Source organism: Drosophila serrata, unplaced genomic scaffold (genome assembly GCF_035046125.1).
Source record: "Drosophila serrata isolate PLE 108 unplaced genomic scaffold, ASM3504612v1 contig_82, whole genome shotgun sequence".
In the NCBI taxonomy this organism is placed as follows: domain Eukaryota; kingdom Metazoa; phylum Arthropoda; class Insecta; order Diptera; family Drosophilidae; genus Drosophila; species Drosophila serrata.
In genome coordinates, this window is record NW_028256980.1 from 401,413 (window position 1) to 473,501 (window position 72,089).

The 72,089-nt window shown below is 43.3% G+C and overlaps 2 protein-coding genes and 3 pseudogenes across 3 annotated transcripts; 2 read left to right on the forward strand and 3 right to left on the reverse strand.

Moving 5' to 3' along the window:
• Window positions 1-2,443: 2,443 nt before the first annotated feature.
• LOC147644855 (uncharacterized) lies at window positions 2,444-4,396 on the reverse strand. Its single transcript, XM_086839886.1, has one exon. The coding sequence runs from the start codon at window positions 4,394-4,396 to the stop codon at window positions 4,007-4,009; it is 390 nt and encodes a 129-aa protein (XP_086696012.1). The 3' UTR covers window positions 2,444-4,006.
• A 7,866-nt stretch (window positions 4,397-12,262) lies between these two features.
• LOC147644856 (uncharacterized) lies at window positions 12,263-12,912 on the reverse strand. Its single transcript, XM_086839888.1, has one exon. It carries the CDS (start codon window positions 12,827-12,829, stop codon window positions 12,440-12,442), a length of 390 nt encoding a protein of 129 aa, XP_086696014.1. The 5' UTR covers window positions 12,830-12,912; the 3' UTR covers window positions 12,263-12,439.
• A 1,450-nt stretch (window positions 12,913-14,362) lies between these two features.
• Window positions 14,363-18,196, forward strand: LOC147644857 (uncharacterized; annotated as a pseudogene).
• A 1,525-nt stretch (window positions 18,197-19,721) lies between these two features.
• Window positions 19,722-21,110, forward strand: LOC147644858 (uncharacterized; annotated as a pseudogene).
• Window positions 21,111-64,736: 43,626 nt separating this feature from the next.
• Window positions 64,737-68,214, reverse strand: LOC110176637 (zinc finger BED domain-containing protein 4-like; annotated as a pseudogene). Its single transcript, XR_002319272.2, has 4 exons — window positions 66,682-68,214; window positions 66,560-66,621; window positions 65,005-66,411; window positions 64,737-64,938 (listed from the first exon to the last, which is right to left on the reverse strand). The product of XR_002319272.2 is annotated as a zinc finger BED domain-containing protein 4-like (transcript).
• Between the last annotated feature and the right edge of the window lie 3,875 nt (window positions 68,215-72,089).

A 72,089-nucleotide genomic window follows, 5' to 3' on the forward strand; every position in this document is an offset into this window, starting at 1 on the left:
GTTCGTCTCCTTCTTTTGAAACCTGCACCAGGACAGCTCCAACTCCTGTCTTGCTGGCGTCACAATGGATAGCAAACGGCTTTTTGAAGTCTGGGCTGCACAAGACGGGCAGATTGGCAGGGGCAAGTTTTCAAGGACTCGAATGTCTTCAATGCCTCTGGAGTTAAGGAGAACTTCCGTTTTGTAGTCATTAAGTTAGTCAGAGGAGCGGCTAGCGACGCAAAATTCGGCACACATTTCCGATACCACCCGCACCATCCCATGAAACTACGAAAAGCCCGGAGTGTCTTGGGTACTGGGAAGTCTGTGATAGCCTTCATCTTGTCTGGATCGGTCCTAATTCCCCCATCACCGATGATGTGGCTTCATGCAGAAATGGCTCTTGCCTACGTTTATCGTCAATCCTGCTCGCCTGATGTGAACAGCTATTTCTCTCAACACCTCTAAGTGCATAAGGAAGGTAGCCGAAACTACAACATCGTCTAGATAAATGAACACCTTATTCCTAAGGTGAGCAGAGACCACCTTATCCATTAGCCGGGACATTGTACTTGTGGCGTTACATAATCCGAAAGGCATAACGCTAAATTGTTAAAGCGGCTTCCCAGGCACTGTAAACGCTGTTTCGTCGCGAGACTGAACGTCTAACGGCACCTGCCAGTAAGCATCTTTTAGATCGATGCTGGTTATGTATTCCGCTCTCGGCAAGCGACTTAATATTCCGCTAATTTTTGGAAGAGGGTAAGCATCCTTTTCGGTATGACTATAGACTTTTCGACAATCCAGGCAAATCCTAAGCTTCCCAGGCTTAGTCACAAGAACTATGGGCGATAACCACGCACTCTCTGATTCTTCAATGACTCCCAACTACAACATTCTATCAATCTCTGTATACATAACTTTCTCCACAGCGGGAGAGACCGGAAAATGGCGTTGTTTAATTGGTTTGACCATCCCCACATCGATTGAATGCAAAATTAGGTTGGTTTTCCCAGTCCTTCCTCCTTAAATGATGGGAAACAACTGACTGCCTTGACCATCCTTGTTTTCTCTTCAGCGGACAAGTCATGTTGGTCTACGCCTTCACTGGTGCTATCTAGACTCCCTCCTTGAGCTCCATTTCAGCACTTGCAATCTACTAGGCAATAAACCATAAAACTTCCAAACATCACCTAAGTATAGATCCTTCTTTAACGACGGCATAATGTAAAATTCTATCGCTTTCTTGACGTTATCGTACTCGTTGGCTGATGAAATCGTCTATTGACACCCCGGATCCGGTGTACTTTATCTTCCATCCATTCAGGATGTGCACTACCTTCTCCGGTCTTACTCCGCTTTCTATAGCTGTGCTTCTATGAAAAAGAGAAGGACCCGAATTTGGCCGGTTTGGGCGCATACTAAGAAACTGCTCGAAATCACGACGCCGTCCCTCTCTTTCCTCAACTAATGCTGGCGACATGGACCTACTCTTAACATTGCTATTACGCATTCAGCTACAGCTGACTGTATAGATTCTGACATTTTTTTTAGATAGTGCGGCGAACATCTTACGCTTCATCGCGACGGGGGTCATGGCTGTAGCTGTGGTGGTCGGATCACAAGTGGAACTGCGTGTATTTTCTGAGCAAACGGGAACATCATCTGTAGAGATACCAACGTCCGTCGGACGGGTTTTGGATTTCGACCGGGTTACGGATCCTTTTGGTTCTGTTACTGGTCTACAATTGGCTTGACATAACGGACAACATTCACTCATGTTTACACACGGATTCGAACTTTTCCTCTTCGTGCTCGATTTCGTGTTTGCATATTGGACAGAACATCTTCTGAGCTCCCCGTGAAGCTTTGTCTGGCGATCGGTCTAGACCCACTTCGTCTATAACAAAATCAAGATTTCTATATTCCTAACGAAAAAACTTACGAACTAAATTCGCAACAACTTATCATCTTTCTTTTGCTTAATTGGTGTTTAAACTGAACTCGGTGCTTGATTTTTCCGCGGCGTAGGTTTTATTATTATTGTTACTGAGGTTCCTCGGAAAAATTCAAGATAATAGGATACCAAAGTGGACTTCATAATTTTCCGTTTTAAGATTAGAGAGTCGAAGTAGGGAGTGAGTAAAATCCTAGAAATTGAACGGACTGCATGCTGTTCGAAAACTAACCCTCTAGTGTTCCTGATCCCCTTGCGAAGAATACCCCTCGCGGGCTGTGACTCCAAGAGTCGATACTTGCTGGGCACGCTATAGGGTCCGGCCTTACTCGGTAACTGAGAATAGAAAACTCGAAAAAAAAAGGTTTAAAAGCAGAAAAGATTGAAGAAACCTAGGGAACCGAACCCACTGCTGTTGTTGTGGTCGCGATATGCCCTCCCATCCTGTGATCACGCCCTTCGAGCTGGACTCGGGTGACCCCTTCGAATTCTTCCTACGCGCATGGTTACATCAGCAGAGTTCAGTTGGATTCAAGCTTAGAAATACATTGTTTTATTGGTATTCATTAATTGAAAATGATGAGATAACACTACACCCCTTAGCCATAATATTTCACGACAGTAAAATTTTCTGCAATCTTAAGAGTTCTATACAAATTTAACTTAATGGATTTTAACTTCTTCCGAATATTTGTAATTTCTTAATGTATAACATCAAAGATGGCTTCAAGTGCTTCAATACCTCAAACAATGACCACGGCGTTATCTTAACTTATAGTAATAGTATCTAAAAATAACCTCTCTATTTTGGTAAATTCGGTTTCAAAGTACGGGCGCTAGCATAAAAAAAAATCATCCAATTATCTTAGCTTTAGTAGGCACTAGAATCAAGCGTTACTTTATATTTTTACATCAATCTCTTGAGAAACGCGAATGGAAATTCATGAACTTGGTTTGGTGACTCACTGCATTTTTTCCCCACGACGAATATCGATCTTCTGAAAGATTTTATCTGTAAAGAAAGAGTGAGGTATTCTTTCGGCAAAGAAGGAAAATCCACCAGCATCTCTCTCAAGAGCGATAGCACCCGCTTAGTTCCAATTCTGCCTATTCTATCAATTGGCTCTCTTTAAATTATCCTAACTATAAAAATATTTAAGGCTAAGCTTATCAAGAGGGTTTACAGGCTAGGTAGAAATGGCTATTCAGCCGAATTAAGTTTATCGAGAGTTCACCGAGCCGGAGGCACATCCTCCCAATTGGCAATGCGCGCGCCCTAGTACATGAAGAATCCCTCGACGAAGCGTCCGACGCCTTTGATGCTCAGCTCGAACTTAGATCTCCATTAGGTCTTCTCGTTGCTCCTTGTTAGTTCCGGAGCAACCTTCCCGCAGAGGCAACAGAGGTGTTTCTCTAAAACAACTCGTTCGCCTCGAAAGGTCTGTGAAGCCTTCCGGGGAGAAATTCTCGAAATAATACGAACACAGCCTCGCCCAGCCGCAAACTCAATGCTCATGGCGAGAACGCGAAGGCGGTGGCCGAAATCACACCTGCAAACAGTTTAACATTAAACTTATACCCCAAAGACGGCTTCACCGTTTTGTTACTTTTGGATTTGACTATCAAATTTTTGCACCAAGTGCGAACACTGCTGCTGCCGACGCCGGCGTACAAAGTTTGGCATTTACTCTCTTTCTGTGAATATAGGTTAGTCAAGGCGAGACGGAATAATAACCTTTGCCATTAAAATTCAATTATAGGCTACTCGTAGCACACACACGTCTATTCGCAGATAAATCAAGAACAAAATAGGCCGAGATCAAAAATGGCTGGAGGAACTTCGCGGCCACTGACATATGGCAGGAGTCACACTTGGCAACATTATTTGCTAACAGCTGACTTGAGAACTATCTTCACTAGGTGGCAACGTCCTATTTTAGCTCCCCTAGTTAATCGACTTTCATTGCGGGTTTTTTAAAACTGTCGCTTCAGGCCGTTACAAAGCCCCCCACCAAAATCAGGCTAGGTTGTTTTCCTCAGGCACCCTAGATGGATTGCCCTGAAGCGGCATCACTTACGAATGTCCTTGGCATGAAAGTTGCCTAAGAGACGACCCTGGAGGTCTTCCAATTCGTAGTATGAACTACCAATCTTCTTTCTCACTCGAGCTCTCACAAACGTGGGTCCAAATTTAGCGTTGTATCCGGTTTGGAAGCAACTTTGCTTAAAGTTACGGCGGAACACTTCTTGCCCTTCCGCAAACGTGACTTCTCGAGAACGAAGGTTGTATCGTTTCTCGATGGCGTCGTGAACCTTTGGCATCTCTCTAGTCGCTTTTTCCCGAACTATATCAAAAGAATACTGCCTGTCGTACACTAGAGATCGATCGTCTAGCAAGTTCAATTTTCTTAGTAGCGAATAGGTGGACCCGGACATTATCATGTGTTGACCAAAAGCCATGTAGTATGGGCTAGTCCCAATACTGGAATGATATGAAGCTCGCAATGCACAGCATATCTTATCAGGGCGTAAGTAGGATCGAATTCTTGCTATCACGGAGCGATTTACGCCTTCCGAAGCATTGGCTTGCGGAGAATGCACCGCGGTCAACGTCTGCGATATATTGTACGTCTCCATTAAGGTTCGGAACGTCTCTGACCGGAACTGGGATCCATTGTCAGATACGACAGTCTCTGGAACCCCATACGTAATGAACAGTTCTTCTTCTAAATATCTGACAATAACGCTAGCATTTATTCTCTTGGCAGGTCTTAAATATACGATTTTTGAGAAGTGATCAAGGATAATGAAAATTCCTATGTTCCCACTCTTGGAACGGGGATAAGGCCCCAAGAAGTCAACATATATGCGTTGGAAAAATCTTAAAGTTTCCGGTGCTTTTCCCAACGGCGGCCGTAAAGCGTGATTCGATGGCTTCGTCATTTTGCATGTCTCGCATGCATTGACATGCGTCTTCCCGTCCGACCCCAACCGAGGCCAAAAGTAGTACCTCCTTAGCCGTTCCACGGTTTTATGGATTCCTCCATGATACGATAAAGGACCGTTATGACGGTAACCATAGCTTTGAAGCATACTCGTCATGTACTTGTTCTCCAGTTAAGTGTTCAGCTCGACTTTCAAATCAGTAAAACTTCTCGCATTGGCGGTGATCTAATCCACTAGGTCCTTCTAGGAGTCAGATTGGAAATGCTTTGAACTCAAATCTAAATGCAAACCTTCGGATAAGTCCATCATGGCCTGTTCGAAGCAGACCGCTTGTGCCTAATCATGCGCGCATGGGTGTATGGCTGCACGTGCTGCGCTCTTAGCTTTTCTCTTTCGTTATCTATTTCTCTTTCTCTTCTTCTTCTGTCGCCTTATCTTAGCTTATGCTAAGCTACATTGTAAGCGTTTTGATATATGATAAAGTCAAGCATTCGATCGGTAGTTGCAGCTCCGACCAGAAAAGTGAAAACGAAAATATACACAGCATATAATAACCTATTCGTGCGTTATAATTATTGCTCAAGGGTGGCAAATTCGTTGTCTTCCCTATAAACATTTTGGTGACCCTGACGAGATTCTTTGGCTCGGAGCCTGCAACCCGGTGTTCGTTGCTTAATATCGTTTAAACAAATCACTTTGCTTCGCTGTCGCTTACTGGCATTTGGTCATAAGCACACAAGCAAACTCACATACACACATACCTTGTACATAACAAGCTGAGTGCATATAGCCGGTCGCTGATTTTCGGTTAAATCGTGCTGTTAAACAAAAGCTGTGTTGTGCCAAGCATTGTATAGAAAGGTGGCTCGCGCTTAACCGTCGTAAATAGCGCCTATTGAACATATATTACCTATGCATATATAGCATAGACGTGCGTGTGCCAAAACTCCGCTGTTTCGAGGCAGACAATTACAATAACAACATTGTCGAGGTTCCGTTGCATCTCGGTGACGCTGATTTACCTCTTAATTTGCGCGGTGAAAACCAAACGGGTTCCTATATACCGAAGTGGTCAGACATTTTCCCTTTATTAATTCTTTTCGCGTGAGAAAATAAAGATGTCTAACACGGAAAACTCGGTTCAGCATCAAAATGAGCCGCCAAGTGACGTGGACTTCTAATGAGCCAAGGCCCAATCCCTATTGCGGCAATTGAGCTCGATGAATTATTACTTAAATCCGGAGACTGTAGATCAGTTTGATGAAGCTGATTTACTGGCGCGACTGGAGTGGATTAATTCGCACAGAATTCGCTGGTAAAATTGGACTTTTCGGAGATAGCAAGCGATCATCGGATTGAATTCTCCACGGCGTTCATGGATGTGAAGGCGAAGATAAATCGAGGTTTAGCGCCGCTTCGCAAATCTCAATTACCGGCTGCAACCGCTGCAAATTCAACATCCATCGACATTATTAATCATCCGGATCTTTCTTTCCGATCTAGGAACCCTCTGTTGCCAATTTTGGAGATAGCTCGGTTCCATGGATCCTATTCTGATTGGCCGGATTTTATTGCGACGTTCAGCACGGTCATCGGACCGGTCTAGAGACCATACCTTCGATTGAGCCCTCGAATGCCAATTATACAAAGGCTTTGGATTTACTTACAAATCGATTCGATAATAAAGTTCTACATTTTCAGGCACACGTACAGGCAATATTTGGGTTAAAAGGTGTCGAGAAGGGATCAGCCAAGGGTCTTCGGGAGTTAAGCGATTGCATGAATTCGCATCTGCGAGCAATCCGTACCCTGGCCACTACGAAACAAATCTTGGACGGTTTGCTGATTCACATCGTCGCACGAAAGCTCGAAGAGGATTTGTCCATCAACAACCTAGCTACGTGGGATTCTATGGAGTCGTTCTAGCAAAGGAGGTGTAGGATTATGGAAAATTCGGATCAAGCCTTTGTAAAGCAAACACCAAGCCGGCAGGTGGGAAAAAGCCCTGCATAAGTAAAGCTTCATTGCTTCAGTTGGTAGCTCAAATTTTTCGCTATGTACGTTTTTTGATGCGAGGGATCATTATTTGCCAAAATGCTCTCAAAGAAGTTGCACCTGTGCCTCAACTTTTTGCGCAAGGGGCATAGTTTGCAGCAATGCAAGTCAACGCACTGCAAATATTGTAATTAAAGCATCACTCATTGTTGCATTTTAATCAGGACCCATCTGTACCATCCACCGCCTCATCTCTATCATCCGATCCATTTCCCAACTCTCAGCCATCAATATCATTTTCATCAGCACTAGCATCATCACATTCATCATAGCATTCATCATCCCAACATAATCACCGTTTATCAAACCCTCCACCAAAACCCACTAATATTCTGCCCATTGATTACGTGTTGATTCCAACCGCTATTGTCTATGTGAGGAATAAGGCTGGAGAATTTTTGCCTTGCCGAGCAATCTTAGACTCGGCGTCCCAGCTAAATTTCATTACTTCTTGCCTAGCAAACCAGGTAAATTGGAATCATCGAAAGTCCCATACACTAGTCTCTGGGATTGGTGAAACTTCTCTGAATTGTGATAGGACAGTCGACATTGTTGCGCAATCCCGGGATGCAAGCTATCGTGCTTCATTCTCCGCGGTTGTAACGAACAGTATCACAGATTATCAGCCTCATTTCAACATAAATGCCACATCATGGAAAATTCCGCATAATATTTCGCTTGCTGATCCTTATTTAAATCGATCGGGACGAATAGATCTTCTAACTCTTCTTTGAAATAATGGCTACGGGACAAATTCATTTGGGCAGCGCGTTGCCAACCCTTCAGAACACAAAAACTTGGTTGGATCGTGTCTGGAGGGCTGCCGAATGCGTCAACTCCTCAGTCTGTATTAGCTGCCGTCGTCAAGGATCCTACTAATAATTCTGATGAGAGCACACTTGCAGCCGTAGCAAATCCAGCTGCCTTCTTGACTACATATTCGCATGCAGGATCACAAGCGCTGCTGACCCCATATCGGAAAAGTTGTTAGCCAATTGCAGGCCACAAAATCGCCAAGCTAGCCGTTCTGCCCCACGTTGCCGATGACGTTGAAACAGTACCTCTTCCAACGGGGGGAGTATGTTCGGAGCAGACCGCTAGCGCCTAATCATGCGCGCATGGGGGTATGGCTGCACGTGCTGCGCTCTTAGCTTTTCTCTTTCATTATCTATTTCTCAATCTCTTCTTCTTCTGTCGCCTTATCTTTATGCTTAACTACATTGTAAGCGTTTTGATATATGTTTATGTCAAGCATTCGATCGGTAGTTGCAGCTCCGACCAGAGAAGTGAAAACGAAAAAATACACAGCATATAATAACCTATTCGTTGTCTTCTCCATAAACATGGCCATTTTATCTTCGTTCATACGAGATAACGTGTCTGGTACAACGTTAAAGCGACCTTGACCTGGTTAGATCTCAAACTTGAACTTCCCTTATGCTACAGCTGCCAGGCACTCTTGTTCAGTGTAATTTCTTTGGGCTCGATTTAGTTTCTTTAAAATTAACGCACTTGGTCGTTCGTCTCCTTCTTTTGAAACCTGCACCAGGACAGCTCCAACTCCTGTCTTGCTGGCGTCACAATGGATAGCAAACGGCTTTTTAAAGTTTGGGCTGCACAAGACGGGCAGATTGGCAGAGGCAAGTTTTCAACGACTCGAATGTCTTCAATGCCTCTGGAGTTAAGGAGAACTTTCGTTTTGTAGTCATTAAGTTAGTCAGAGGAGCGGCTAGCGACGCAAAATTCGGCACACATTTCCGATACCACCCGATCCATCCCATGAAACTACGAAAAGCCCGGAGTGTCTTGGGTACTGGGAAGTCTGTGATAGCCTTCAGCTTGTCTGGATCGGTCCTGATTCCCCCATCACCGATGATGTGGCTTCATGCAGAAATGGCTCTTGCCGACGTTTATCGTCAATCCTGCTCGCCTGATGTGAACAGCTATTTCTCTCAACACCTCTAAGTGCATAAGGAAGGTAGCCGAAACTACAACATCGTCTACATAAATGAACACCTTATTCCTAAGATAAGCAGAGACCACCTTATCCATTAGCCGGGACATTGTACTTGTGGCGTTACATAATCCGAAAGGCATAACGCTAAATTGTTAAAGCGGCTTCCCAGGCACTGTAAACGCTGTTTCGTCGCGAGACTGAACGTCTAACGGCACCTGCCAGTAAGCATCTTTTAGATCGATGCTGGTTTTGTATTTCGCTCTCGGCAAGCGACTTAATATTCCGCTAATTTTCGGAAGAGGGTAAGCATCCTTTTCGGTATGACTATAGACTTTTCGACAATCCAGGCAAATCCTAAGCTTCCCAGGCTTAGTCACAAGAACTATGGGCGATAACCATGCACTCTCTGATTCTTCAATGACTCCCAACTACAACATTCTATCAATCTCTGTATACATAAATTTCTCCACAGCGGGAGAGACCGGAAAATGGCGTTGTTTAATTGGTTTGACCATCCCCACATCGATTGAATGCAAAATTAGGTTGGTTTTCCCAGTCCTTCCTCCTTAAATGATGGGAAACAACTGACTGCCTTGGCCAACTTTGTTTTCTCTCCAGCGGACAAGTCATGTTGGTCTACGTCTTCAGTGGTGCTATCTAGACTCCCTCCTTGAGCTCCATTTCAGCTACCCGCAATCTACTAGGCAATAAACCAAAAAACTTCCAAACATCACCTAGGTATAGATCCTTCTTTAACGATGGCATAATGTAAAATTCTATCGCTTTCTTGACGTTATCGTACTCGTTGGCTGATGAAATCGTCTATTGACACCCCGGATCCGGTGTACTTTATCTTCCATCCATTCAGGATGTGCACTACCTTCTCCGGTCTTACTCCGCTTTCTATAGCTGTGCTTCTATGAAAAAGAGGAGAACCCGAATTTGGCCGGTTTGGGCGCATACTAAGAAACTGCTCGAAATCACGACGCCGTCCATCTCTTTCCTCAACTAATGCTGGCGACGTGGACCTACTCTTAACATTGCTATTACGCATTCAGCTGCTGCTGACTGTATAGATTCTGACATTTTTTTAGATAGTGCGGCGAACATCCTACGCTTCATCGCGACGAGGGTCATGACTGTAGCTGTGGTGATAGGATCACTAGTGGAACTGCGTGTATTTTCTGAGCAAACGGGAACATCATCTGTGGAGATACCAACGTCCGTCGGACGGGTTTTGGATTTCGACCGGGTTACGGATCCTTTTGGTTCTGTTACTGGTCTACAATTGGCTTGACATAACGGACAACATTCACTCATGTTTACACACGGTTTCGAACTTTTCCTCTTCGTGCTCGATTTCGTTTTTGCATATTGGACAGAACATCTTCTGAGCTCCCCGTGAAGCTTTGTCTGGCGATCGGTCTAGACCCACTTCGTCTATAACAAAATCAAGATTTCTATATTCCTAACGAAAAAACTTACGAACTAAATTCGCAACAACTTATCATCTTTCTTTTGCTTAATTGGTGTTTAAACTGAACTCGGTGCTTGATTTTTCCGCGGCGTAGGTTTTATTATTATTGTTACTGAGGTTCCTCGGAAAAATTCAAGATAATAGGATACCAAAGTGGACTTCATAATTTTCCGTTTTAAGATTAGAGAGTCGAAGTAGGGAGTGAGTAAAATCCTAGAAATTGAACGGACTGCAGGCTGTTCGAAAACTAACCCTCTAGTGTTCCTGATCCCCTTGTGAAGAATACCCCTCGCGGGCTGTGACTCCAAGAGTCGATACTTGCTGGCCACGCTATAGGGTCCGGCCTTACTCGGTAACTGAGAATAGAAAACTCGAAAAAAAAGGTTTAAAAGCAGAAAAGATTGAAGAAACCCAGGGAACCGAACCCACTGCTGTTGTTGTGGTCGCGATATGCCCTCCCATCCTGTGATCACGCCCTTCGAGCTGGACTCGGGTGACCCCTTCGAATTCTTCCTACGCGCACGGTTACATCAGCAGAGTTCAGTTGGATTCAAGCTTAGAAATACATTGTTTTATTGGTATTCATTAATTGAAAATGATGAGATAACACTACACCCCTTAGCCATAATATTTCACGACAGTAAAATTTTCTGCAATCTTAAGAGTTCTATACAAATTCAACTTAATGGATTTTAACTTCTTCCGAATATTTGTAATTTCTTAATGTATAACATCAAAGATGGCTTCAAGTGCTTCAATACCTCAAACAATGACCACGGCGTTATCTTAACTTATAGTAATAGTATCTAAAAATGACCTCTCTATTTTGGCAAAATCGGTTTCAAAGTACGGGTGCTAGCATAAAAAAAAATCATGCAATTATCTTAGCTTTAGTAGGCACTAGAATCAAGCGTTACTTTATATTTTTACATCAATCTCTTGAGAAACGCGAATGGAAATTCATGAACTTGGTTTGGTGACTCACTGCATTTTTTTCCCCACGACGAATATCGATCTTCTGAAAGATTTTATCTGTAAAGAAAGAGTGAGGTATTCTTTCGGCAAAGAAGGAAAATCCACCAGCATCTTTCTCAAGAGCGATAGCACCCGCTTAGTTCCAATTCTGCCTATTCTATCAATTGGCTCTCTTTAACTTATCCTAACTATGAAAATATTTAAGGCTAAGCTTATCAAGAGGGTTTACAGGCTAGGTAGAAATGGCTATTCAGCCGAATTAAGTTTATCGAGAGTTCACCGAGCCGGAGGCACATCCTCCCAATTGGCAATGCGCGCGCCCTAGTACATAAAGAATCCCTCGACGAAGCGTCCGACGCCTTTGATGCTCAGCTCGAACTTAGATCTCCATTAGGTCTTCTCTTTTTAGTTTAACTTCCCCAACAGAGGTGTTTCTCTAAAACAACTCGTTCGCCTCGAAAGGTCTGTGAGGCCTTCCGGGGAGAAATTCTCGAAATAATACGAACACAGCCTCGCCCAGCCGCAAACTCAATGCTCATGGCGAGAACGCGAAGGCGGTGGCCGAAATCACACCTGCAAACAGTTTAACATTAAACTTATAGCCTAAAAACGGCTTCACCGTTTTGTTACTTTTGGCTTTGACTATCAAATTTTTGCACCAAGTGCGAACACTGCTGCTGCCGACGCCGGCGTACAAAGTTTGGCATTTACTCTCTTTCTGTGAATATAGGTTAGTCAAGGCGAGACGGAATAATAACCTTTGCCATTAAAATTCAATTATAGGCTACTCGTAGCACACACACGTCTATTTGCAGATAAATCAAGAACAAAATAGGCCGAGATCAAAAATGGCTGGAGGAACTTCGCGGCCACTGACATATGGCAGGAGTCACACTTAGCAACATTATTTGCTAACAGCTGACTTGAGAACTATCTTCACTAGGTGGCAACGTCCTATTTTAGCTCCCCTAGTTAATCGACGTTCATTGCGGGTTTTTTAAAACTGTCGCTTCAGGCCGTTACAAAGCCCCCCACCAAAATCAGGCTAGGTTGTTTTCCTCAGGCACCCTAGATGGATTGCCCTGAAGCGGCATCACTTACGAATGTCCTTGGCATGAAAGTTGCCTAAGAGACGACCCTGGAGGTCTTCCAATTCGTAGTATGAACTACCAATCTTCTTTCTCACTCGAGCTCTCACAAACGTGGGTCCAAATTTAGCGTTGTATCCGGTTTGAAAGCAACTTTGCTTAAAGTTACGGCGGAACACTTCTTGCCCTTCCGCAAACGTGACTTCTCGAGAACGAAGGTTGTATCGTTTCTCGATGGCGTCGTGAACCTTTGGCATCTCTCTAGTCGCTTTTTCCCGAACTATATCAAAAGAATACTGCCTGTCGTACACTAGAGATCGATCGTCTAGCAAGTTCAATTTTCTTAGTAGCGAATAGGTGGACCCGGACATTATCATGTGTTGACCAAAAGCCATGTAGTATGGGCTAGTCCCAATACTGGAATGATATGAAGCTCGCAATGCACAGCATATCTTATCAGGGCGTAAGTAGGATCGAATTCTTGCTATCACGGAGCGATTTACGCCTTCCGAAGCATTGGCTTGCGGAGAATGCACCGCGGTCAACGTCTGCGATATATTGTACGTCTCCATTAAGGTTCGGAACGTCTCTGACCGGAACTGGGATCCATTGTCAGATACGACAGTCTCTGGAACCCCATACGTAATGAACAGTTCTTCTAAATATCTGACAATAACGCTAGCATTTATTCTCTTGGCAGGTCTTAAATATACGATTTTTGAGAAGTGATCAAGGATAATGAAAATTCCTATGTTCCCACTCTTGGAACGGGGATAAGGCCCCAAGAAGTCAACATATATGCGTTGGAAAAATCTTAAAGTTTCCGGTGCTTTTCCCAACGGCGGCCGTAAAGCGTGATTTGATGGCTTCGTCATTTTGCATGTCTCGCATGCATTGACATGCGTCTTCCCGTCCGACCCCAACCGAGGCCAAAAGTAGTACCTCCTTAGCCGTTCCACGGTTTTATGGATTCCTCCATGACACGATAAAGGACCGTTATGACGGTAACCATAGCTTTGAAGCATACTCGTCATGTACTTGTTCTCCAGTTAAGTGTTCAGCTCGACTTTCAAATCAGTAAAACTTCTCGCATTGGCGGTGATCTAATCCACTAGGTCCTTCTAGGAGACAGATTGGAAATGCTTTGAACTCAAATCTAAATGCAAACCTTCGGATAAGTCCATCATGGCCTGTTCGGAGCAGACCGCTGGCGCCTAATCATGCGCGCATGGGTGTATGGCTGCACGTGCTGCGCTCTTAGCTTTTCTCTTTCGTTATCTATTTCTCTATCTCTTCTTCTTCTGTCGCCTTATCTTTATGCTAAGCTACATTGTAAGCGTTTTGATATATGTTAAAGTCAAGTATTCGATCGGTAGTTGCAGCTCCGACCAGAGAAGTGAAAACTAAAATATACACATCATATAATAACCTATTCGTGCGTTATAAGTATTGCTTAAGGGTGGCAAATTCGTTGTCTTCCCTATAAACATTTTGGTGACCCCGACGAGAGTCTTTGACTCGGAGCCTACAACCCGGTGTTCGTTGTTTAATATCGTTTAAACAAATCGCTTTGCTTCGCTGTCGCTTACTGGCATTCGGTCATAAGCACACAAGCAAACTCACATACACACATACCTTGTACATAACAAGCTGAGTGCATATAGCCGACCGCTGATTTTCGGTTAAATCGCGCTGTTAAACAAAAGCTGTGTTCTGCCAAGCATTGTATAGAAAGGTGGCTCGCGCTTAAGCGTCGTAAATAGCGCCTATTGAACATATATTACCTATGCATATATAGCATAGACGTGCGTTTGCCAAAACTCCGCTGTTTCGAGGCAGACAATTACAATAACAACATTGTCGAGGTTCCGTTGCATCTCGGTGACGCTGATTTACCTCTTAATTTGCGCGGTGAAAACCAAACGGGTTCCTATATACCGAAGCGGTCAGACATTTTCCTTTTATTAATTCTTTTCGCGTGAGAAAATAAAGATGTCTAACACGGAAAACTCGGTTCAGCATCAAAATGAGCCGCCAAGTGACGTGGACTTCTACCGAGCCAAGGCCCAATCCCTTTTGCGGCAATTGAGCTCGATGAATTATTACATAAATCCGGAGACTGTAGATCAGTTTGATGAAACTGATTTATTGGCGCGACTGGAGTGGATTAATTTATTAAATCTGGCCTTTAATTCCGCACAGAATTCGCTGGAAAAATTGGACTTTTCGGAGATAGCAAGCGATCATCGGATTGAATTCTCCACGGCGTTCATGGATGTGAAAGCGAAGATAAATCGAGGTTTAGCGGCGCTTCGCAAATCTCAATTGCCGGCTGCAACCGCTGCAAATTCAACATCCATCGACATTATTAATCATCCGGATCTTTCATTCCGATCTAGGAAGCCTCGGTTGCCAATTTTGGAGATAGCTCGGTTCCATGGATCCTATTCTGATTGGCCGGATTTTATTGCGACGTTCAGCACGGTCATCGGAAATGATGAAGAGCTAAGTGATATTGAAAAATTACAATATCTAAGGTCAAGTTTAGGCGGCGTGGCTCTAGAGACCATACGTTCGATTGAGCCCTCGAATGCCAATTATAGAAAGGATTTGGATTTACTTACAAATCGATTCGATAATAAAGTTATACATTTTCAGGCACACGTACAGGCAATATTTGGGTTAAAAGGTGTCGAGAAGGGATCAGCCAAGGGTCTTCGGGAGTTAAGCGATTGCATGAATTCGCATCTGCGAGCAATCCGTACCCTGGCCACTACGAAACAAATCTTGGACGGTTTGCTGATTCACATCGTCGCACCAAGCCGGCAGGTGGGAAAAAGCCCTGCATAAGTATAGCTTCATTGCTTCAGTTGGTAGCTCAAATTTTCCGCTATGTACGTTTTTTGATGCGAGGGATCATTATTTGCCAAAATGCTCTCGATTTTTAAATTTGAGTCCGCATGTTCGATTAAGACAAGCAAAGAAGTTGCACCTGTGCCTCAACTTTTTGCGCAAGGGGCATAGTTTGCAGCAATGCAAGTCAACGCACCGCAAATATTGTCAATTAAAGCACCACTCATTGTTGCATTTTAATCAGGACCCATCTGTACCATCCACCGCCTCATCTCTATCATCCGATCCATTTCCCAACTCTCAGCCATCAACATAATTTTCATCAGCATTAGCATCATCACATTCATCAGCGCATTCATCATCCCAACCTAATCACCGTTCATCAAACCCTCCACCAAAACCCACTAATATTCTGCCCATTGATTACGTGTTGATTCCAACCGCTATTGTCTATGTAAGGAATAAGGCTGGAGAATTTATGCCTTGCCGAGCAATCTTAGACTCGGCGTCCCAGCTAAATTTCATTACTTCTAGCCTAGCAAACCAGGTAAATTGGAATCATCGAAAGTCCCATACACTAGTCTCTGGGATTGGTGAAACTTCTCTGAATTGTGATAGGACAGTCGACATTGTTGCGCAATCCCGGGATGCAAGCTATCGTGCTTCATTCTCCGCGGTTGTAACGAACAGTATCACTGATTATTAGCCTCATTTCAACATAAATGCCACATCATTCCGCATAATATTTCGCTTGCTGATCCTTATTTTAATCGATCGGGACGAATAGATCTTCTAATTGGTGCTGGACTCTTCTTTGAAATAATGGCTACGGGACAAATTAATTTGGGTAGCGCGTTGCCAACCCTTCAGAACACAAAAACTTGGTTGGATCGTGTCTGGAGGGCTGCCGAATGCGTCAACTCCTCAGTCTGTATTAGCTGCCGTCGTCAAGGATCCTACTAATAATTCTGATGAGGGCACACTTGCTGCGGTAGCAAATCCAGCTGCCTTCTTGACTACATATTCGCATGCAGGATCACAAGCGCTGCTTACCCCATTTTGGAAAAGTTGTTAGCCAATTGGAGGCCACAAAATCGCCAAGCTAGCCGTTCTGCCCCACGTTGCCGATGAAGTTGAAACAGTACCTCTTCCAACGGGGGGAGTATGTTCGGAGCAGACCGCTAGCGCCTAATCATGCGCGCATGGGGGTATGGCTGCACGTGCTGCGCTCTTAGCTTTTCTCTTTCGTTATCTATTTCTCTATCTCTTCTTCTTCTGTCGCCTTATCTTTATGCTAAGCTACTTTGTAAGCGTTGTGATATATGTTAAAGTCAAGTATTCGATCGGTAGTTGCAGCTCCGACCAGAGAAGTGAAAACTAAAATATACACATCATATAATAACCTATTCGTGCGTTATAAGTATTGCTTAAGGGTGGCAAATTCGTTGTCTTCCCTATAAACATTTTGGTGACCCCGACGAGAGTCTTTGGCTCGTAGCCTACAACCCGGTGTTCGTTGTTTAATATCGTTTAAACAAATCGCTTTGCTTCGCTGTCGCTTACTGGCATTCGGTCATAAGCACACAAGCAAACTCACATAACACATACCTTGTACATGACAAGCTGAGTGCATATAGCCGGCCGCTGATTTTCGGTTAAATCGCGCTGTTAAACAAAAGCTGTGTTCTGCCAAGCATTGTATAGAAAGATGGCTCGCGCTTAAGCGTCGTAAATAGCGCCTATTGAACATATATTACCTATGCATATATAGCATAGACGTGCGTGTGCCAAAACTCCGCTGTTTCGAGGCAGACAATTACAATAACAACATTGTCGAGGTTCCGTTGCATCTCGGTGACGCTGATTTACCTCTTAATTTGCGCGGTGAAAACCAAACGGGTTCCTATATACCGAAGTGGTCAGACATTTTCCCTTTATTAATTCTTTTCGCGTGAGAAAATAAAGATGTCTAACACGGCAAACTCGGTTCAGCATCAAAATGAGCCGCCAAGTGACGTGGACTTCTACCGAGCCAAGGCCCAATCCCTTTTGCGGCAATTGAGCTCGATGAATTATTACATAAATCCGGAGACTGTAGATCAGTTTGATGAAGCTGATTTACTGGCGCGACTGGAGTGGATTAATTTATTAAATCTGGCCTTTAATTCCGCACAGAATTCGCTGGAAAAATTGAATTCTCCACGGCGTTCATGGATGTGAAAGCGAAGATAAATCGAGGTTTAGCGGCGCTTCGCAAATCTCAATTGCCGGCTGCAACCGCTGCAAATTCAACATCCATCGACATTATTAATCATCCGGATCTTTCATTCCGATCTAGGAAGCCTCGGTTGCCAATTTTGGAGATAGCTCGGTTCCATGGATCCTATTCTGATTGGCCGGATTTTATTGCGACGTTCAGCACGGTCATCGGAAATGATGAAGAGCTAAGTGATATTGAAAAATTACAATATCTAAGGTCAAGTTTAGGCGGCGTGGCTCTAGAGACCATACGTTCGATTGAGCCCTCGAATGCCAATTATAGAAAGGATTTGGATTTACTTACAAATCGATTCGATAATAAAGTTATACATTTTCAGGCACACGTACAGGCAATATTTGGGTTAAAAGGTGTCGAGAAGGGATCAGCCAAGGGTCTTCGGGAGTTAAGCGATTGCATGAATTCGTATCTGCGAGCAATCCGTACCCTGGCCACTACGAAACAAATCTTGGACGGTTTGCTGATTCACATCGTCGCACGAAAGCTCGAAGAGGATTTGTCCATCAACAACCTAGCTACGTGGGATTCTATGGAGTCGTTCTAGCAAAGGAGGTGTAGGATTATGGAAAATTCGGATCAAGCCTTTGTAAAGCAAACACCAAGCCGGCAGGTGGGAAAAAGCCCTGCATAAGTATAGCTTCATTGCTTCAGTTGGTAGCTCAAATTTTCCGCTATGTACGTTTTTTGATACGAGGGATCGTTATTTGCCAAAATGCTCTCGATTTTTAAATTTGAGTCCGCATGTTCGATTTAGACAAGCAAGGAAGTTGCACCTGTGCCTCAACTTTGTGCAAGGGGCATAGTTTGCAGCAATGCAAGTCAACGCACTGCAAATATTGTCAATTAAAGCACCACTCATTGTTGCATTTTAATCAGGACCCATCTGTACCATCCACCGCCTCATCTCTATCATCCGATCCATTTCCCAACTCTCAGCCATCAACATAATTTTCATCAGCATTAGCATCATCACATTCATCAGCGCATTCATCATCCCAACCTAATCACCGTTCATCAAACCCTCCACCAAAACCCACTAATATTCTGCCCATTGATTACGTGTTGATTCCAACCGCTATTGTCTATGTAAGGAATAAGGCTGGAGAATTTATGCCTTGCCGAGCAATCTTAGACTCGGCGTCCCAGCTAAATTTCATTACTTCTTGCCTAGCAAACCAGGTAAATTGGAATCATCGAAAGTCCCATACACTAGTCTCTGGGATTGGTGAAACTTCTCTGAATTGTGATAGGACAGTCGACATTGTTGCGCAATCCCGGGATGCAAGCTATCGTGCTTCATTCTCCGCGGTTGTAACGAACAGTATCACTGATTATCAGCCTCATTTCAACATAAATGCCACATCATTCCGCATAATATTTCGCTTGCTGATCCTTATTTTAATCGATCGGGACGAATAGATCTTCTAATTGGTGCTGGACTCTTCTTTGAAATAATGGCTACGGGACAAATTCATTTGGGTAGCGCGTTGCCAACCCTTCAGAACACAAAAACTTGGTTGGATCGTGTCTGGAGGGCTGCCGAATGCGTCAACTCCTCAGTCTGTATTAGCTGCCGTCGTCAAGGATCCTACTAATAATTCTGATGAGGGCACACTTGCTGCGGTAGCAAATCCAGCTGCCTTCTTGACTACATATTCGCATGCAGGATCACAAGCGCTGCTTACCCCATTTTGGAAAAGTTGTTAGCCAATTGGAGGCCACAAAATCGCCAAGCTAGCCGTTCTGCCCCACGTTGCCGATGAAGTTGAAACAGTACCTCTTCCAACGGGGGGAGTATGTTCGGAGCAGACCGCTAGCGCCTAATCATGCGCGCATGGGGGTATGGCTGCACGTGCTGCGCTCTTAGCTTTTCTCTTTCGTTATCTATTTCTCTATCTCTTCTTCTTCTGTCGCCTTATCTTTATGCTAAGCTACTTTGTAAGTGTTTTGATATATGTTAAAGTCAAGTATTCGATCGGTAGTTGCAGCTCTGACCAGAGAAGTGAAAACTAAAATATACACATCATATAATAACCTATTCGTGCGTTATAAGTATTGCTTAAGGGTGGCAAATTCGTTGTCTTCCCTATAAACATTTTGGTGACCCCGACGAGAGTCTTTGGCTCGTAGCCTACAACCCGGTGTTCGTTGTTTAATATCGTTTAAACAAATCGCTTTGCTTCGCTGTCGCTTACTGGCATTCGGTCATAAGCACACAAGCAAACTCACATACACACATACCTTGTACATAACAAGCTGAGTGCATATAGCCGGCCGCTGATTTTCGGTTAAATCGCGCTGTTAAACAAAAGCTGTGTTCTGCCAAGCATTGTATAGAAAGGTGGCTCGCGCTTAAGCGTCGTAAATAGCGCCTATTGAACATATATTACCTATGCATATATAGCATAGACGTGCGTGTGCCAAAACTCCGCTGTTTCGAGGCAGACAATTACAATAACAACATTGTCGAGGTTCCGTTGCATCTCGGTGACGCTGATTTACCTCTTAATTTGCGCGGTGAAAACCAAACGGGTTCCTATATACCGAAGTGGTCAGACATTTTCCCTTTATTAATTCTTTTCGCGTGAGAAAATAAAGATGTCTAACACGGCAAACTCGGTTCAGCATCAAAATGAGCCGCCAAGTGACGTGGACTTCTACCGAGCCAAGGCCCAATCCCTTTTGCGGCAATTGAGCTCGATGAATTATTACATAAATCCGGAGACTGTAGATCAGTTTGATGAAGCTGATTTACTGGCGCGACTGGAGTGGATTAATTTATTAAATCTGGCCTTTAATTCCGCACAGAATTCGCTGGAAAAATTGGACTTTTCGGAGATAGCAAGTGATCATCGGATTGAATTCTCCACGGCGTTCATGGATGTGAAGGCGAATCTCAATTACCGGCTGCAACCGCTGCAAATTCAACATCCATCGACATTATTAATCATCCGGATCTTTCATTCCGATCTAGGAAGCCTCGGTTGCCAATTTTGGAGATAGCTCGGTTCCATGGATCCTATTCTGATTGGCCGGATTTTATTGCGACGTTCAGCACGGTCATCGGAAATGATGAAGAGCTAAGTGATATTGAAAAATTACAATATCTAAGGTCAAGTTTAGGCGGCGTGGCTCTAGAGACCATACGTTCGATTGAGCCCTAGAATGCCAATTATAGAAAGGATTTGGATTTACTTACAGATCGATTCGATAATAAAGTTCTACATTTTCAGGCACACGTACAGGCAATATTTGGGTTAAAAGGTGTCGAGAAGGGATCAGCCAAGGGTCTTCGGGAGTTAAGCGATTGCATGAATTCGCATCTGCGAGCAATCCGTACCCTGGCCACTACGAAACAAATCTTAGACGGTTTGCTGATTCACATCGTCGCACGAAAGCTCGAAGAGGATTTGTCCATCAACAACTTAGCTACGTGGGATTCTATGGAGTCGTTCTAGCAAAGGAGGTGTAGGATTATGGAAAATTCGGATCAAGCCTTTGTAAAGCAAACACCAAGCCGGCAGGTGGGAAAAAGCCCTGCATAAGTATAGCTTCATTGCTTCAGTTGGTAGCTCAAATTTTCCGCTATGTACGTTTTTTGATGCGAGGGATCATTATTTGCCAAAATGCTCTCGATTTTTAAATTTGAGTCCGCATGTTCGATTTAGACAAGCAAGGAAGTTGCACCTGTGCCTCAACTTTGTGCAAGGGGCATAGTTTGCAGCAATGCAAGTCAACGCACTGCAAATATTGTCAATTAAAGCACCACTCATTGTTGCATTTTAATCAGGACCCATCTGTACCATCCACCACCTCATCTCTATCATCCGATCCATTTCCCAACTCTCAGCCATCAACATCATTTTCATCAGCATTAGCATCATCACATTCATCAGCGCATTCATCATCCCAACCTAATCACCGTTCATCAAACCCTCCACCAAAACCCACTAATATTCTGCCCATTGATTACGTGTTGATTCCAACCGCTATTGTCTATGTAAGGAATAAGGCTGGAGAATTTATGCCTTGCCGAGCAATCTTAGACTCGGCGTCCCAGCTAAATTTCATTACTTCTTGCCTAGCAAACCAGGTAAATTGGAATCATCGAAAGTCCCATACACTAGTCTCTGGGATTGGTGAAACTTCTCTGAATTGTGATAGGATAGTCGACATTGTTGCGCAATCCCGGGATGCAAGCTATCGTGCTTCATTCTCCGCGGTTGTAACGAACAGTATCACTGATTATCAGCCTCATTTCAACATAAATGCCACATCATTCCGCATAATATTTCGCTTGCTGATCCTTATTTTAATCGATCGGGACGAATAGATCTTCTAATTGGTGCTGGACTCTTCTTTGAAATAATGGCTACGGGACAAATTAATTTGGGTAGCGCGTTGCCAACCCTTCAGAACACAAAAACTTGGTTGGATCGTGTCTGGAGGGCTGCCGAATGCGTCAACTCCTCAGTCTGTATTAGCTGCCGTCGTCAAGGATCCTACTAATAATTCTGATGAGGGCACACTTGCTGCGGTAGCAAATCCAGCTGCCTTCTTGACTACATATTCGCATGCAGGATCACAAGCGCTGCTTACCCCATTTTGGAAAAGTTGTTAGCCAATTGGAGGCCACAAAATCGCCAAGCTAGCCGTTCTGCCCCACGTTGCCGATGAAGTTGAAACAGTACCTCTTCCAACGGGCGGAGTATGTTCGGAGCAGACCGCTAGCGCCTAATCATGCGCGCATGGGGGTATGGCTGCACGTGCTGCGCTCTTAGCTTTTCTCTTTCGTTATCTATTTCTCTATCTCTTCTTCTTCTGTCGCCTTATCTTTATGCTAAGCTACTTTGTAAGCGTTTTGATATATGTTAAAGTCAAGCATTCGATCGGTAGTTGCAGCTCCGACCAGAGAAGTGAAAACTAAAATATACACATCATATAATAACCTATTCGTGCGTTATAAGTATTGCTTAAGGGTGGCAAATTCGTTGTCTTCCCTATAAACATTTTGGTGACCCCGACGAGAGTCTTTGGCTCGTAGCCTACAACCCGGTGTTCGTTGTTTAATATCGTTTAAACAAATCGCTTTGCTTCGCTGTCGCTTACTGGCATTCGGTCATAAGCACACAAGCAAACTCACATACACACATACCTTGTACATAACAAGCTGAGTGCATATAGCCGGCCGCTGATTTTCGGTTAAATCGCGCTGTTAAACAAAAGCTGTGTTCTGCCAAGCATTGTATAGAAAGGTGGCTCGCGCTTAAGCGTCGTAAATAGCGCCTATTGAACATATATTACCTATGCATATATAGCATAGACGTGCGTGTGCCAAAACTCCGCTGTTTCGAGGCAGACAATTACAATAACAACATTGTCGAGGTTCCGTTGCATCTCGGTGACGCTGATTTACCTCTTAATTTGCGCGGTGAAAACCAAACGGGTTCCTATATACCGAAGTGGTCAGACATTTTCCCTTTATTAATTCTTTTCGCGTGAGAAAATAAAGATGTCTAACACGGAAAACTCGGTTCAGCATCAAAATGAGCCGCCAAGTGACGTGAACTTCTACCGAGCCAAGGCCCAATCCCTTTTGCGGCAATTGAGCTCGATGAATTATTACATAAATCCGGAGACTGTAGATCAGTTTGATGAAGCTGATTTACTGGCGCGACTGGAGTGGATTAATTTATTAAATCTGGCCTTTAATTCCGCACAGAATTCGCTGGAAAAATTGGACTTTTCGGAGATAGCAAGCGATCATCGGATTGAATTCTCCACGGCGTTCATCGATGTGAAAGCGAAGATAAATCGAGGTTTAGCGGCGCTTCGCAAATCTCAATTGCCGGCTGCAACCGCTGCAAATTCAACATCCATCGACATTATTAATCATCATTACGATCTAGGAAGCCTCGGTTGCCAATTTTGGAGATAGCTCGGTTTCATGGATCCTATTCTGATTGGCCGGATTTTATTGCGACGTTCAGCACGGTCATCGGAAATGATGAAGAGCTAAGTGATATTGAAAAATTACAATATCTAAGGTCAAGTTTAGGCGGCGTGGCTCTAGAGACCATACGTTCGATTGAGCCCTCGAATGCCACTTATAGAAAGGATTTGGATTTACTTACAGATCGATTCGATAATAAAGTTCTACATTTTCAGGCACACGTACAGGCAATATTTGGGTTAAAAGGTGTCGAGAAGGGAACAGCCAAGGGTCTTCGGGAGTTAAGCGATTGCATGAATTCGCATCTGCGAGCAATCCGTACCCTGGCCACTACGAAACAAATCTTAGACGGTTTGCTGATTCACATCGTCGCACGAAAGCTCGAAGAGGATTTGTCCATCAACAACCTAGCTACGTGGGATTCTATGGAGTCGTTCTAGCAAAGGAGGTGTAGGATTATGGAAAATTCGGATCAAGCCTTTGTAAAGCAAACACCAAGCCGGCAGGTGGGAAAAAGCCCTGCATAAGTAAAGCTTCATTGCTTCAGTTGGTAGCTCAAATTTTTCGCTATGTACGTTTTTTGATGCGAGGGATCATTATTTGCCAAAATGCTCTCGATTTTTAAATTTGAGTCCGCATGTTCGATTTAGACAAGCAAAGAAGTTGCACCTGTGCCTCAACTTTTTGCGCAAGGGGCATAGTTTGCAGCAATGCAAGTCAACGCACTGCAAATATTGTCAATTAAAGCAGCACTCATTGTTGCATTTGAATCAGGACCCATCTGTACCATCCACCACCTCATCTCTATCATCCGATCCATTTCCCAACTCTCAGCCATCAACATCATTTTCATCAGCATTAGCATCATCACATTCATCAGCGCATTCATCATCTCAACCTAATCACCGTTCATCAAACCCTCCACCGAAACCAACTAATATTCTGCCCATTGATTACGTGTTGATTCCAACCGCTATTGTCTATGTGAGGAATAAGACTAGAGAATTTATGCCTTGCCGAGCAATCTTAGACTCGGCGTCCCAGCTAAATTTCATTACTTCTTGCCTAGCAAACCAGGTAAATTGGAATCATCGAAAGTCCCATACACTAGTCTCTGGGATTGGTGAAACTTCTCTGAATTGTGATAGGACAGTCGACATTGTTGCGCAATCCCGGGATGCAAGCTATCGTGCTTCATTCTCCGCGGTTGTAACGAACAGTATCACAGATTATCAGCCTCATTTCAACATAAATGCCACATCATGGAAAATTCCGCATAATATTTCGCTTGCTGATCCTTATTTAAATCGATCGGGACGAATAGATCTTTTAATTGGTGCTGGACTCTTCTTTGAAATAATGGCTACGGGACAAATTCATTTGGGTAGCGCGTTGCCAACCCTTCAGAACACAAAAACTTGGTTGGATCGTGTCTGGAGGGCTGCCGAATGCGTCAACTCCTCAGTCTGTATTAGCTGCCGTCGTCAAGGATCCTACTAATAATTCTGATGAGGGCACACTTGCTGCGGTAGCAAATCCAGCTGCCTTCTTGACTACATATTCGCATGCAGGATCACAAGCGCTGCTGACCCCATTTCGGAAAAGTTGTTAGCCAATTGGAGGCCACAAAATCGCCAAGCTAGCCGTTCTGCCCCACGTTGCCGATGAATTTGAAACAGTACCTCTTCCAACGGGGGGAGTATGTTCGGAGCAGACCGCTAGCGCCTAATCATGCGCGCATGGGGGTATGGCTGCACGTGCTGGGCTCTTAGCTTTTCTCTTTCATTATCTATTTCTCAATCTCTTCTTCTTCTTCTGTCGCCTTATCTTTATGCTTAACTACATTGTAAGCGTTTTGATATATGTTTATGTCAAGCATTCGATCGGTAGTTGCAGCTCCGACCAGAGAAGTGAAAACGAAAAAATACACAGCATTTAATAACCTATTCGTTGTCTTCTCCATAAACATGGCCACTTTATCTTCGTTCATACGAGATAACGTGTCTGGGACAACGTTAAAGCGACCTTGACCTGGTTTGATCTCAAACTTGAACTTCCCTTATGCTACAGCTGCCAGGCACTCTTGTTCAGTGTAATTTCTTTGGGCTCGATTTAGTTTCTTTAAAATTAACGCACTTGGTCGTTCGTCTCCTTCTTTTGAAACCTGCACCAGGACAGCTCCAACTCCTGTCTTGCTGGCGTCACAATGGATAGCAAACGGCTTTTTGAAGTTTGGGCTGCACAAGACGGGCAGATTGGCAGAGGCAAGTTTTCAACGACTCGAATGTCTTCAATGCCTCTGGAGTTAAGGAGAACTTTCGTTTTGTAGTCATTAAGTTAGTCAGAGGAGCGGCTAGCGACGCAAAATTCGGCACACATTTCCGATACCACCCGATCCATCCCATGAAACTACGAAAAGCCCGGAGTGTCTTGGGTACTGGGAAGTCTGTGATAGCCTTCAGCTTGTCTGGATCGGTCCTGATTCCCCCATCACCGATGATGTGGCTTCATGCAGAAATGGCTCTTGCCGACGTTTATCGTCAATCCTGCTCGCCTGATGTGAACAGCTATTTCTCTCAACACCTCTAAGTGCATAAGGAAGGTAGCCGAAACTACAACATCGTCTACATAAATGAACACCTTATTCCTAAGATAAGCAGAGACCACCTTATCCATTAGCCGGGACATTGTACTTGTGGCGTTACATAATCCGAAAGGCATAACGCTAAATTGTTAAAGCGGCTTCCCAGGCACTGTAAACGCTGTTTCGTCGCGAGACTGAACGTCTAACGGCACCTGCCAGTAAGCATCTTTTAGATCGATGCTGGTTTTGTATTTCGCTCTCGGCAAGCGACTTAATATTCCGCTAATTTTCGGAAGAGGGTAAGCATCCTTTTCGGTATGACTATAGACTTTTCGACAATCCAGGCAAATCCTAAGCTTCCCAGGCTTAGTCACAAGAACTATGGGCGATAACCATGCACTCTCTGATTCTTCAATGACTCCCAACTACAACATTCTATCAATCTCTGTATACATAAATTTCTCCACAGCGGGAGAGACCGGAAAATGGCGTTGTTTAATTGGTTTGACCATCCCCACATCGATTGAATGCAAAATTAGGTTGGTTTTCCCAGTCCTTCCTCCTTAAATGATGGGAAACAACTGACTGCCTTGGCCAACTTTGTTTTCTCTCCAGCGGACAAGTCATGTTGGTCTACGTCTTCAGTGGTGCTATCTAGACTCCCTCCTTGAGCTCCATTTCAGCTACCCGCAATCTACTAGGCAATAAACCAAAAAACTTCCAAACATCACCTAGGTATAGATCCTTCTTTAACGATGGCATAATGTAAAATTCTATCGCTTTCTTGACGTTATCGTACTCGTTGGCTGATGAAATCGTCTATTGACACCCCGGATCCGGTGTACTTTATCTTCCATCCATTCAGGATGTGCACTACCTTCTCCGGTCTTACTCCGCTTTCTATAGCTGTGCTTCTATGAAAAAGAGGAGAACCCGAATTTGGCCGGTTTGGGCGCATACTAAGAAACTGCTCGAAATCACGACGCCGTCCATCTCTTTCCTCAACTAATGCTGGCGACGTGGACCTACTCTTAACATTGCTATTACGCATTCAGCTGCTGCTGACTGTATAGATTCTGACATTTTTTTAGATAGTGCGGCGAACATCCTACGCTTCATCGCGACGAGGGTCATGACTGTAGCTGTGGTGATAGGATCACTAGTGGAACTGCGTGTATTTCCTGAGCAAACGGAAGATACCAACGTCCGTCGGACGGGTTTTGGATTTCGACCGGGTTACGGATCCTTTTGGTTCTGTTACTGGTCTACAATTGGCTTGACATAACGGACAACATTCACTCATGTTTACACACGGTTTCGAACTTTTCCTCTTCGTGCTCGATTTCGTGTTTGCATATTGGACAGAACATCTTCTGAGCTCCCCGTGAAGCTTTGTCTGGCGATCGGTCTAGACCCACTTCGTCTATAACAAGATCAAGATTTCTATATTCCTAACGAAAAAACTTACGAACTAAATTCGCAACAACTTATCATCTTTCTTTTTCTTAATTGGTGTTTATACTGAACTCGGTGCTTGATTTTTCCGCGGCGTAGGTTTTATTATTATTGTTACTGAGGTTCCTCGGAAAAATTCAAGATAATAGGATACCAAAGTGGACTTCATATTTTTCCGTTTTAAGATTAGAGAGTCGAAGTAGGGAGTGAGTAAAATCCTAGAAATTGAACGGACTGCAGGCTGTTCGAAAACTAACCCTCTAGTGTTCCTGATCCCCTTGCGAAGAATACCCCTCGCGGGCTGTGACTCCAAGAGTCGATACTTGCTGGGCACGCTATAGGGTCCGGCCTTACTCGGTAACTGAGAATAGAAAACTCGAAAAAAAAGGTTTAAAAGCTGAAAAGATTGAAGAAAGCCAGGGAACCGAGCCCACGGCTGTTGTTGTGGTCGCGATATGCCCTCCCATCCTGTGATCACGCCCTTCGAGCTGGACTCGGGTGACCCCTTCGAATTCTTCCTACGCACACGGTTACATCAGCAGAGTTCAGTTGGATTCAAGCTTAGAAATACATTGTTTTATTGGTATTCATTAATTGAAAATTATGAGATAACACTACACCCCTTAGCCATAATATTTCACGACAGTAAAATTTTCTGCAATTTTAAGAGTTCTATACAAATTCAACTTAATGGATTTTAACTTCTTCCGAATATTTGTAATTTCTTAATGTATAACATCAAAGATGGCTTCAAGTGCTTCAATACCTCAAACAATGACCACGGCGTTATCTTAACTTATAGTAATAGTATCTAAAAATGACCTCTCTATTTTGGTAAATTCGGTTTCAAAGTACGGGCGCTAGCATAAAAAAAAATCATCCAATTATCTTAGCTATAGTAGGCACTAGAATCAAGCGTTACTCTATATTTTTACATCAATCTCTTGAGAAACGCGAATAGAAATTCTTGAACTTGGGTTGGTGACTCACTGCATTTTTTTCCCCACGACGAATATCGATCTTCTGAAAGATTTTATCTGTAAAGAAAATCGAGTGAGGTATTCTCTCGGCTCAGAAGGAAAATCCACCAGCATCTCTCTCAAGAGCGACAGCACGCGCTTAGTTCCAATTTTGCCTATTCTATCAATTGGCTCCCTTTATATTATCCATTAGCTATGAAAATATATAAGCCTAAGCTTATCAAGAGGGTTTACAGGCTAGGTAGAAATGGCTATTCAGCCGAATTAAGTTTATAGAGAGTTCACCGAGCCGGAGGCACATCCTCCCAATTGGCAATGCGCGCGCCCTAGTACATGAAGAATCCCTCGACGAAGCGTCCGACGCCTTTGATGCTCAGCTCGAACTTAGATCTCCATTTGGTGTTCTCGTTGCTCCTTGTTAGTTTCGGAGCAACCTTCCCGCAGAGGCAACAGAGGTGTTTCTCTAAAACAACTCGTTAGCCTCGAAAGGTCTGTGAGGCCGTCCGGGGAGAAAATCTCGAAATAATACGAACACAGCCTCGCCCAGCCGCAAACTCAATGCCCGTGACGCAAAGGCGAAGGCGGTGGCCGAAATCACTCCTTTGGAGACCTGCAAACAGTTTAACATTAAACTTATACCCCAAAGACGGCTTCACCGTTTTGTTACTTTTGGCTTTGACTATCAAATTTTCGCACTGTGCGAACACTGCTGCTGCCGACGCCGGCGTACAAAGTTTGGCATTTACTCTCTTTCTGTGAATATAGGATAGTGAGACGGGTCCGAATAACCTTTGCCTTTAAAATATAATTATCGGCTACTCGTAGCTCGCACACGTCAAATTACGAACAAAATAGGCCGAGATCAAAAATGGCTGGAGGAACTTCGCGGCCACTGACATGTGGCAGGAGTCACACTTAGCAACACTATTTGCTAACAGCTGACTCGATAACTATCTTCACTAGGTGGCAACGTCCTATTTTAGCTCCCCTAGTTAATCGACGTTCATTGGCGGGTTTTTTAAAACTGTCGCTTCAGGCCGTTACAAAGCCCCCCACCAAAATCAGGCTAGGTTGTTTTCCTCAGGCACCCTAGATGGATTGCCCTGAAGCGGCATCACTTACGAATGCCCTTGGCATGAAAGTTGCCTAAGAGACGACCCTGGAGGTCTTCCAATTCGTAGTATGAACTACCAATCTTCTTTCTCACTCGAGCTCTCACAAACGTGGTTCCAAATTTAGCGTTGTATCCGGTTTGGAAGCAACTTTGCTTAAAGTTACGGCGGAACACTTCTTGCCCTTCCGCAAACGTGACGTTTCGAGAACGAAGGTTTTATCGTTTCTCGTTGGCGTCGTTAACCCTTTGCATCTCTCTAGTCGCTTTTTCCCGAACTATATCAAAAGAATCCTGCCTGTCGTACACTAAAGATAGATCGTCAAGCAAGTTCAATTTTCTTAGTAGCGAATAGGTGGACCCGGACATTATCATGTGTTGACCAAAAGCCATGTAGTATGGGCTAGTCGCAATACTGGAATGATACGAAGCTCGCAATGCACAGCAGTTCTTATCAGGGCGTAAGTAGGATCGAATTATTGCTATCACGGAGCGATTTACGCGTTCCGAAGCATTGGCTTGCGGAGAATGCACGTCAACGTCTGCGATATATTGTAAGTCTCCATTAAGGTTCGGAACGTCTCTGACCGGAACTGGGATCCATATACGAATTTTGAGAAGTGATCAAGGATAATGAAAATTCCTAAGTTCCCACTCTTGGAACCTTAAAGTTTCCGGCGCCTTTCCCAACGGCGGCCGTAAAGCGTGAATCGGTGGCTTCGTCATTTTGCATGTCTCGCATGCATTGACATGCGCCTTCCCGTCAAACACAACCGAGGCCAAAAGTAGTACCTCCTTAGCCGTTCCACGGTTTTATGGATTCCTCCATGACACGATAAAAGACCGTCATGACCGTAATCATAACTTCGAAGCATACTCGTTATGTACTTGTTCTCCAGTTAAGTGTTCAGCTTTTCGATACACGTATCCGTCCTCGACTTTCAAATCAGGAAAACTTATAGATCCTTATAGTCAGATGGAAATGCTTTGAACTGAAATCTAAAAGCAAACCTTCGGATAAGTCCACCATGGCCACTTTATCTTCGTTCGTGCGAGATAACGTGTCTGGTACAACGTTAAGTCGACCTTGACCTGGTTTGATCTCAAACTTGAACTTCCCTTATGCTATAGACCATCTAGCTAGCCGTGAATTTAGGTCTTGATTTGACATGAGCCAACGTAAGAAGGAGTGATCTGTTACAATGGTAAACGCGTGACCCTCCACATAGGCTCTAAAACTCTTAACCGCTACTACAGCTGCCAGGCACTCTTGTTCAGTGTAATTTCTTTGGGCTCGATTTAGTTTCTTTAAAATTTACGCACTTGGTCGTTCATCTCCTTCTTTTGAAACCTGCACCAGGACAGCTCCAACTCCTGTCTTGCTGGCGTCACAATGGATAGCAAACGGCTTTTTGAAGTCTGGGCTGCACAAGACGGGCAGATTGGCAGAGGCAAGTTTTCAACGACTCGAATGTCTTCAATGCCTCTGGAGTTAAGGAGAACTTCCGTTTTGTAGTCATTAAGTTAGTCAGAGGAGCGGCTAGCGACGCAAAATTCGGCACACATTTCCGATACCACCCGCACCATCCCATGAAACTACGAAAAGCCCGGAGTGTCTTGGGTACTGGGAAGTCTGTGATAGCCTTCAGCTTGTCTGGATCGGTCCTGATTCCCCCATCACCGATAATGTGGCTTCATGCAGAAATGGCTCTTGCCGACGTTTATCGTCAATCCTGCTCGCCTGATGTGAACAGCTATTTCTCTCAACACCTCTAAGTGCATAAGGAAGGTAGCCGAAACTACAACATCGTCTAGATAAATGAACACCTTATTCCTAAGGTAAGCAGAGACCACCTTATTCATTAGCCGGGACATTGTACTTGTGGCGTTACATAATCCGAAAGGCATAACGCTAAATTGTCTAACGGCACCTGCCAGTAAGCATCTTTTAGATCGATGCTGGTTATGTATTCCGCTCTCGGCAAGCGACTTAGTATTCCATCCTTTTCATGCATCCTTTTCGGTATGACTATAGACTTTTCGACAATCCAGGCAAATCTACGTCTTCAGTGGTGCTATCTAGACTCCCTCCTTGAGCTTCATCTCAGCTACCCGCAATCTACTAGGCAATAAACCAAAAAAACTTTCGAACATCACCTAAGTATAGATCCTTCTTTAACGACGGCATAATAAAAAATTCTATCGCTTTCTTGACGTTATCGTACTCGTTGGCTGATGAAATCGTCTATTGACACCCCGGATCCGGTGTACTTTATCTTCCATCCATTCAGGATGTGCACTACCTTCTCCGGTCTTACTCCGCTTTCTATAGCTGTGCTTCTATTAAAAAGAGGAGAACCCGAATTTGGCCGGTTTGGGCGCATACTAAGAAACTGCTCGAAATCACGACGCCGTCCCTCTCTTTCCTCAACTAATGCTGGCGACATGGACCTACTCTTAACATTGCTATTACGCATTCAGCTACAGCTGACTGTATAGATTCTGACATTTTTTTTAGATAGTGCGGCGAACATCCTACGCTTCATCGCGACGGGGGTCATGGCTGTAGCTGTGGTGGTCGGATCACTAGTGGAACTGCGTGTATTTTCTGAGCAAACGGGAACATCATCTGTAGAGATACCAACGTCCGTCGGACGGGTTTTGGATTTCGACCGGGTTACGGATCCTTTTGGTTCTGTTACTGGTCTACAATTGGCTTGATATAACGGACAACATTTACTGATGTTTACACACGGTTTCGAACTTTTCGTCTTCGTGCTCGATTTCGTGTTTGCATATTGGACAGAACATCTTCTGAGCTCCCCGTGAAGCTTTGTCTGGCGATCGGTCTAGACCCACTTCGTCTATAACAAAATCAAGATTTCTATATTCCTAACGAAATAACTTACGAACAAAATTCGCAACAACTTATCAACCTTCTTTTGCTTAATTGGTGTTTAAACTGAACTCGGTGCTTGATTTTTCCGCGCCCTTCGAGCTGGACCCGGGTGACCCCTTCGAATTATTCCTACGCGCACGGTTACATCAGCAGAGTTCAATTGGATTCAAGCTTAGAAATACATTGTTTTATTGGTATTCATTAATTCCTTCTAGTGTTTGACTCAGCACTAAGTTTAGTAATAGAAGACGATGAGATAATACTTCACCCCTTAGCCATAATATTTAACGACAGTAAAATTTTCTTCAATCTTAAGAGTTCTATACAAATTCAACGTAATGGATTTTAACTTCTTCCGAATATTTGTAATTTCTTGATGTACATTATCAAAGATGGCTTCAAGTGCACATCGGCCTCAATCAATGACCACAGCGTTATTTAAACTTATAGTAATAGTAGCTAAAATTGACCTCTCTATTTTGGTAAATTCGGTTTCAAAGTACGGGCGCTAGCATCAATCATCCAATTATCTTATCTTTAGTAGGCACTAGAATCAAGCGTTACTCTATATTTTTACATCAATCTCTTGAGAAACGCGAATAGAAATTCTTGAACTTGGGTTGGTGACTCACTGCATTTTTTTCCCCACGACGAATATCGATCTTCTGAAAGACTTTATCTGTAAAGAAAATCGAGTGAGGTATTCTCTCGGCTCAGAAGGAAAATCCACCAGCATCTCTCTCAAGAGCGACAGCACGCGCTTAGTTCCAATTTTGCTTATTCTATCAATTGGCTCCCTTTATATTATCCGTTAGCTATGAAAATATATAAGGCTAAGCTTATCAAAAGGGTTTACAGGCTAGGTAGAAATGGCTATTCAGCCGAATTAAGTTTATCGAGAGTTCACCGAGCCGGAGGCACATCCTCCCAATTGGCAATGCGCGCGCCCTAGTACATGAAGAATCCCTCGACGAAGCGTCCGACGCCTTTGATGCTCAGCTCGAACTTAGATCTCCATTTGGTGTTCTCGTTGCTCCTTGTTAGTTTCGGAGCAACCTTCCCGCAGAGGCAACAGAGGTGTTTCTCTAAAACAACTCGTTCGCCTCGAAAGGTCTGTGAGGCCGTCCGGGGAGAAAATCTCGAAATAATACGAACACAGCCTCGCCCAGCCGCAAACTCAATGCCCGTGACGCAAAGGCGAAGGCGGTGGCCGAAATCACTCCTTTGGAGACCTGCAAACAGTTTAACATTAAACTTATACCCCAAAGACGGCTTCACCGTTTTGTTACTTTTGGCTTTGACTATCAAATTTTCGCACTGTGCGAACACTGCTGCTGCCGACGCCGGCGTACAAAGTTTGGCATTTACTCTCTTTCTGTGAATATAGGTTAGTGAGACGGGTCCGAATAACCTTTGCCTTTAAAATATAATTATCGGCTACTCGTAGCTCGCACACGTCAAATTACGAACAAAATAGGCCGAGATCAAAAATGGCTGGAGGAACTTCGCGGCCACTGACATGTGGCAGGAGTCACACTTAGCAACACTATTTGCTAACAGCTGACTCGATAACTATCTTCACTAGGTGGCAACGTCCTATTTTAGCTCCCCTAGTTAATCGACGTTCATTGCGGGTTTTTTAAAACTGTCGCTTCAGGCCGTTACAAAGCCCCCCACCAAAATCAGGCTAGGTTGTTTTCCTCAGGCACCCTAGATGGATTGCCCTGAAGCGGCATCACTTACGAATGTCCTTGGCATGAAAGTTGCCTAAGAGACGACCCTGGAGGTCTTCCAATTCGTAGTATGAACTACCAATCTTCTTTCTCACTCGAGCTCTCACAAACGTGGGTCCAAATTTAGCGTTGTATCCGGTTTGGAAGCAACTTTGCTTAAAGTTACGGCGGAACACTACTTGCCCTTCCGCAAACGTGACTTTTCGAGAACGAAGGTTGTATCGTTTCTCGTTGGCGTCGTTAACCCTTTGCATCTCTCTAGTCGCTTTTTCCCGAACTATATCAAAAGAATCCTGCCTGTCGTACACTAAAGATAGATCGTCAAGCAAGTTCAATTTTCTTAGTAGCGAATAGGTGGACCCGGACATTATCATGTGTTGACCAAAAGCCATGTAGTATGGGCTAGTCGCAATACTGGAATGATACGAAGCTCGCAATGCACAGCAGTTCTTATCAGGGCGTAAGTAGGATCGAATTATTGCTATCACGGAGCGATTTACGCGTTCCGAAGCACTGGCTTGCGGAGAATGCACGTCAACGTCTGCGATATATTGTAAGTCTCCATTAAGGTTCGGAACGTCTCTGACCGGAACTGGGATCCATATACGAATTTTGAGAAGTGATCAAGGATAATGAAAATTCCTAAGTTCCCACTCTTGGAACCTTAAAGTTTCCGGCGCCTTTCCCAACGGCGGCCGTAAAGCGTGAATCGGTGGCTTCGTCATTTTGCATGTCTCGCATGCATTGACATGCGCCTTCCCGTCCAACACCAACCGAGGCCAAAAGTAGTACCTCCTTAGCCGTTCCACGGTTTTATGGATTCCTCCATGACACGATAAAAGACCGTCATGACCGTAATCATAGCTTCGAAGCATACTCGTTATGTACTTGTTCTCCAGTTAAGTGTTCAGCTTTTCGATACACGTATCCGTCCTCGACTTTCAAATCAGGAAAACTTCTCGCATTGGCGGTGATCTTCTCCACTAGGTCCTTATACTCAGATGGAAATGCTTTAAACTCAAATCTAAAAGCAAACCTTCGGATAAGTCCACCATGGCGACTTTATCTTCGGCGACCTTGACCTAGTTTGATCTCAAACTTGAACTTCCCTTATGCTATAGACCATCTAGCTAGCCGTGAATTTAGGTCTTGATTTGACATGAGCCAACGTAAGAAGGAGTGATCTGTTACAATGGTAAACGCGTGACCCTCCACATAGGCTCTAAAACTCTTAACCGCTACTACAGCTGCCAGGCACTCTTGTTCAGTGTAATTTCTTTGGGCTCGATTTAGTTTCTTTAAAATTAACGCACTTGGTCGTTCGTCTCCTTCTTTTGAAACCTGCACCAGGACAGCTCCAACTCCTGTCTTGCTGGCGTCACAATGGATAGCAAACGGCTTTTTGAAGTCTGGGCTGCACAAGACGGGCAGATTGGCAGAGGCAAGTTTTCAACGACTCGAATGTCTTCAATGCCTCTGGAGTTAAGGAGAACTTCCGTTTTGTAGTCATTAAGTTAGTCAGAGGAGCGGCTAGCGACGCAAAATTCGGCACACATTCCCGATACCACCCGCACCATCCCATGAAACTACGAAAAGCCCGGAGTGTCTTGGGTACTGGGAAGTCTGTGATAGCCTTCACCTTGTCTGAAACTGTCCTGATTCCCCCATCACCGATGATGTGGCTTCATGCAGAAATGGCTCTTGCCGACGTTTATCGTCAATCCAGCTCGCCTGATGTGAACAGCTATTTCTCTCAACACCTCTAAGTGCATAAGGAAGGTAGCCAAAACTACAACATCGTCTAGATAAATGAACACCTTATTCCTAAGGTAAGCAGAGACCACCTTATCCATTAGCCGGGACATTGTACTTGTGGCGTTACATAATCCGAAAGGCATAACGCTAAATTGTCTAACGGCACCTGCCAGTAAGCATCTTTTAGATCGATGCTGGTTATGTATTCCGCTCTCGGCATGCGACTTAATATTCCGCTAATTTGCGTTATTGTTGTTTAATTGGTTTGACCATCCCCACATCGATTGAATGCAAAATTATGTTGGTTTTCCCAGTCCTTCCTCCTTAAATGATGGGAAACAACTGACTGCCTTGGCCAACTTTGTTTTCTCTTCATCGGACAAGTCATGTTGGTCTACGTCTTCAGTGGTGCTATCTAGACTCCCTCCTTGAGCTCCATTTCAGCTACCCGCAATCTACTAGGCAATAAACCAAAAAACTTCCAAACATCACCTAAGTATAGATCCTTCTTTAACGATGGCACAATGTAAAATTCTATCGCTTTCTTGACGTTATCGTATTCGTTGGCTGATGAAATCGTCTTGACACCCCGGATCCGGTGTACTTTATCTTCCATCCATTCAGGGTGTGCACTACCTTCTCCGGTCTTACTCCGCTTTCTATAGCTGTGCTTCTATGAAAAGGAGGAGAACCCGAATTTGGCCGGTTTGGGCGCATACTAAGAAACTGCTCGAAATCACGACGCCGTCCATCTCTTTACTCAACTAATGCTGGCGACGTGGACCTACTCTTAACATTGCTATTACGCATTCAGCTGCTGCTGACTGTATAGATTCTGATATTTTTTTAGATAGTGCGGCGAACATCCTACGCTTCATCGCGACGAGGGTCATGGCTGTAGCTGTGGTGGTCGGATCACTAGTGGAACTGCGTGTATTTTCTGAGCAAACGGGAACATCATCTGTAGAAATACGGTTTCGAACTTTTCGTCTTCTTGCTCGATTTCGTGTTTGCATATTGGACAGAACATCTTCTGAGCTCCCCGTGAAGCTCTGTCTGGCGATCGGTCTAGACCTATAACAAAATCAAGATTTCTATATTCCTAACGAAATAACTTCTTTTGCTTAATTGGTTTTTAAACTGAACTCGGTGCTTAATATTTCCGCGGCGTAGATTTTATTATTATTGTTACTGAGGTTCCTCGGAAAAAATCAAGATAATAGGATACCAAAGTGGACTTCCCAATTTTCCGTTTTAAGATTAGAAAGTCGAAGTAGGGAGCGAGTAAAATCCTAGAAATTGAACGGACTGCAGGCTGTTCGAAAACTAACCCTCTAGTGTTCCTGTTCCTCTTGCGAAGAATACCCTTCGCGGGCTGTGACTCCAAGAGTCGATACTTGCTGGGCACGCTATAGGGTCCGGCCTTACTCGGTAAGTGAGAATAGAAAACTCGAAAAAAAAAGGTTTAAAAGCTGAAAAGATTGAAGAAAGCCAGGGAACCGAACCCACGGCTGTTGTTGTGGTCGCGATATTCCTTCCCATCCTGTGATCACGCCCTTCGAGCTGGACTCGGGTGACCCCTTCGAATTCTTCCTACGCGAACGGTTATATCATCAGATTCAAGTTTAGAAATACATTGTTTTATGGGTATTCATTAATTCCTTCTGGTGTTTGGTTCAGCACTCAGTTTAGTAATAGAAAACGATGAGATAATACTACACCCCTTAGCCATAATATTTAACGACAGTAATTTTCTTCAGTCTTAAGAGTTTTATACAAATTCAACTTAATGGATTTTAACTTCTTCCGAATATTTCTAATTTCTTAATGTACATTATCAAAGATGGCTTCAAGTGCACGTCGGCCTCAATCAATGACCACTTTGTTATTTAAACTTATAGTAATAGTATCTAAAATTGACCTCTCTATTTTGGTAAATTCGGTTTCGAAGTAAGGGCGCTAGCATAAAAAAAAATCATCCAATTATCTTAGCTATAGTAGGCACTAGAATCAAGCGTTGTTCTATATTTTTACATCAATCTCTTGAGAAACGCGAATAGAAATTCTTGAACTTGGGTTGGTGACTCACTGCATTTTTTTCCCCACGACGAATATCGATCTTCTGAAAGATTTTATCTGTAAAGAAAATCGAGTGAGGTATTCTCTCGGCTCAGAAGGAAAATCCACCATCATCTCTCTCAAGAGCGACAGCACGCGCTTAGTTCCAATTTTGCCTATTCTATCAATTGGCTCCCTTTATATTATCCGTTAGCTATGAAAATATATAAGGCTAAGCTTATCAAGAGGGTTTACAGGCTAGGTAGAAATGGCTATTCAGCCGAATTAAGTTTATCGAGAGTTCACCGAGCCGGAGGCACATCCCCCCAATTGGCAATGCGCGCTCCCTAGTACATGAAGAATCCCTCGACGAAGCGTCCGACGCCTTTGATGCTCAGCTCGAACTTAGATCTCCATTTGGTCTTTGTTAGTTCCGGAGCAACCTTCCCGCAGAGGCAACAGAGGTGTTCCTCTAAAACAACTCTTTCGCCTCGAAAGGTCTGTGAGGCCTTCCGGGGAGAAATTTTTGAAATAATACGAACACAGCCTCGCCCAGCCGCAAACTCAATGCCCGTGATGCAAAGGCGAAGGCGGTGGCCGATCACTCCTTTGGCGAACTGCAAACAGTTTAACATTAAACTTATACCCCAAAGACGGCTTCACTGGCTTGTTACTGCTGCTGCCGACGCCGGCGTACAAAGTTTGGCATATACTCTCTTTCTGTGAATATAGGTTAGTCAAGGCGAGACGGGTCCGAATAACCTTTGCCTTTAAAATTTAACTATCGGCTACTCGTTGCTCACACACGTCTATTCGCGGATAAATCAAGAACAGAATTGGCCAAGATGAAATGTGGCTGGCGGAACTTCGCGGCCACTGACAAGTGGCAGGAGTGACACCTAGTCACACTTATTTACAGCTGATCCTCGATAACTATCTTCACTAGGCAGCAACGTCCTCTTTTTGCTCCCCTAGTTAATCGACGTTCATTGGCGGGTTTTTTAAAACTGTCGCTTCAGGCCGTTGCAAGTGAAGGAAAACTAAGGGTATTTAAGATCTAGTATTTTTCTTGGTGCACCTTTTAATAAACTTACCGTCTTTTGCCAGTCGTAGAACGATGCTAGGAATAACCTTTATTTATAACCCCTTTCCATGGTGATGTGGAAAGTTCTGACTTGTTGAGTCAGATAAATTTTCACGTACTATGAAGATCCTAAATACCTTTAGTGTTACGACACTGAAGAACCTCCCTTGAATTGCATGAACCTTTTAGAGTACCCACTAATTTTCAACGTAGATAGTCTTCCCAAAATTAAAACTTAAATACTAACACACTCAGTAATCATGCAAGCGGTAGCAGTGACAATGATTCCGCCGAAGAGGACAACGTAGCTCAGCCGAAGGAACAGAAGAATCAAGTGCAAGGTCAGCCCCAAAAGCTGGAGAAGGAAGGTAAACAACCGGCGGCAGCGCCTACCAAAAGCAATCTGCTGCTCGATTTGGATGACTTTCCGCCCGTTTGTCCTGTGATGACGCCCTCGCTAGGAGAATTCCTAACGCTTGGTACCCCCTTGGTGGCTGGCCAGGCGACGCCACTCCAGCCGCAACATGCTCGCAACCGGGTGAAACTGGTCGGCCCTCGCACGTCGAGTTTAAGCACAAGAAGCTGCTCATTAAGGTGAGCGGCCATGGCCTGCAGTTGGGCTACCTCTTCACCAGCGCACTGCATCTCTACTCCTCCATGAGCTGAAATTCCAGAATCGTGGCGAAAAGGGGATCACGGTCAAACACCTGGGTCAGACCACACTGCCGGCGGGCATGCAGCTGAATGAGTTTGCTCCGGTTACAGCCTTGCAGGCAGAGCAAACGGCCAGCGGTGTGCTGGGCGTGGACTTCAACGATTCAACGCATGCTGTTGATTTGGAACTCATCTTCAGTGCGGGTAGCTCGCGGCTGCAATTGAAACCTGCGGTGGGCGAGCTGGTGCGGTCCGTCCAGATCGGAGAGAGCTGTCATCGCTAGGAGCGGGACAAGTTGCGTGGCATGGACGAGTATTAGTGTGAGCTGCGTGGCCTGAGGCGTGATCTAATCGATGTGTCTGCAACAGACGCTCAGTTCGAAGAGCCTGGTCCTACTCACCCTCAACTGGCAGACGGAGGAGGCCCTCACACTGCTTGTCAACTGTAAGAAGATTGTCATTGGCTCCATGGTGCTGAACGAACTAAGGAATGCCCTGCAGCTGAGCTTCGCAATATAAGCAGCAGGAAATGAAGAGAGATGGCAGTTAACGATAGAGCAGCGTTGCTTTTGCTACTGCTCCTCAACTGAGAACAAAGCAAAGCTGGCGCCTCACTACGTACACCTAAGCATTCATATTTTTAGCCAAAAATACACACATATACATATATAAAATGGCCGCCCTCGTAAGAGGTGGCAAAAGTAATCTCTGAGAGATGTATAGAATCCTTGGACTTAACATTTAACTTTGTGCAATCTTTAAATGCAATAGCAAGAAATTATTTTTCGGGCAATATTTGCGGCCTTCTTCAAATCGTAGCAAAGACAAACGAATAACGAATCTAATATATACATAAAAGAAAGAAAGCTTTTGCCTACGAGTCGGACGTGTTTTCTTTCGCTCTACCTTCGCTTAAAGTTTTCACCGTGAATATTAATTCTAAAAAGCTCAAATTTTTGGCAAGTGATCAGTGTTTCGGCTATCTTTATTTAGCCACAACATCTGGATCATCTCATATAAAGACGGTGACTTTAATTTCCGAAAACAAAATCGGTGAAAAATATTTTTTCGCCCTTGTTTTTTGCGCTGTGTGTTTACCGCTTTCTGCTGCACCGGATTCAGTGTTGTTGTTGCTGCAAGTGATTTTCAAGCCGCGAACAATCACACAATCTCATACTTTCTTGAGCTGAGATAAAAGCTTATATTTTTCTCTCGCTCGGTTTTCTGTTTTGATCGGTTCCTTCGCCACTCAAGTTAATTGCTTTTCTATTACTTGCGAGTGCTTTTGCGATTTACATTATTTCAGGATCACGCTGGCTTGGATTGGACATGCCCGAGCTGCCTTTATATTAAATCCGAAATGCGGATTTTTATGAGACAAACCCATTTGGAGTTACAATCTTTGGCGGCTGGGTTCAACGATTTGGCAAGCCGTTTCCAGAAAACGGAATCTTTTTTCAAAACGATGAAACTGATAAGTGTCACACCAAATAACAATACGGGACCTATTCCTAATAATTTGTTGCCTGTTGCAGATCCTGCGAGGACCCTTTTGCTGTTTAGCCCACGCAACCTTCCCAATGGTCATACCTCGGGTGTTGCCAATGACTCAGCTGCCGATGTCGCTGCGTCGGGTCAAGTTGTGAGTGCTTCCCCTTGCCCTGAACTTGCCGATATCGTCGCATCTCCGACCTTGCAGCTAGTCAACGTGGATCTGGCATCTACGTCGCATGCTGCTGCCGCAAGCAAAGCCCTGCTGGCCTCAAACCAACTGAAGGAAAAGGATAGGAAAAGTCTCTCGCCTTAATCCTGATGCGACCGTGAAAGACGTCGCTATTCTCTGTCTCTAAATTCAATTTTAAGCAGAAACGAATTTCTTCTTTTAAAATTGCACTTTCTGACGCGTTATATAGTAAAGTTCTTGATGCTTCCGTATGTCCCGAACATGATATTGTTCATGAATCTGACAATCTAGCAGCACGCCGGTAGTCAATTTCCTCGTATTCTGTCCTATATTTTCCATCGCGCCTACTAACACCTTACCCAAACAAGCACGTGCCTGGTGTCATACGGGCCACTTGAATGTACTGACCTTAGTGCATCAACGTCCAAGTATGTGGACAAAAAAAAAATAAAAAATTCTTTACAAGAGCAACCCTCGGGCTGGAGTGCCTTTGACTCCCTCAACCAGGCCTCCAAAAAAACTAATCAATTCGTTTTCTTTGCACTATCAGAATGCTCGTAGTTTGTTGGGGAAACTTGGCAAGCTGCACTCTAATAGTGCCTTCTTCGATGCTAACGCTAATTCTTTCAGTTAACTCCTCTGTTTCTGATTGCGTCAAATGCGTACTGGCGGCGGCGTTCTTATTGCCGTGAAATCTGACCTTATTTCTGAACTGGTTCCCATAACCTACTCAGATAATACTTTGGAGTTTGTTGCGGTTCGTGTTCAAGTTCACGACTACTCTCTCTATGTATCATGCTCTTACATCCCACCCCGGTCTGACGCTACTATTTATTTACAGCACCTGTCCTTAATCCGGGGAATTCATTCAACTCTGGTTGTTAATGACCATTTGATAGCTATGGGCGATTTTAAACTTCCTTCCATATCTTGGATGCCATCACCTGACACCAAGGTCCAAGGTCTTATTGACCTTTCTTTGGGCCAATTGAACTACGTCAAGAACTGTAGTGATAAAATCTTGGACCTTATCTTTGCGTCTGAGTTCGCCAACGCCCTTGTCTCAAGAATTGACCCTATCTCCTGTCCTGAAGATGCTTATCATCCCACACTGGAGATAATTCTTGAAACGTCGTTTCCTTTACTTCTTAGTCCAGAAGTGGAACCGACAATTAATAATTTGAATGGCATTAACTCCTACTTATCCCTAGCTGATTGGACTTTTTTGGATTCTCTAGACGACCCCAGTAACATGGTTACGCGCTATTATGATATTTTATACTCTGCCTTTGACATTTATGTCCCATCCTTTCCTTCACCTGATGCGTCTTACTATCCCCCATGGTTTTCTCGTCGACATTCTTACCTTAAAAACTTGAAGTCTAGGCTTCACAAGAAATTCACTTGGACTGGATCACAGGTGGACCTTTCTAGATATTTGACAGCTCGCACAAAATTCTTATCCCACAATTCTGAATGCTACAGAAACCACCTAAATAGGTGTAGAAATTAGTTCCAGGCTAATCCTAAGCAATTTTCGCGTTTATTAATTTAAAACGAAGATCCCAAAATTTTCCTTCTTGTCTTCATCTCAATACTGAGTCCGCGTCTAACGAGCCTGTTATAGCGAACCTATTCCCAAAATTTTTCCAGTCTACGTACTCATCCATTGGCTACAATACAACCTCTACGTATCCTTATTCACTTCCACTTTCTAATTCCATTTTCATGCCCGCTATTTGCAAAGACGATGCTTTTCAGAACCTCAAGACACTAAAACCTTCCTTCTCTTCTGGTCCTGATCGCGTTCCTAGCTGTGGTTTCAGACACTGTGCTGGTGCTTTATGCCGACCTCTGTTCATTCTTTTTCAGATGTCGCTTCGTCTTTCATTTTTCCCAGAAAATTGGAAGGAATCTTTCATCATTCCCCTCCATAAAAAGGGCAGTAAATCTATTATCGAAAACTACAGAGGAATTGAAAAGCTTAGTGCTATTCCGAAGTTATTCGAACTTCTGAACACTGCGCAGCTGCAGCACCAATGTTGGTCAATTATGTCCCCCTCTCACCACGGCTTTATGAAATAAAAACCAACGTCTACAAACCTTCTAGAATTTTGTCTTGTCATTTGAAACGGTTTCAAATTAAATTTTCAAACGGACGTTATCTTCACCGATTTCAGCAAAGCTTTTGACTCGGTAAATCACCTACTGTTATTAAGAAAACTTACGTTTCTTGGTTTCCCTGCTTTATTGACTAACTGGATTGCAACATATTTATCCAACCGTAGTCAACGTGTTGCCTTTAAGCGCTCTCTCTCAAACCGGGTTTTTGTTACTTCTGGCGTTCCTCAAGGGAGCCATCTTGTGCCACTTCTGTTCGGCCTCTTCATCAATGACTTGCCTGAAGTGGTTCTACACTCAAATGTGATGATGTATGCAGATGACGTCAAACTATGTTTGCCATTGACGAACTCTCATTCACACAACCTTTTGCAAACTGACCTCAATAACATACAATCTTGGTGCATTAATAATCTTCTCTTTCTCAACAACTCCAAATGCAAATTTATGTCATTTTACCGGAAGAATTGCCTGCTCGCCAATTACTCTATAGGTGCGTGCGATCTTGAACGCATCTATACGGTAACAGATCTCGGAGTCCTATTTAACCACACCCTTAATTTTAATGACCACATTGGTCTAATAATTAGTAAAGCTCGAGGGGTTTTTGCCTTTGTTAAGCGATGGTTAATTATCCTTATACATCAAAACTTCTTTATATCTCACTCGTTCGCCCAATTCTTGAATAGTGTTCGTGTGTGTGGTCACCTCAATATGCAAATTATCAAGACCTTATTGAATCTGTTCAGAAACAATTCCTTTTATTTGCTCTGCGTGGATTAAGCTGGGACCCACATCGTCGTCTTCCATCGTATGCCGACAGGCTAAGACTTTTAAGCCTCCCCACTCTAGTGGATCGTCGAACCAGCCACGGCGTTATTTTTATTCTTAAGCTACTCAATGGTCAAATTTGCTCTACGTATTTATTAAGCAAATTACGTCTCGCAGTCCCTGTAAGGCCTTCTCGTCAGTGTCCACCGAGTTTAATGTTCATAATTTGTTAAATTATCTATCCTTACCTCTGCCCACCTGATGCGAGTCGGAGCACATCGATAAAAAACACTCCCTTTTGTTGTGCAGAGGTAAGGGTACAATATAATTTAAGAATGGCAGTCATTGATATTTACTTCATAAATAAATAAATAAATAAAAAATAAATATTCCTACCAACATACAGCTCAAAATTCGCCAAAACCTGCAAAAAAGCTATTTCTATAACAAATCTGCCTTGCCAAAAGCCTTTATAGCGGTTTTACTGACGAGACATATTTTTGTTTCACGGTTCCCCCCTAATCAAACATCGGAAGATGTTCTCGCTTTATACAAGGCAAAACCAGAGCTCATAAAATAAAGAATAAGGTGGAAAAGTTTAAATATTCTTACGCTAGATACATTTCATCTTTTAAAATAAATGTCCCTAACAAGCTCTTTAACACAATTAGCTCTACCAACTTCTGACCAGAGTACGTTATTGTGAAGCAGTTCGAGGCGAAGAAAAAGAAAAAGCGGCCTGTAGGAATAACTCTTCCCAGGCATAATCAGACCACTGGGCCTTCTACGTCTACCAATCCCGACCCAAAAAACTAAACCACTTTCAAGGTATTTCCTATCGGAATGGAAAAGGATTACGTAGTAAGTTTCCTAACTTGTACTCTGATAGCCTTTCGTTAGCTTCTCCGGTTATTGTGCTCACAGAAACCTGGTTAAAGATAAATTATTCTTATTGAGGGCCTTCAGCGTCCTGCCATTCAGGTAACTTGAGATCGAAGCACAATACGTGAGCACACAGCCAGGATTTCATTCAGAACCTGGCGAATAAACTGGCTTGACGCGATGAAGATCAAAGAGAAGAGAGCTTTCGTTTAGGCTAGGATTGAAAATAATAAATAAGTAATTTCCATTTTCCAATTTGTTGTTAGGTGTGTCCTTCATGCGCCAGACCAGAACCGGACTTAAATCGGAAACCCAATCGAGATAGGGGTAACGGCAACAATTTTTGATATCGTGAGATACCGTTGAATTAACGACCCAGGGTCCAACAACGCCCGGACTATCGGCCGATGTTGGTAACAATACGTTACATAAGACCCTAATAGCTGCACCATATACAAAATTAATATTTGTTGCGGAGCTTGACCCTGTCCACATATCGAAGAATGTTCTAGCATATGTAGCGCTTGCTCGGCAAAAGATACTTTTGTTAGCGCCATCTGTTGGGTAGTCGAAGGTCGAGAGGCGGCGTGGCCACTATAGCAAGATAATGTGAATATGGCATCTACGAAAAGGTGCGAGACAGTAACAGTGGCAATTGTCAACGGTCCCCATTTCCCTCACTTTCACATGGGGGCTACCGCCACTTCCATTTTTGGGTGCTGAGGCGTAAAGTTAAATTTTTTTAACCAATCCTAAGTCGAAAGTATTCGCGAGTGTCTAAAGTGTCAAAGGAAAGGATATTTTTTATTGGCCACAAAGCCGCAATCTAAAGGTGATTTTTTTGGGACCACGGCTCCAGGGAAGAGAGGGGCAGACTGAAACATAGAGGAACGACGCCGGAATACACAAACACACAATATTAGCAAAGACAACACCAGTAAAGACGACACCGGCAGAGACAACACCAACAGAGGCCACACAAACATCGAGAACCCCAGCAGGGATAAGATCGAACCGCCGCTCGACAGATCCCGCCCTCGATCGAGCCATACATCGGCAAAACCAACACTTGGCAGAGTCAAAACTTCGGCAGAGCCGCTCAACAGAGCTCGCCCTCGACCGAGCCATACATCGGCAGAGCCAACACTTGGCAGAGCCAACACTTGGCAGAGCCAACACTTGGCAGAGCCGAAACATCGGCAGAGCGTACATTGGCAGAGCCAACACTCGACAGAGCCGCACATCGCCTGGCGCAACACACGAGCCACGTTAAAGCCAACGATGGAACAGCGAACCCGAAGTGGGTGTGCAGCCACCCGAAAACACGCCGAAGCCGCCGTTCCGAAACATGAGGAACAGGAAAGAGGAAGCCTTAGGGACGGGGCAGCGGTGTCGCCAGAACTCGATCAGAACTAGGAGCGCGTAATGTGTGTGGGTAGCATAGGATGTGTAAATAATAATAGTTAAGGGCGATAACTCACGCCGTTTTCTCTCTCTTCCCCTCGCCTTCCCTTGTGTTAGTCCCGTCCTCGCTTACGTGCCATCGCCGCCTATTAAATTTTTTTGTTTTTTGTGAGGAACGGCCGAAACCAAAAAGAATGTCTTAATTATTTATTTACTTATTATTTGCATGATTAATTTTCTTTATATTTATTGTCTAGATGGTATAGTTTAAGAAATGAATTTATACTTCTTAGCTTTTAATAAAATTTTATAATGTTTTGAACTATCTTAAAGGCGGGCGCAGCTAGTTAATGTTGTAATGTAGGATAGCACTTATCTATGAGTTCAGGCTATGTAGCACTGAGGGTAGGAGCGACCATTGGTACGGTGGGCAAACCGAAATCTCCGGAACATCAAGAGAGCTAAAAGCGCGAGAGACGAAAAGAGAGTACTTTTGTTCCCTTCAATCTTTATTTAAGCGTGTGTCCTCGTTTTAAGCTTGCTGTTGCATGCATTTATTTATGTTAAAATTATGTATAAGCATTCCGAGATCTGAGCAGGACCATTACTCCCGTAGCCGACGAGCCGAAGCCGGATAAGAACTTGCCTGGAATATATTTGTGAGTGTACCGATTCGTTACACATATACAAAAGGCAAAACCCAAACAACATGTAAAGGTAAGAAAATTTAAATGTTCGTTTGCCAGAGTATAAATGTCTCCTTCAAAGTTGTTGACACTATTTGCTCGTGTACTTCTGGCCCAAGCACATTGTAGTCAAGGAGCACGAGGCAAGAAAAAAAAACACGGCACAAGCCACAGTGACCACCGAAGTACCTTCAGTCTTTCCAACTTTCCTATAAAAATACTATTAAGCTCTCGAAAATGTATTCTTATACCTTCTCTTGTGCATCGCAGGTTGTGTTTACTAAGACTTGGTTAATGCCGGAGATCCTCTGCTCCAAAATTCTTTCACGTAAGTACACAATTTATAGATTAGGCTTTTTCAGTGAGTAGGTGGAGTTTTAATTGTTAATTGTTTAATAGGGGACCTATTGCATTATCTCGGAACTGTTGGGGTCTGAAAGTTTCACGGGTATTGAATTTATCTGTGTGAAACTATCATTTCTACGTAGTTTTATTTATATTTCTTGTTCTTACATTCCTCCATCGTCTGAAGAGCCAACTCATTGGAACCACCTTCGGCAATTCGGGCCGTTTCAAAAGGCTTTCAGATAGGGACCTGGAGCTCGTTGATCTTCTGATGGGTTGTCAAATATCCTTCAGACTGCGACGCAGCATAACCCCACAGATGGCTTTTTTGATTTATGCCAACCTAAAGATACTTACAATCCAAGTTTTGAAGTGACTTTCGATACGGGGACTTTCATAGAAAGCAATCCTGATCGAAAAACTGACAAAGACTACTGCTTTCTGGCTGGTCTGATCTGTACATGTGCTCTGACATGGCAACCACCGTGGACATTTTTATAGTGCCATGAGCTCGTTCTTTTCTTTATGTGTTCCTGTAACCTATCCATAACTCGCCTAAGTATTTTTAAGTCCTAGGCTTTATAATAAATATAAAGTCACCTGTTCCCACACAGTTCTCTATTTTTGTTGTGTGTTTTGTGTTGTCCAGAAAGAATAAAAACCTGACCAAATTGTTGGTCTTCTGCGGAGAAAAAAAGTCTTCTGTGTTTTTGGAGCGGTCCGCCATTAGCCACATCGATTGGGCAGGCCTCATATAACGGGGTCGGTTCGGTGCCCAATAACGGTGTCGGTGGGTACAGCGCGCTCTGCATGCTGCCGCCATCTTGTAGTGAGCCGCCATTCACAACACGTACTAAGCCAGGCATTGCATGAATTTACACTACAGGTGTGAACTCGATTTGGGCGTCCGCTTTGACCCAAAACTTGACTTTATTGATCATATTTCGTCTTTGGTGAATAGAGCCAGGGGTGTGCTTGGATTTATTAAACGAAGGAATTTAATGACCCCTATGCTACTAAATCCTTATATACTTCCTTAGTTCGTCCTATCCTAAAATATGGATGCTGCGTTTGGAGCCCTCAGTACGGCGGTCATAGTAAACGCATTGAGTCGGTTCAAAAGAACTTTTTACTTTTCGCTTTACGCGGTTTAAATTGGGATGCAAACCAAAGATTACCTTCCTACTCTAGTAGACTCCTATTAATAAACTTGCCGTCCTTAGCCAATCGTAGAACGATGCTAGGATAACCTTTATTTTTAACCTTATACATGGTGATGTGGAAAGTGCTGACTTGTTGAGTCAGCTTAATTTCCATGTACCATGTAGAACTACTAGATCCTATATCCCATTAGTGTTGCGCCACTGTAGAACCTCCTTTGAACTGCATGAACCTTTTAGTGTTACAAATTATAATGATTTGCACACTAATCTCTAACGTAGATACCCTTCCCAAATTAAAATCTTTAACACTAACACACTTAGTATACATGCAAGTTAACAATTTGGCAGCACTCCGGTAGTCAATTTCCTCGTATTCTGTCCTATATTTTCCATCGCACCTACTAACACCTAATCCAATTAGCACGTGCTTGGTATCATACGGGCCACTTGAATGTACTGACCGTAGTGCATTAACGTGCTAATTAATAATTTAGCTGTCGGCGTTCTCTTTGCACTCCCAGATCCCTAGGTAGTTCGGCGTCAATCATTGTAATGGAGGTTTCTTTACCAAAGAGCGCGAACGTATCCACCGTCCATCCAGCTCCGTACAGCGTTACTGTCAGTATCTGGAACAGAAAGCGGCATCCTTTGGCGTCAACGCATCCGCTTCCTGCGGAGCCCCTTCAGGCTTTTTATGTGTACTACTGTTATGTTTGAAATCTGTTTCTACATCCGACTGGCAAGCGACGTCATCGTAATGCACGCAAAGCTTGACGAAAGACGCGTACATAAGCATTCTGGAGTCAGTCAAGACTTTGGGCAGGTCATTTTTAATTAATGTAAACAATAATGGTCCCAAATGGCATTCCTGCGGGACGCCAGATGTAACCCTTAGAACATTAGAAAAATTATTCTTAAAGAGAACCTTTTTCGTCCTGCCGTTTAGATAACTTGAGATCCAATTAAGATGATCACTTGGAAAACCCATTAAATCGAGATTTCTTACGAGGAGAGAATGGTTAACAGAGTCGAATGCTTTACTGAAATCAGTATAGGTTACATCTGTCGGAAAATTATTATGAAAGCCCTTTATAATATAGGAAGAGAGCTCCAAAAGATTTGTTGCTGTTGATCTTCGCTTAATAAAATCATGTTGACATTGAGAAATAACTGAAAATAAGTGAGGGGTAATAATGTTTTCAAATAGTAGTTCCTATATAATTTCTGGCATTCAATTTGGTACCTTTTTTGTGGAGAGGAATTATAAACGATTCCTTTCAAATATTGGGAAAGTGGGAGGTTTCTAAGGACAAGGTTAGCAATTTCAGAAGGGGATAGCACAGAGCATCGGCACAATACCTGAGCACACAGCCAGGAATTCCGTCGGGACCTGGCAAATAAACTGGCTTGACACGATGAAGATCTAAAAGAAAAGAGCTTTCGTTTAGGCTAGGACAGAAATTAAGTTTGATTTAGGTATGTCGTAGGAATAAGTCTGGGGTAAATACGAAGAGTTTGAATAAGTTGTTTGAAAAAACTGCGAAAATTGATCGGCTATTGCCTGATCGTTATTTGCGGTAGTATTTTCAAATGAAAGCAAGGAAGGATTTGTTTTAGGCTTACGTTTAGTGTTAACAAAATTAAAATATTGGGTCCTGTGAGAACTGGGCCCTACAACGAGTAAAATAGTTTTTATAACACTGCGCGTTCAGCACGGTAAAGTTTGACCGAGCTGATAAATAAGATGAAAGGGCAGATTGAGAACAGGTTAATTTAAATTTAGCATTCTGTCTAAATTATTTATTTTTAAATCGGCTCAACTCTTTAGTAAACCACGGCTGTTTATTCGATCGTGGGGGTAATATAACGGAACACATTCATTAAAAAAATGAGTTTATAGCACTGTAAAAAATATGCACGGCAACTGCCATGTCAGTGCACATGAATAGATCGGACCAATCGAACTCATTTATAAAATTATTCAGCCGTTCAAAGTCCGTCTTACGAAAACATAGGACTTTATGGGCTGGACGGTCAGAAATATTCTGTACGTCACACCCAATATCAAGAGTCACATCGAAAGTTGGATGATAGGGATCTTCGGGCTGCGTCAGAGGCGCCACCCTTGCTAAACTGACTCTCGCAGGATCAGAGACGAAGCAAAGATCGAGCAAGCGCTGTAAGGAATTTCGAACATGGTTGACTTGAGACAGCAAAGCCAGCGATAAAGTCATGTTGTGTAGAAGTTAGGAGAGTATTTGTGGAATTATTTGAGCACCGAATAGCACCAGAGATATTAAAATCACCTAGGACTACTAACTGGTCTCTATCCAAAAGTCTACTGGAAACCATCTGAATAGCAGAAAGGTAATTCCAATAAATAGGAAGTTCCGACACTGAGGTATGTACGTATGTAATGAAAATGGAGTTACCTTTGATAGATAGCTTCACACAGAGGAATTCAACATCCTAGTATTCCTTGAAGGTTAATAATTGTTACGTGAGTGAGGAGTTCACCGCTATAAGAACTCCACCCCCGCGTCTGATAGGGCGATCTAGCCAATATACTGTGAACACAGCTGGAAAAACTTCGGAGCTCAGAATCTCCGGCTTTAACCAGGTTTCTGTGAGCACAATAACCTGAGATGCAAACGAAAGGCTATCAGAATTCAGGTTATACATGTTAATCTGATAGGAAATACCTAAGGAGTAGGTTAATTTTTTGGGTCAGGATTGGAAGACGTAGAAGACGCAGTAGCATGATCAGGCCTGGGAAAAGTTATTCCTACAGGCCGCTTTTTCTTTTTCTTCGCCTCTAACTCCATAACAACGATGTACTCTGGCCAGAAGTTGGGAAAGTAAATAGTGTTAAAAAGCTTGTTAGGGACATTTATTTTGAAGAATGAAATGTCTCTAGCGTAAGAAAATTTAAACTTTTCCACCTTTATCTTAATTTTATCGGCTCTGGTTTTGCCTTGTATAAAGGCGAGAACATCTTCCGATGTTTGATCAGGGGAAAGCCGCGAGACAAAAATATGTCTCGTCGGTGGAACCGCTATCAGGGCTTTTGGCAAGGCAGATTGGTTATCTGCCGTGCCATTGTCGGCCGGTATTCCGGGCCTAACACCCTGGGCAGATATATCGTTAAACGCGGGACTTTGAGGGGTCAATTTTTGCGACCCCCCAGGGGACAAAACAGAAATCACCGGCGGTACGGGCACTCCCGCTGCACATTCGGGTTCCGAATCTTTTCTAGCGCTCGATCTCAGCACTCTTGGAATTAATGCTGAGGTTGAGGGCTGTGCCGAGGGAGGCTGCTGCTGAGAGCCCGTTGCAGGTAGTTGGGGTCCGTCTACATGCTGCCCACCAATAGCATTTTTTTTGCGCCTAGGAGACTCATATAATAGTGTAAGGCTATTAAATTGGGTGTCCAGCGCCAATAACATATCAAGAGTTTTACGAAAACTAGTTAAAATGCCCTTAAAACCGTTTTTGGTTTGCCGCAAGAAAGACATGGCGAAATAGACAATATTTACGGATATTTTAAAGACTGTAAAGACACTGTACTAGTACTTAAAAAAAGGCAAAAAAAAAACAACAGAGCTATGAAGATAAGTAGTGAAGAGTCACAATAAGAGCGAGAAAGCTGGAGAGCGGGAAAGCGTGGGATATCAGTATAGATAAGAAGTGCAGCGGCACAGCGACAGCGAGAGAGTGGGAGAGCGTGGGAGATAAATAGTAAAAACGTATAGCTGTTGCGACGACGCAAACAAAAGCTAAACGAAGAAGGCACAAAAAGGAATGCAAAATATGCAAAAGCTAGCATTAGCAGCAAAACTAAATTCGGAAATAAAACCAATTATAAACAAATATCAGAATAGCTGCATGCACACGCGAAGTAAACGGGAAGTTATTAACTCAAAATAGAAAATTTAAGTTAACGCCGGTGGTTAATTACAAACTTGAACACAAAACGAGAGCGCAAGAAAAGTCGACTACGTGGTACGCTACAGAGCACGTAGCTATCAATGTATCTACCCGAGTGAAGGAAGCTGGATTCGAGCTATGCAAGTTCTCATCCAGCTTACCCACCGTAGAGACGGCGTTGGGAACACCTGGACAATTCAAGAGCGTCGGTTGGGGCGAGGCTGAGCAGAAGATTCTTGGAATGCGTTGCAAGGTTCAAAGTGGAGTATCACTGAGTGCCAGGCAGCGTTCTAAGAGGAGATCGAGTTCTTACAAAAAGGGAATACTTGATCGACATTCGACCCACTGTGATTCCTGTGCTGCCTGATGATTACAGCGAAGCCGTTGCTGAGAGAGATTTTGAGGCAGAACATCGAGTGGGACGAACCACTACCGGAGGAGATTGGCAAAGCCTTTGCGACTTGGCGTAAGGGGATGGTCGCCGTAAAACAGTTCCGATGTCCTCGCCAATAATTTGGGTACGGAGCCCAAGAGCTGCACGTGTTTGTGTATGCAAGTCAATCTGCATTCGCGGCGGTGGCCTACTGGAGGGTCACATATGGGGACGACAACGTGTTGGTGAGTTCGAACGTCGGCATCTTATATATATAGTGACATAGTTTACGAACTTTAGCACATGCCTACTTAATTCACATATGTAAAACTATGCATCATCATCGAATGATAACCAGATAGTCATCGGACACCACAACTCCACACGAGTCCCCGATAGTAGTCTAAACACAAGTCTCCAGTAGTAGACTAAACAATTTCATTGTATACACATTCTCCTCTATTTGTCGCGTTCACACGCTCAAAGTTCGGACTCGCTAATTCGAAAACAATATTATCAAATTTCAAAAGAGCACTTGTATCCAAGAGAGAATACACTTGAATCCAAGAGAAATTAAAGAATCAATTAAGCTCTCTCTTAGGATCTACGAAATCCATCAAGATCCACAAAAGCTCAAGACCGAGGCTAGAACGTCAACCTACCTAGTTCAATAAGATGAGTTCAAATTGAGACACGAAATTAATCGGTCGGTGTTCTTCAATAAAAAAAATATCTTGTAAAAATTCGGTTTAAATAAAATAAATATTTTTTTAAGCTTACGAATAACCAAGTATTTAATTGGCGCAGTCGGTAGGATCAAAGTGTCCTTTTTAGTACGGTACTGGTCAAATTTAAGGATACGCTATACAACTAGCTATCAAGACCAGCGAATTAAAACAGTGATTCAAAAGTGATCCGCTAAAGAGTCTACGTGCAAGTAGTATTCTAAACGAAAATCCCGTGCGGTCGAAAACAAAATTCAAATTCGAATTTTTAATTCTGTGACTTTTCTTAATACAACTCAAAATTTACAAAGAGTAGAAATGGCAACAGTGGTACATTTCTCCGAGCTTCATTTGAATCAGCGGTTAAGCCAAATCAAAGAGCTATCAGTATTCATCAACCAAGTCGATCAGTTATTGACGCCCCACGCAAGATGCCCATCAAGCTCACATCATTTACGGCGCTATCAAGCGAGTGATAGTAGATACTGCATTGATACTGCATTATCCACATCATTTAAGGACCACAGACCATACGTCACGCTGGTGAAACAATTAGAAGAGACACTATACCCCGTGAGCATAAGTAATTTCATCTAGAACTGCACCATCGTAATATAAGTTAGAATTAGAATGTAACCCTGTAATTAAGAGAAACTACTCTATAATGTTAAAATGGACTATCAAATCTACAATTAATTAGAAATTACCAAATAGAATATATATGTCGTTGGCTCGCAAGGCCAAAGCCACCATGGAACTCGGTATTTATGATGCAACTCCTGAAGACGTTTATTTACAAATATTTCACGATCATAATCGCAAGAACAAGGGAAACAAAAATCAAAGCAACAATCAAAGAAATTACAACAACAGACATAATACCAGTGCTTGTTATTCGTCGACTTATCAGAATAATAATAAAAATAATAATTTGAATAGAAATAACCAGAATCGTAATCCAAGCAACCCTCCAATTGTTGACCCGCAAGTATTTCACAATTTTAGGAATAGTTTAAATCAAGTTCGGCAGAATAACCCTTTGAATTATCAACCCTCTACTTCGAATAACCCAGGTAATAATGGTCCTGTAAAAAGACAAAGAGAAAGTAGCAGTGGACAGAAGAGAATGGATGTAGAGGTAAATTTTCATCAAACTGCCTCGGAAACCTCGGACATGGGAGAAGATGAAGAGCCAGTCCATATGTAAAAAATGCGTATCAGAACAATCTTTACAAAGGTATGATTGACACAGGTTCGTCCATCAATATCATTAGAGAAAATTTTGAAAACTTAAAAGAAACTAAAGAAAATCTCATGGTATATACAATTAAGGGCCCAATAAAATTAATCAAAAGCATAATGATTAAGCCTAATGTAACATGTCCGTTTGAACAAATATTCTATGTGCATAAATTCTTTCACAATTATGATTTCCTGTTAAGTCGTCAATATTTAGAAGATACCAAAGCAAAGATTGACTATAAGAAGGAGACTGTAACCTTAGGTTCAAAAACCTATAAATTCAGGTATGAGGAGAAAAAGGGTGAGACTGCATCAACAAGATGCCTTGACCCAAATAAAAAGGGCGAGACCGCATCAACAAGATGCCTTGACCCAATTAAAAAGGATGAGACCTTACTAGCAAAGTGTCTCACTCCAAAAGCAAAAAAGATTAACACCAAAACAAAACAACAAATGGAGAAGACCGCACCCCTGAAGTGCCTTACTCCTAAAAACAATAAAGATGCTGAGGATGTAGATGCAATGCAATCCGATCCCACATCCATTGCTGAAGAAACAATTAACTTCGCGATTGAAAAGGAGGGGGGCGATCCTGCCGCTAAAGATCCTGTACTGGAAAATAGCTCCCGCGACGCAGTCAGAAAATATATAACCCGTAGTGGTTAAATCATAAGTCGGGGGCCTCGTGGAACCGAATAATTACTTCCGCTTTATTACGCATCATACATAGAACTAATTAGCTTAAACATAAGGGCTGCGCTCCTGACCGACAAGCTAAGCTTAATAGTGCGAGAGCGGGCCCGAGAACTGGAGCGCGAACTAGCCGTCCCTCAGCTCGCTTAGCAGCGAGCGAAGCTCGGGAACTCGGGAGCGGGCGTTCGCGAACATCGAAGAGTGGGCGGGAGCGCATAGACTAGCCCGATGAGCAGTGCGCGAAGAGCCGACTTGCGGGAGTGCGAGAGCTGCAAAGCTTTGGAAACTCGGTGGGCAGAGGCGGCGCCGCGAAGGGCCTCCTGACGTGAACATTCTCCCCCCCCTTGCAATCACTCGTTTTGCAACATATTCGTCCTGTATAAGCGCTGCCACGTTCTGCTGGGTGTCCTGGCTAGCGGCGGAAATTGCCTATGCGCACCGGAGCGGTGGACGAAGGCCGTGGAGTGGCTGAGGAGTGCCGGGGAGAGGCGCAGGATCCTAGAGGAGACGTCGACGTCGGTAGCGGATGATGTTCGGTGGCAACCTCGGAATTGGATTGGACCTCTGATCAGAGCGTTCGCGTGGTGCGAAGCGGTGGCATGTTCTCGAAGCGGACTGGAAAAAAATGTATCATTTAGAAGAGCGGTCAGTTAATAACGCGAATTGGGAGCACGGAGTCATCCGATGTTGCGATCGGGGTGCGGGAACTGGACTTCCAGGCATATGCAGGAGCGTGTGGTGATGCTGATTGCACGTCTTGCATCGATCACCACTGCGGCACTTGCCTTGGGAATGTTCGTGGGCCAAACAGTTGGAACAGTAGCGGTTGGTGGACACCGCGGTGAGCCTCTTCTCAGCACTAAGCCTGAGGAACCTTTTGCATTTTCGAAGCGGATGGATTCTGCTGCAGACTCGGCATGGGTATGATAAAATACCTCGGGAACGTCTGTTTTTGATGTCGTAGGGTACTCAGTAATTGCAATCCCGCTGCTGATGGCCTCGTGCCAAACAATTCAAGCAGAGTTGCTTTCATCGGATGATATTTGATCTCTCGACTACGGTCATTTTAAGGAAACGGTGACATCTTCGCAAAGGGTGGTTTTCCCTGGAACACAGGTCACACCTTCTGGGTGTTGGAGTCACCCTGAAGTCGGAAGAATGAAGCCGGGGCGCTGGGGCCCTCGGAGTCAACAACTTTGGCGGAAAATGCCCTGAGTTGGTATGCGTAACGTCGTCGATGGCCTCCAGCGTACGATGGCGTTCGGTCAGAAACGCGGCTAGCTCGTTCCAAGTTGGAATTTTGTCCTTATTGTGGATAGATTGCTTCCACATGGAGAGCGTGAGCTTGGGGAGCTTCGAGGAAACCATGTATACCAGGTGGCAGTCCCAGGCTTCGACTTGAATGGCGGTCATCTCTAATGCCGCTAGACAACTCTAGATAATGCCTTGCAGCTCCCTTTGCGCGCTGCCGGACTCTTGGGAGATAGCCTGGATGTTGATTTTCAACTGGCTGTTGACTAACAACCGCCGGTTCTCGAAGCGGTCGGTGAGGCTTTGCCAAGCTGCGACGAACCCCTCATTGGTGAGCGGGGCTTTGGAAACAATGGCGTGCGCTTCGCCAGTTGTCTTGGATAGTAGGTGGAACAATTTTTCCACCGGGGTGAGACGCGAGTTGTGAATATAAGCTCAGGTCTCAGAATGTGGGCCACCGAAGACAGTCACCAGCGAAAGTTTCGGTGTCAACCGGTGGCAGGCGACAACTAGCCGACTCCGGGACGGACGTATTTGAGGAAATCGGCACGGACTGAGAAGCGCTCTTTTCCACCAACTCTTGGAGGTCAGCACTACATCTTTCGTAGACCGAGAAACAATGCTCATATCTGGACTGGAGCGTTAGCCCGATGGTGGTACTCTCACCGGATGCCGATATAAGTTCAGAACAAATATCGTAATCCCTTTCGACCTTTTCCCTCAGTGCTCGAATCTGATCGCAACGCACTTTACACGTGGAAGGAGAGGGCTGGGTGGTTTCTGGGGCGTCAAGAGGTTGGATCTTTGCCTCGGATTGACTCACACGATCTGTCGTGGCAATAAACTTCTTCAACGCAATGTCGATGGCGGTTTGAGCCATTTTTGTGGTCGACGGAGTGAGCCTTGACGATGGAGCTACTATTTAAAGCTGTTTGCTCTTGAGCGGACAGCAGTGGATTTTAAGTTAAGCGGAGAGGGCGGAGCGGATTGACGGAATCGGCCGTAATTAAAATACAGGATTAATTTTTATTTTAATTTGACATTACAATTCTTTTGTATTTTGTATTTTGTATTTTGTATATATATATATATATATATATATATATGTATATATATATATATGAGTGGTAGTTCGGGCTAGTATTGAATAGTAGTCAATTTGCAAATTGAAATTCTTGTATTTTCTCTTAATATTCAATATATTTCGGACATGGAGGTTTCCTGGAGCATCCAAGCTTAAGCTAACCTTGCCCTGTCGCGTTCATTATTTTGAGAGTGAATCAAACTAACTCTCAATCGTTTTCTCTCAAGCCTATCTGCTCGTCTTTCTGCTGATTCCGCGTTGTGCATCTGCATTGCTATTAGCCGCTCAGTCTCTCGGATGGAGGCCCGCTCTCCGTCAGTCATATTCGTAATCTTACGTCTTTTTGCTTCTGTATTGCGGGTACGACGACCCAAACTCGACTTCTTGGGTGGCATGACTTCGTTTCTTACTGAACCTGAACAAAAAAATAAACTTTTAATCTCCAATTTCTTCTTTCAATATGTTTTGAATATTTGACAGGAAATGCTTTGATTCAGCTGGCTGCCTGTAGAGGGCGCAGCAGTAGGGGCACTGGGAAACGCGAAAAAAACTGATATATTCGCAAACGCAGATAAGCTATCAACATCAAAAGTAGACAATAACCGGAACCTCAACGCATGTTGTGTAAAAATTTGGGCTTAAACGGTTCAGAACTTTTCAAGTCTATGAAGGAAGTAGACACAAACAGAGCATTTTTATATATATAGATATTGTCTTAATTATTAATGACAGAATTGCAATCTACAAGGGTATACAAACTTCGCCGTGAAGTTAGCTTACTTCCCTGTTTAGTTTTACTTTGTTAAAAATATGTAGTTTAAATGGGTGGGCTAACAAAATAATTGATTTATAAAGAGGTTAACAAACGATGTTGTTTAAGTTTAGTTCTATTTAAAATATTAAGTTTAACAGGGTGGGCAACTTATAATATCTATATATAAAAGTGGTGTCAATATTTCATATTAACACATCAGTAAAGAACGTGCAGTGTAAACTTATTAAACTAAAGCCGCTCGAAATGCGAGCTAATGACATACCTTCGTTTCGTTCCTACGCTTGCTACTTACACGCTGAACTGCTGCTCTTAGGAAAGAATTAATTCTGTTGATGATTTGGTCCTCCGCTTGGACCCAAAACTTGACTTTATTGATCATATTTCGATGACCCCTATGTTACTAAATCCTTCGTCCTATATAGTTCGTCCTATCTTAGAATATGGATGCTGCGTTTGGAGTCCTCAGTACGGCGTCCATAGTAAACGCATCGAGTCGGTTCAAAAAAACTTTTTACTTTTCGCTCTACGCGTTTTAAATTGGGATGCAAACCAAAGATTATGTTACCTTCCTATTCGAAAAGACTCCTTTTATAAACTTACCGTCCTTAGCCAATCGTAGAACGATGCTAGGAATAACCTTTATTTATAACCTTATCCATTGTGCTGACTTGTTGAGTCAGCTAAATTTCTACGTTCCAAGTAAAAGTACTAGATCTTATATACCACTAGTGTTGCGCCACTGCAGAACCTCCTTCCAACTGCATGAACCTTTTAGAGTCTTATGTGCAAATTATAATGATTTGTAGACACTTAGTAAACATGCAAGCAAATAACCCGGTAATCATTTTCCTCGTATTCTGTCCTATATTTTCCATCGGGCCTACTAACACCTAACCCAATTAGGCACGTGCCTGGTGTCATACGGGCCACCGTAGTGCATCTACGTCCATTTATATTTATTAATAATTTCTTTTAAATTAGTTTTTGATACAAGTTCAATAAACTTATTCAACTGGTGACATTTAAAATTAAAGATTTGATGTTGTCCGGCTTCTGCATTAAGCCTTTGAATTAATTGACCTAGAGTAAACTTTTTATTAGAGTACAGATCATTAATTGAAAATTGTTAAATTATTCGCTTGAATTTTTAAAATAAACTATTGAATTCTGTTTTTAGTTTAACAACTTATTTAACGTCATTATTGTTAAAAACTTCATGTTTTGCTGTCTTTTGATGATCTCGCTTGGACTATTTTTCTGTAAATTTCTTTAATTCTTCAATTGTTATGCTGGATAATGCATTCGCAACATGATTGACTTTACCCATAAGATACTTAACAGTAACTACATGCTGCTCAGTTCAATCGTCGTTCTTTTTTATTTGGACACCGGGTTAGCGATAAAAAATAGATAAGTCTGGTCTGTGGTCTGTTTTAAGCCGCGAGATGCATATGCTTCTGGTTATTGAATACCGTTGTATTTTTGGATTAATGCTGCCCCACTTGCTTTCTTTACTACTGGTACCGTTTGACTGCCACGGGGATGCATTATTAACACCCGATTGAAACGCTCTGGTAAGCGATAACAATAAGAAGCGTGATATTTTATTCTGTAAAATCTACATCAATTAACCCAACCTAAAAAACATTTAAAGCCTCATCGTAGTTTCCCTTCCTTCTCTGTGGTAGAGCCCTTGGCCCATTTTTCGTATGCGTATTAATAAAACTAACGAAATGCAAGGAATCTTTTAGCGCTATTTGCGTCTGCAGGGACTGGGTATTTTCTAATAGCTTCATGTTAGGTGTAATCAAGCAAAAAAAGTAACTATCTTCATAAAGAATGAGCATTATTAGAATGCAATTTAATATTATTTTTTTCCTAAGGTCATTAATGAGGGTATTAACCATATACTTTTCAGAACATCCTATGACACTTAAATCGTCCATATAGAGAAATGCTTGGGAAGGTCAAGGCCAATAAGTGCGTTTGTCATCATTATTTGAAAAAAAGTTGACCTACCTAATTATCAATTATCAATTATTTTTTATTAATTTGGCGAAGGAGTCACTTCCGGCCATATAAAGTATATATATTCATTATCAGCATCAACATCCGAATCGATCTTGCCATGTCCGTCTGTCCGTTTCTACGCAAACTAGTCTCAGTTTTGAAGCTATCTAAATGAAAATGTGCTGTATATACTCTCATTCGTATTTATGTCGGAACGGGCCGGATAGGACTACCATGTCATATAGCTACCATAGGAACAATCGAAAAATTTATAAAAAAAAATTATAACTTTTCCAAGTTCCAAAGACTTTCATCAATTTTGAGATAAAGCCATTTTGTATTATTACAACATTTTGTTTTACATTTTATGAAAATGCTCAGTTTTCAACATATTTTAATCAAATTTGTAATATAGCCGTTTTATATATTTATAGAATTTAGGTTTAATTTTGTAAAAATCGGGAGACTATATCATACGCAGCAATAGAAATTATCATTAAATGTAGGGAAAATGCAAAAATGTGAATGTTAAACAATAAATATAGTATGAATAGGTAAATGCAACAAAAGTAGACATTAAATATATATAATTAGTAATTAGTAGACAACAAATATATATAATTTAGATTGTATTAATTATTAATGATCTAATTGCCATTTACACGGCTATACAAACTTCGCCGTAACAAAGATATCTTCTCTTTTTTGTAACCGTGTAAGTTGCAAGCTTAGGAACGACACGAGAGAATGTCATTAGCTTGCATTTAGATCCGGTTAAGTTTAATAAGTGTACCCGGCACCACAGATGCAAATGTTTTACTAAAATCTGAAAATTATTATGGAAGCCCTTTATAATAATATTGATAAAAACATTTTGACATGGAGAAATAACTGACCCACAAAGGTGCTGCAAGTGAGAAGTAATTACGTTTTCGAAAAGTTTAGGGATAGCCGGCAATTTAGAGATTCCTCTATAATTGCTGGTACCAATTTGCTATCTTTTTTGTGGAGAGGAATAACAGACGATTCCTTCCAACGAAGGGGAAGTGGGAAGTTTCTTAGTATATGCTAAATGTTTAGATGAGGGGCACACTGTGCCGCCTCAGCTCTGCTGCCGACCGTCGGCGATCTCCCGCTCACTCCTAAGCGAAGTAAAGCGGCCGAGAACCCGGATTTAAATTTAAGTTTTAGTACTATGTATGCAGCCCATTAAAGCTGACGCTGAATTTACCCCACGACGCCCTCGACTTTTTATTTCTAACCCCGAAGGGTTTTCTTAGTTTCGTGACGTGAAATGGAATGGAATGAATTTTGGCTTCAACCCCAGGATTTATTTTTGAGGGCAGGATCGCCCTCTTTAACATTTTGGTCCTTCCAGCCGGATATTAAAAGGATATTTCCAGCAAGAGTCCGCCAAAGATAAGTACGACTTTTTTCGTCTTTTCTCGCTGCTGATCTTCAACAGTGGTCCGAACAATTAACTTCGGTCGCACTATTGCAAGATTAACATTTTTTTCTTTTCAATTCCCAGTCCAAGATTTCATGACACCACGGCAGTTGAGAAATTCCAATTTCTATTATCCTTCGATCCCCGAAATTTTCCATCCGTGTCCACTTTGTGTGCGTAGATTCATAATCAATGTAGGCCAACCGGTGTGCTTTTGTTTCGGAAGTTAACCCTATTTGCACAGTCCGCCGCTGCCTCGATATTTTTTTCGATTTTTGTGCCGACACCATGCAAAATTTTTCTGTTCGTGCAATTCTTTACAGTCCACTTTTCGGCGCTCCACTGTGCCAATATATGCCCTAACCCATACACCGATTTACGACCTAATCATAAGGTTCGAGAGGTAGGCCTCAATGATAACAGCCTATGCTGACGACACAAGCATAATTATCACGGGAGTATGTCCATCGACCCTTAGCTCGATCATGGAATCAACACTCAGGAAGAGAACAAGGTATGGCTCAGTATCAAAGCGGATAAGACGGACCTGATTCTCTTCACAAAGAGATACAAGGTACCGCCATGGATCCCCCCAAAAATAAATACAACCAGGCTGACCCCGAAAACACAAGTCAAATACCTTTGTACTGTACTGTACAGCAAGCTGGCATGGAAACCCAATGTACTAAAGAGGGTGAAAGGCCACCATTGCGCTATATGCATCAAAGAAAATTCTGGGTCGGTGGTGCGTCCGACTTTTCTAAACGGGGTGTTAGTATGGTGGCAAGCCACGGGAAAGAGGACTTCCAAAAAGCTTATGGAGAGAACCCAGCGGAAGGCACTGCTCTGCATATCTGGGGCGCAGAGGTCAACCCCCACAAAAGCTGTTGAGACTATAATTGGAATTGTCCCCCTGGACAAACAACGCTACAACGCCAGGTAGCGCTAAAATGTTACGGGCACAGCTCAATTGGTCGAACCATGAGCAGTGTATCTGATTACATGACCTAGAACTTTGCCCTGATGTGAAAACATCAACATTTATGGGACCTGAAGACTGGAAATCAGTTCAGGACCACGATCGATACCTCAATATATACACTGACGGCTCAAGATGAAGAGGAGTTGGAGCGGGCATATACTGTACAGACCCCAAGATGAGGCTGTCGTACAAGCTACTACGCCATTAAAGCATATTCCAGGCGAAAGTCTTCGCCATCAGGAAGGCGGCAGAGCTTGCGCTGGATATAGCCCATGTGAGGCGGTAAACTTGTTCGTAGATAGTCAGACGGCGATTAGATCCATGCAATCGTCAGCTTTCAGTTCCAAGCAGGGACTCACTAGATATCCTGAGCACAACAGCGTCAGTGCGGATCTATTGGGTTCCCAGCCACAAGGGCATAGAGGGAAACGAAATTGTAGAGTCGAACTGGCTATCGATAGAATAGAAAACGTCCCAGTCTCTCTAAGAAAGAGCGCAAAGAGCGCAATGACAAACTCAGCCCCTACGTACTGCATCTATCCCGAAAAGACTGCAGGATATTAGTGGAAATTCTTACATGTCACTGCCTGGCTGCCGCACATGCAGTCCGGCTAGGCATCACCAACAACGGCAACTGCAGGAAATGCTATGAATCTGAGGCAACCGAAGCTCTAACGCAGGCAAGAGTAAAGTCTTCCGTCACTTTCCAGGTTCCCCCGAAGAGCACGGCCGCAGCCTCGACGCTTTCATCGCTGCTGCAGCGGCACAGCGTCAATATTCTACCGACTGCTCTGGAGCGGATCTTCGACACGGCCACGCTCATAGCTCAGTGCACGTCTATATCGCCTGCATCGACGCATCGCTAGCGGAGGGTTTCCATGGCGAGCAAATTTTTTCGGCCACCAACTTGGCAACTTGGGGTTCAAGATTGAGCCTCACGTTCCCAGTCCGGGAGTTAAGTGAGACGGAGCGGGCCCATTTTCAGGACATTACTCTGGCCGATGAGCGCTTCTAAATACCGGCGATGATTTCCAGGGCGCGGCCATGTATCCGCGAGTAAGGCAACCAGGGTTCATGAAGATCCAGGATTACCAGTGGCCCAAAGCACCGTCTTCGGATGGGTCGTGTCCGGAGCCTGGCACCAGCCACAGCTGCAACGACCCTGTTGCAATCCGAGCGATTGCAAGTGGGGCTGGATGCTTAAGTGAGGGGCCCACTGTGCCGCTTCTGCTTGCGGAGCTTTAGAGGAGGAGAAACATCGATGTTCACGGACATCGATGTTTTCGATGTTTTTGGCGCAAAAAATCGATTAAACATCGATGTTTTAAATAAAAAAATTATTTTTTATGAAATTTCAATTTTATTTATGTTTTTGTTTTTGTTGAGAAACAAAAGCTTGTCGACGACTGATGGGGAAAGGCGAGTACGACGGTCTGAAATAACTTGGCCTGCCTTGCTAAACAGACGTTCCGACTCGCATGACGAAGCTGGAATGCATAGGAACTTCTTGGATACCTTTTTTAAAGCTTCTTCAGTTGAGATCTGAAATAAGATAGTATGTTTAATTTAATATTTGAAAAACAAATGTCTTAGCATATAGGGTCTTACTTTCCAATACGCAAGGGGATCGCAGTTTTCCGGCTGGTTCCCTTTTTCTAAATGTTGCCGTAACAGAATGACTGAATCAGCACGCCTCAATTTTAGTTTTAAGAAATGAGAACCGTGTCGGTTCCTCTGTTGGTGGTGCCGGCTGCGGTCGTGGGATTGTAATACAAATGGAGTTCAGCTCTTCCTGTAGAGCCTTGGCCGCTTCCTCCGCGTTCGATGCGCCAAGGAATCCCTGTTTTTTAAATCGAGGATCAATGATAGTGGCTACGCGTGGAATAGTTCTTGTTTCGTATGGAAATAACCTTTCTCGTAAACGAATCTTCACATAATTCGAGGCAGCGATTCCTTCCACTGTTTTAAGTTCCAAACCGTTAATTTTATGGAAAAGTTCGCAAACAACGGGAATAATTAATGAAATTGATACATTTGTGTTCGTTGAAACCGACAGAATTGCATCCGCAAACGGGGCTAACAACATGGATAATTCTTTTAATGTATCAATATCCTCGGCAGACAACGGTAGTGGGGCATTGTGGGATACTGCCAAGACTACACTTATGTATTCGTTTGTTATAATTATTCTTTTAATCATCTCGTACGCGTTATTCCAGCGGGTCGGCATTTCTTGTATCAGGACGTACGGATTTTCTGTTTTTTGCGCTGCCTTAAATTTAGTATACGCAGTCGAACTTCGTTTGAAAAAAGCTACTATTGTCTTACACCTGCTTAGAATATCATCTAAAATTTGCTGTTTCAACATGTCCTGGACCAGCAGGTTGATTGTGTGGGCCACACACGGTAAGTGTTTGTATTTTAATGACTCGCATGCTTTTTTCATCGATGCATCGTTGTCTGAAACCATACATACCACTTTTTGCGATATCGACCAATCTGATAGCACCGATTTAATGGTATCTGCTATATTCGCAGCTGTGTGATTGGTTGGCGTTAGAAGATGCTGTGTTGCTAAAATGGCTGATTCCAATTTGAAATTGGTGGATATAAAATGACATGTTACAGTTATGTAGCCTTCGTTGGCTCGAAACCCTCATCCTCGACACAACTAAAAGGCTGAACATCCACAGCAATCATGTTTAGCACCATTTCATCAATCTTTATTTTCCTCGCCGAATCATTGATATAATGCACAGTGGACTTTCCCACAAACACATCTAAAGCGGTTGTATGATTTTTGCCTTTGCTGTCTTTAAGCCGTTCTGGATGTACGTTGCTCAGATGGTTAAGAAGGTTTGTGGTGTTTCCCATCGTTTTTATGGCCTTTCCACAGTAATTACAAATGGCATGTGTTTTTTTCAACCGTTTTCTTGAAATGATTCCAAGCGATGGAAGCTTCTCGCTTCTTTTTTTGAGCTGGCTCCTCCACATTTTCCTCTGAATTTGATGTTCCTTAAAAAGTAATATTTTCATATAAACATAAAACGTATAACGTACAAATGTACATATGTACATATCATGCGGTTGCATCAAAGCAGAGGTACACATATTCAGGCATTTATGTCCAAATTTCGACAGCTTTTATATTAAAATTACTTACGTTTCAAGTGTCTGTCCATGACCGTCCACTCCACTACTTCAGCCAACACCACCAACAGAACACTAATATGAAACATAATATAAGTAATTTATAAAATAATAAATTAATCCCAATTTACTTACAATTACGCGTTTTCTTCTTCGATGCGCACGTAGAGATGGAAGAAATCGATGTTGGCTGGCCAAACATCGATTTGACCGATGTTTTGAAAACATCGATTACATCGATGTTACCATCGATTTTTCTCCACCTCTACGGAGCTTACCGAGCGCAGCAGCGCTCGCCCCACGCTCCAAAGCTCGGACCTCTGCTGCCGACCGACGGCGATCTCCCGCTCTAGCTTAAGCGAAATAAGGTGGCCGGGAGCTTGGTTTTAAGTTTAAGATTTAGTACCATTACAGCCAATTAAAGCTGACGCTGAATTTACCCCACGACGAAACCGACTTTTCATTTCTAACCCTTTTCTTTGTTTCGCGACGCGGGATTATTTTGGCTTCAACCCCAAATTGTATCTATGTATAGATCGGTCCAATTGAATTAATATATAAAATTATTTAGGGTCTTAAAGTCCGTCTTGCGAAAACAGAGCACTTTTTTGGCTGGACGGTCAGAAATTTTCTGTTCGTCACACCCAATATCAAGAGTCACATCGAGTCACCCTTGCTAAACTGACTCTCACAGGATCAGAGACGAAGCAAAGATCGTCCACCGAGCCTACAAAGCTTAGCGGTGGTCGTGGGCAATTAGAAAATCATCAGCTTTATTGCGCTGCATACATGGTACTCAATAGCTTAAATGTAAGGGCTGCGCTCCCGACCGATAAGCTACGCTTAACAGTGCGAGAGCGGGCCCGAGAAGTGGAGCGCGAACTAGCCGTCCCTCAGCTCGCTTAGCAGCGAGCGAAGCTCGGGAACTCGGGAGCGGGCGTTCGCGAACATCGAAGAGTGGGCGCGGGAGCGCTTAGACTAGCCCGATGAGCAGTGCGCGAAGAGCCGACTTGCGGGAGTGCAAGAGCGGCCAAAGCTTTGGAAACTCGGTGGACAGAGGCGGCGCCGCGGCCGCCGCGAATGGCCTTCTGACGTGAACACGCTGTAAGAAACTTCGAACATGGATGGTTGATTTGAGACAGGGAAATGTCGAACAAGCCAGCTATAAAGTCATGTTGTGTAGGTGTATGGAGAGTATTGGTGGAATTATTTGAGTACCAAATAGCACCAGGGATATTAAAATCTCCTAGGACTACCAACTGGTCTCTATCCAAAAGTCTACTGAATATCATCTGAATAGCGGAAAGGTGATTCCAATAAATAGGAAGTTCCGACAGTGGAAGTATGTAGGAACAGGTAATAAAAATGGAGCTACCTTTGATAGATAGCTTCACAAAGAGGAATTCAACATCGTTGCATTCCTCAAAGGTTAATAATTCTGACGTGAGTGAGGAGTCCACCGCTATAAGAACGCCACCCCTACGCCTCCGGCTTTAACTAGGTTTCTGTGAGCACTATAATCTGAGAAGCAAACGAAAGGGTATCAGAATACAAGTGAGGAAGCTTACTACGTAATGGGGCCCATCCACAGTAGAACATGTTGGCCGAGCCGCTCGTCGAGCAAAAATTTCATTTGCCACCAACTAGTGGCAACATGCTCGCAAACATCATTTGCTGCCAAATCTTTGAGAAGCAAACATGTCAACGGACAACGACAGCGCCACTATAATTGCACTTTTGGCAACTAATGTTTGCGGCTTTGGCTGGAATATAAAGTTTTCAATTAAAATAAATAAATTGTTTTGACATCTTAGAGCTGCTCTATTAGGTGTTGTCGCTTCAAACGTTTGCTTCAAATGATGTTCGTGAAAACGTTGCCATCCATTGTCGAGCATGTTGTCGCCAACACAAGCAAGATAGAATGATTTCTATTTTGTTCGAGCGGCTCGACGAACACGAAATTTGTACGCGAGCACTAGCACTAACGATGAAAATTTCGTCGAGCTCAACATGCTCGGCCAACATGTACTACTGTGGATGGGCCCCATAAGCCTCATGCATTCTGATAGGAAATACCTAGAGAGTAAGTTAGTTTTTTGGGTCGGGATTGGAAGACGTAGAAGGCGCAGTAGTATGATCAGGCCTGGGAAGCGCTATTCCTACAGGCCGTTAGTTTTTTTTCTTCGTTTCGAACTCCTTAATAAAAACATACTCTGGCCAGAATTAGGTGGAGCAAATTGAGCCAAAGAGTTCGTTGGGGAAATTTTTTTTTTTAAAGATGAAATATTTCTAGCTTAGGAATATTTGAATTTTTCGACATTAACCTTTATCCAGGGGACAGAAAGGATATCATCGGCGGCACAGTCGGGCACCGAATTTTTTTAGCGCTCGATCTAAGCACTCTAGGAGTTAATGCTGTTGTCGAGGGCTGTGCCGACGGGAGCTGCAACTAAGAACCCGTTGCAGGTAGCTGGGATCCGTCTACAAGCTGCCCTCCAATTGCATTTTTTTGCTCCTGGGAGACCCATTAAAAACCGTCAGGCTATTGAAATTGGCTATCAAGCGCCAAGATCATATCATGAGGTTTGCGAAAACTCGATAATATGTCCTTTAAACCGCCCTTGGGTTGATGCCTAAAAGACACCATCTCCTTATCCACCTTGCGTCAGACCTCGCAGCAGTAAGGTAGGCCGATGTTTTCTCTCACATCGTCATTATTAGGACTTACCCAGTAAAACTAAACCAAAAGCAGAATGACGGGGATGTTGCTCTTGTCACCTCAACCAGTTATTGACCATTGTAACATCCAACTTAACAAAATATCACTAATTAGCCATATTCTTTCTCCCACCAACCAATGAGCTCATACAATTTTCAACAACAGAAAGAGAAGACGTAATTACAAACTGTAAACATATTCGGAAACAAAGTCAAAGTCCACAAACATAAAACAACAACAGACAAAGTTAATCAAGAAATTGGAGGATATGAATGTATTAATGTTCAATACACAACTGACTTCGATGCATTGGATTGTTGGAATTTACACAAAAATTTTTTCCTCTTTTACAATAAAACGGGATATAAAATTTTCTGCATTCCAGCGAGTATATTGCTTCAGAACGAATATTTTCAAAAATGACAGGAACTTAATAACCATCAAAACTTGAAGAATGGACTACGACACTGACTAAATAAATCAAAGTGTTTTTGCATTTTAATCCAAATTTCATATGTTATATATTGACTTGGTGTTTGTTTTCTGGCCAGCATTCCAAATTCTTTTCGTTCTCACTCACTCATTTCGTTTCGAGTGTTTTCGGGTGTGACATAAGACTTCGGGCAGCACACTCACCTTCTGATATCTGACAAGCGTCTCCTTAATATTCACTCAATTTATTTTGAGCATTGTATACTTGAATGCGGGATTTTAGCCACAATGCCAGTGACTCTTTATGCGTTCGGACGTGTTTTTGATCGCTCTGCCGAAAGACTTTTAAAAATAAACAATTTGACCACAAAAAAAAAAATAGAGCGAAAGGACGCTGGCAGCAATGCCATATCTATACTTCCTTGTGAATGCAAATAAAATATTAACTATCGCGATTGGCAACAAATAAAAGTAAACGAACGACGGCTGTCTTCTGCACGGATTAACACGAAGAAAACAACAAAATCATCGTTATTTACCGCTACCGAAAGAGCCAGCTCACTGTCACCAGCTGCCGTTACTCAGTCGAGGAGTTCACCATGCCTCGTTCTCTCTTATCGACGCACCGACTACTTCGGCTTGTGCGCTCACAAGCACGATACCCTCTCTTACGACAGCAACATCAATGACAACAACAACTAACGTCTGCGGCTACCCAGTGGCTTATCTCAACACCGCAACTAAAACTTAGCTCTATTGTCTCTCTCACAAATAACACGCTCGTACTGGCCGGGATCGATCGGTATGTACAAATGAAAAGAAAGCTTAGCCCACAAAAAATCGTAAACTGAAATTTGCCAAAAGTACCAAAACTTTAGGCAACACAGAAATATCCTAAAACAAATTTACCATACTTGGCAAGGGCGAAAAAGACAAAGTCAGGAGCCTCAAGTCATGAAACCTGTAAAACCACCGCCAATGAATATTAGGAAACACAAATGTGCCGACATGATCAATAAGCTTAAACAAGTAACTGGGCCTTACCACTCTTATGTCACCACCCTAAAAAAGGAAACATATTAGAAGCAAAACGTCAGGTTAACAATGAAGACAACTTTCGTTCTGTAACAAAAGATCTCGACAATGGGCCTATATTACCATATTACTATACTTACCAACTCAAAAGTAGGAAAGGCCTACAAATTGTACTACAAGGTATCAAACCGACTGTTGCTCGAGAAAAAAGGCTTCGTGAACATCTTTAACATGGATCAAATTCATCAACCACTAATTAAAATTGAGCTGGCCCAAAGGCGAAACCTCTAAATAAAAATTTAGTGCATCCTACATACAATCTGCAATATCTCCTTCACCAAAAAATCACTGTAGAGGAACCGCATAAGCGAAACAGACCCGTACAGTGTACAAACTGCCAGGACTTTGGCCATACAAGAACCTACTGCACCCTGCGACCTGCCTGTGTCACCTGTGGAGATTTGCATTGCATTGAAGCATGCCTGGGAAATAAAGATGACCCTACTATTAGGAAATGCAGTAAATGTGGCGGAAATCATATTGAGAACTACTAGGACTGTCGCATCTATATAGAACTCAAGCCGAGCTGAGCCTCTAAACCAGAGACGCACTAACCAAACCAAACCAACGCCCAACCAAATATCTTCACTCCCTCAACAACCACTCCTGGTGTCTCCTTTGCCAACGCTTTTCGCTACCCTGGAATCTCACAAACATCTACCGCTCAGCTGGCAGCAGTGCACAGCCACAGCCACCTATACCAAACCAGAATAATTTTCCGCCCAAACAACAACTTAACCTTCTAAGCAGCAAAACCAAAAAACCTGCGGATAGGTATCAACGCCACTAAAACCGAACTGATGCTCTTCACAAGAAGAACAAAGATATAACAAAGACTTAACATGCTAACGTAACCGGCACAGAGTTAAAACTATCAGAGCAGGCAAAGTATCTAGGAGTGATACTGGACCCAAAGCTCTCATGGAAGAAAATCGTTGCGAGAAGTGTCAGAAAGACAAGCATTGCATCGTACTCTACAGGAAAATGTTCGGAGACAAATGGGGGCTAAAAAGTTCGTATATGCCTCTAAGACGCGGTAGTGCGGCCAGTATTAACATACAGAGTCCTAGTATGGTGCCCAGCACTAACGAAGGCATTTAGTATATCAAAACTTACAAGGATACAAGGAGCAGTGTATGCGGAAGAACTCCGCTCATGAAATCCTGACCATAATACCGATAGAATTGTTCGTAATGGACATTGACACTCAAAGCGCAGTAAGACTGAATGCCAGCAATTGCTACAGGGCACGGCAAGATACTTAAAGGCATCAAATTACAATTTAACGGATGAATGG

Coding starts and splice junctions, on each gene's coding strand:
- LOC147644856 (XM_086839888.1), bottom strand. CDS start 12,829: ATGGCTTTTGGTCAACACATGATAATGTCCGGGTCCACCTATTCGCTA.
- LOC147644855 (XM_086839886.1), bottom strand. CDS start 4,396: ATGGCTTTTGGTCAACACATGATAATGTCCGGGTCCACCTATTCGCTA.